Genomic DNA, 59,887 nt, shown 5'->3' on the forward strand with positions numbered 1-59,887 from the left:
ATAGAAACATGTGACCTTTAAACCCAAAAGGAGGGAAACTGTTAGAAAACTTTATTGCATTCTTTGAACCCAGCACTACATTTCTGAGAAACCAGATCCATTACTTAAGACACCACATCTATTTAATGCATAATTCAGTATTGATTTGTGCTGACCAGAAATCTTTTTGATCTGAAGATTGATATAAAGATTTTCCTTCCAATATAAATCTCAAGCAAATCATTCTGCCTCTGTGCTGGTCAATAGTCACTATTTCCTTGTTCTTTTGTTTGAACCTTAAATAATGTGCAATTTTCCTACACACAGAGGGAGTGGGCTATCACCTTTTTGACTTTGACCTTTGCTGAACAATTTAACAAACTTCTATCTAAATTATTTCACTTCAGTTCAGGGTTTTGTTTTCTGCCACATTACCATAGATGTCAAAAACTCAACAAATTCAAAACTCACCTGTTTAACTTTCCCTTAGTGCTTTCTTCTATTCCAAACTTTTTTAGAAAAATTAATGATAAGATCAATACCACATTCCCAATCATCTAGATTTCAGACCTCAATATCATCCTTGAATCTTCATCATGACCTCTCAAATCCAATCTTTTGTCAATTCTTGTCATATCTTTTGGATCCACCTTCTTATCTCTTCTGACACTGCTGACCATCAGTACTAAGATATCTTGATTTTACACCTGGACATTAACCTTCTAATCCATCCTTTACTGCTGTGAAAGTGATCTTTCTAAAGTTCTGACCTAAACATACCAACTCCTTACTAACTAAACTCCAATGACTTTCTGTTACCTTGAAGCCCAAATGTAAGTTCCTCTGATTGACTTTTAAAATACTTGATAACATGGCTTCTTTCTACTTTTCTAGTCTTATAATTTATTCTCCTTCAGGCTCTCTGATCTAAAAAATTCTCTCTTGAGATTCTTTGAACATGACACTCCATCTCCAGTCTCTATGCTTTTTCATTGACTACCCCCATATCTGAATTATCTCCCTTCTTTGTCCCTCATTTTAGCCTTATGGTTTCACTTTTGACTGCTTTTATAATTTAATATTTAATTTTTTCTTCAATTACATATAAACACTATTTTAACATTTTTAAAAATTTTGAGTACCATATTCTTTCCTTCCGTCCCTTTCTTTTCTCCCTCACAATCACATTGAGAAGATAAGCAACTTAAGTTATACATGTTCAGTCATGTAAAACATATTTCCATATTAGTTATATTGTGAAAGAAAATAGAGACCAAAAAAAGAAAATGAAAGTTTTAAAAAGTATGCTTCCATCTGCATTCAGACCTCATCATCTCTTTCTCTAGGAATGAATAGAAGTTTTCATGTCTTTCAAAATTGCCTCCCATTACTGTACTGCTGAGAATAGCTATCATTCACATCATAATATAATATTGCTATTATTACATACAATGTTCTCATTTTACTTTGTATCAGTTCATGTAAGTCTTTTCAGGTTTTCCTGAAAGCATTCAGCTTATCTTTTCTTATAATAGTTACATCACAATCACATACATACTCCAACTTGTTCAGTCATTTCTCAATTGATGGGCATTCCTTCAATTTCCAATTCTTTGCTACCACCAAAAAAAAAAAGCTGCTATCACTAGCTTCCTTTAAGACTCAGCTGAAATCCCACTTTGTACAAGTGACCAGTCTCTTCCACAGCTAGAACCTCTCTCTCTCTCTCTCTCTCTCTCTCTCTCTCTCTCTCTCTCTCTCTCTCTCTCTCTCTCTCCCTGTCCCTCTGTCTCTCTCCACATATATTTGTATATACATGTCATATGTACATGGTTGCTCACATGTTGTTCCTCATCAGAATGTGAAGGGAGCATGTTTTGCCTTTCTTTGTATTTCCAGGGCTTAGCACCCAATTCTTGGAATAGAAAAAGCACTTAATTGATGCTTCTTGTTATTTTTAACGGTGATGATAAGGATAATTATGAAACACAATCTAGAGAGGGAGAAGACTTTCAAATAATTTATATCCAAGATACATGAAGTGCAAATCAAAGGCAATTTTGAAGGAAAGGCTCTAGCAGGGGTTCTGGGGAAGGATTCCTATAGAAAGCATAATTTGAGTTAAGTTTTGAAGGAAAGCTAGTAAGCCAGGAAATGTGGGTGAGGAACAAGAGTATTCCAGACATGGGGGAAACCAATGCAAAGACACTAAGTCAGAAAATGGAAGGTTGTGACTCAGCAGGTATCTAGTTTAAGGGAAGTTGTCACTGAAAAAAGTATAACACTTTCTCAACATCAGGGAAAAGTATACTAATAGGGTTTTTTACTATTTCAGTGGTCCAAGTAGAACAGGAATATATTTTTGCCCAGTAGTTTACAGGTGGTATGATCTGTTTTCTAAAGACAACAAAAATATTGAAGTCATCCTCTAGTCCTCAGTTATCCTGTTCATGTGCCAGCCTCCTAATTTTCCAGAAGCATGTGCCCATTCTGTCCTCAAATACTGTGCATATTGGTGGGAAACTGTGGCCCGGGTTTCTGGAGGGAATATTATATATTTATCATTCCTAATCTCTATTTGGGTCCTAGGGGTAATTTTGTTGTATGTGAGGAAACACTTAGGCTTCTTGTCACTATGGTGCTTGAACTCAGAAAGGACATCATTCCATTCTGTCTCCCAAATACTTTCCTTAGTATATTCTTTGTGCCAGAAGTTCCTTCTTAAATCAAAGAGCTTAGACACACTTTATGAACTCATCATTCCTCTAGGATACTGCCCCACCCAGTGGATCTAGGAACATCAGTATCTGACACATCCCCCAGGAGTAGCCACTAACTCCCTTTGGAAGTAAACAGGTTTAAAATTTGCAAAATTCCTTTATCTGTAAATTAATTGAAACATAGGAAATAAAAATACCCCACAGACCTCCCTGAAGAGACCTCAGTAATTTATGGTACTGTTGTGGACAAGGCTCCAATAAAAAGCAACTAAGATTTACTCCTACACATGGGCATTCCTTTCTGGGATCCAACTACCTGTCTCTTCAAGGTTGTTCTTTTCCATCTCTTGCCTCCAGCCCATCAGCAGGTGTCACTGGTCCCTCCTAATGTTGGTCTCATAGCTTCAATAGATGATAGCAATTCATTACAGTCTTTCACTCATCTTTAACCCCAACTTCTATCCTCTGTCACTTTAATTATGCTATTCCCCTCAACTTCTAACAGATGTCTCTCATTCTCTTTGCCAGGAGGCCAACCCTCTAACAAGTGTCTCATAAAGGGAAAATATTCTAGGTATTTGGAGAGCTCTAAACTTCTGAAGCAGTGTTCTGTAATGTAGGAGGTTTCTTTTGCCCACTGGCTTCCACTATCTCAGGTCTCAAACAAGAGAGGTCTCTGAGTGGGAGTCTCTGAGTGGGATAGAAGGATTTCCCCCGACCTACCTTCAAGTAGGCTTCTTTCTTCAATTCCATGCATGTACGTGACCTTCTTATATTATGTCTTCTCTATCAATATCTGGTGAGGGGATTAGAACAAGTGGAGGTGAGAATTGAGTGAACCACAGTGACTCCATATTGTGACTCAGTTCTGAAGCTAGATCAGTTTCCTTTCTATTCAGTTATTGGTCTGGTACAATTTCTGTTTGTAAAAAAATAATTCAATTATGGAGATTATGAAAAAACCTTATTGTGTTGTTTGAATCTAGCCCTGCATGTCTGGGAAATTGGACCACCTTTATCTGATGTTTAGAGACCCTATAAATAAGAGTCAGATTACTCAATTTTGTATCCTTGTTGCATTTTAATTAATTGGTCTTACTTGATTAGTTGTTCTTGATGCATAAAAGTCTGTCTTCCCTTGTATTCAGGGTCCAGTACCAAAGTAGAGGAGATTGGAACCAATTTGTGGTGCAATTGGCATGCACTGCTTAATAAATCAATATGCTTGGAAGCTCAAACTTTTGTCTCCTCAGTCATTTCATCTTTCACTCACCACACTGGAAAATATTACTAATGCTCATATTAATACCTTCTATTGGATCCGGAAGAACACACATTCTCTTCTCTCTCTCTCTCTCTCTCTCTCTCTCTCTCTCTCTCTCTCTCTCCTCTCAATCAACTTGGTTCTCCTATAGCAGTTGGAGAAGTGATGAAGTATTCAAATAACCTGGCTTGTTTCCAAATGCAGCTAGAAAATGGAAAGGGAAAGAATGGATTCCTCTTGTCTCTGAATATACACCAGGGAGTGCATTTTTTGTAATTCCTGCTGCATTGACATAGATGTTATGCTACCACAATCCATGAACCACCAGGTAGAAAAGCAAGATTTTTGTGCCTGCATCTGATTCCTTTTATTTATCTTGTTTTTTAGAACTACATTTGGTTAATTTATTTTTGAACAGTGAATCTGTGATGCTTAGGGCTTTTTTTAGATACATTCCAATTTAGATACATTTAGATACATTCCAAGCTGTACTTCTAATAGGGCTAATTTCCCCTCTGCCCACTCACCCTAAGGCTTATTTAAGAGTTCTAGCCATAAACATTTCAGTGACACGATGAAAAATACTTTCTCCTATCACTCTGGAAGATTTGATTAATATTGCTGCAGCTCAGGGAACAACTGAATGGGTTTCAAGCTGTGAAGATTAGATTATAACAATGAGTTGTAGTCAATCTCACTCCTGCCCAAGCCTATTGAATTCCTACCCATATTTTATTTTTTATTTTTTTAGGATTTTTTTTTGCAAGGCAAATGAGGTTAAGTGGCTTGCCCAAGGCCACACAGCTAGGTAATTCTTAAGTGTTTGAGGCCAGATTTGAACTCAGGTACTCCTGACTCCAGGGCTGGTGCTATACCCACTTCCCAACCTAGCTGCCCCGCTACCTATATTTTAAAAGTAGCACTTTGGTTCCTACAGTTTGCTTTTGATCATCAATCTTTTATTTAAAAAAATTATTTAAAGCAATAGGGTTAAGAATGACTTGCCCAAGGTCACACAACTAGGCAATTATTAAGTGTCTGAGGTCAAATTTGAACTCAGTTCCTCTTGACTCCAGGGTCAGTGCACTATACACTGTGCCACCTAGCTGTCCTTATCACCACTCTTTCTTATCACTTTCAGCTTGTAATCAAAACATAACTTTCTCACAGTTTCAATGCAGATCAAGAAGGGTGTAGGGGAGGATATTTGTAGTAAAAAGATAAGGAGGAACTCCTTGGATTTATGCTTAGATAGTTGATTTCCCAGTTGGAAGAAAGGAGCTTACTTTTAAATAAATTCTTGGTTTTCATATAACATATCTATGTTTTTATGTATATATATATACATACATGTGAACATGCATCCATACACACTCATATCATCTCTTCTGATAGAATCTAAACTCCTTGACAGCAGAGATTATTTTATTTTGACCTATGTGTATTCAGTATTTAATAAAGTACATGGCATATAATAATAATATTACATAATTTGTTTGATAGATTCATAAGCATAGGTATCTATATCAGAAACATGAAACAATAACCACGGTATTGGGAAAACAGTAAACTGTGCTGGTCCCTAAGAGCATATATTTAATGCATTTTCATGGTTATGAATCATTTGAGATTGGAAAGGGAAAATATTGGTTGAAATATTTACAAAGAGTTTAGATGAGAAATTAAACTATCAGTGAGTTTGGGGTACTTAAAATATGACTATAATAATAATATACATTTCTATGGTGATTTAAGACATACAAAATATTTTGCAAATGTTATTTCATTGTTTTTCCTCTAAAAAAGCCTTAGCAGGTAAGTGCTATCATTATCACTATTTTTCAAATAAGGAAACTGAGCTAGATAGAAGTTAAGTGACTTGCTTGGGGTCGTACAGTTTGTAGGAGTCTGAGGTCAGATTTGAATAGATCTGTAACTGGGAAGAGAACATAGTGAGCTCAGGTTCAGAAGCATAACGTAGAATTAATTGAAGAATCACCAGAGTCCTGAATCTATGTAACTGGAGGACAAGTATCGAACTTTCTAGGCTGAATGTATGTATAGCAAAAGTAGAGGATAACTTAATCTGATCTTCCCAATCACTAACAGGGTCATTTTAAAAATATGGTCCTGATTTTTCCTCATTGATCCCTATCTGAATCTTATTTATTTCTCCAGATTACAAGTGATACATCTCAATCTAGTACCCCAAACAGAATATCACTCTGTATCAGAATCTGGAAGGCAGTGGCCCTTGGGTCCTACCTCAAGTTGATTCTTGGATTCATCTCAACTCCCCCTCAAAAGACCTGCTAGGCAGAGTCAGCTCTAAATCATTTGAAATGGCTTCAGAAGAAATGAGACCTTCACCCCCAGTCCCCAATGAATTTCATCCTAAATTGTTTGAGTATGGAATGAAGTGGGAGAAAAGTTAAGAGAAATGTGTTCTATAATCAATAACACTGGACCCCCCCCCATTCCAAGTTCCAACCTATGAGGTGAGGTCAATGACCTTTTAGTAAAATACCTTGCCCCTCCCTGACAAGGACTCAATAAATCCCTGCCCTCAAACACAAAAATCCCAATCAATAAAACAGTGAATCTCCGCCTTAATCGGAAAGGATTATGTCTTTGATTTACCACCCTTCATCTACATCCCCTGTTTGTCTCCCCACCTATATCTCTCTATAGCCTTCTTGAAAACTCAGCTCATTAGGTGGCTAGGTGGCACTGTGGATAGGGCCCTGGCCCTGGAGTCAGGAATATCTGAGTTCAAATCTGGCCTCAGGCACTTAATAATTATCTAGCTGTGTGGCCTTGGGAAAGCCACTTAACCCAATTGCCTTGCAAAAAACCCCAAAAAAACTCAGCTCACTTGAGTTGCTCATCTCCTTTGGAGGAGTCCATTCTTGGGGAGCATCATCCCCTAAACTCTTCTGTCCTTTTGCTCTTCCTTAACTGCTTACACCCTGTGGCTTACTTTTCTTTGGAGGGCAGCCTGCTCTGGGGGAGTGTGATCACTCAAATAATCTCTCATACTCTTTCCTCCCTCTTAGCTGTTCTTGATGTTCTCAGCAGCCCATCTTGTGGCTGTTTCTTCTTTACTTACTTTACTACTTCTGTTGAAACTACTATCTTGCTCCTTCTCTGAAGCACTTAACTTGGGAACTTTTGTAGTAGTTGGTGAACTTTTTGTGGTAACTTATAAACTGTACAACTTGTGAATTAAAGTCTAAACCTTTTTTACCTCCCTATGTCATAGTTGATTTCTTTAACCAAAATGAACTCATATAGATCCTTAAGCCCCCTCCCCCAAACCCTATATTCCCATCTTGCCTAGGTCTCACAGCCAGTAAGTTATATTTGAACTCAGGAAGATGAGTCTTTCTAACTTCATTCAGTCCAGTCTCTATGCCCCATGACACCACCTAGTGGTCTATCTTGCTTCTACTCTTTTTATATGGACATAGTTGTTTGCATGTTGTGTTCCATTAGACAATGAACTTCTTGGGGTGACTAGGTGGTGCAGTGGATAGAGCACCGGGCCTGGAATCAGGAGTACCTGAGTTCAAATTCAGCCTCAGACACTTAATAATTACCTAGCTGTGTGACCTTGGGCAAGCCACTTAACCCCATTGCCTTGCCAAAAAAAAAAGAGAGAGAGAAAAGAGATTAAAAAACAATCAACTTCTTAAGGCTGGGGCTATATTTTTGAATTCTTTATAAAAATATACATACAAATTGAATTCTATATACAAATTCTATATTCAAATATCACAGATTTGAGGTGACAGGGTGTTTGTATCAATTATTTTTGCTATATTACCTTAATAAATACCTTTTCTAAAAGCTAATTGATCTGGATGATTAACAGATATCAATTGATAATCATGGACAAAAACATACCCATTGGGATTAGTGAATTATAGCATTACGAAAACATTCTTCAAACTTTCAGGTCTTCCCCTAATGCCCTGAGAGAACAAGCAAAATATTCAATTAACTCTGACCTGTCCTCTCAGAGTTCCTGAGGGTCTGGCAGAGTAAGTCTGGGGTCTTAATGCCACATATTGATCATTAGTATTGATCACTCTCTTCTATCCACTTGGACTTTCTGTGCCTACATTTACTTATCTATAGAATGAAGAAATTGTACTTTGACTTCTAATGTCTCAAATCAATGTCTTCTAGAGGCAAAGGGTAGAAAAACAACAAAAGAATTGAATGTATGGAATATACAATGAACATGTATCAGATGGATTCATCCATAAAGCATAAGAGTATAGAAGAATAGATAAAGCATAGTCTAACAATATGATGTTTATAATAAATATACTTGAAATAGAAAAATAAAAAAGTTAAAAAAACAAATGGGAATAAAATATATGAATTTTTTAAAATGAATTTTTAAAAAACAGGGGCAGCAATCATTTTTTTAAAGGTTTTTGCAAGGCAAATGGGGTCAAGTGGCTTGCCCAAGGCCACACATCAAGGTAATTATTAAGTGTCTGAGACCAGATTTGAACCCAGGTACTCCTGATTCCAAGGCTGGTGCTTTATCCATTATGCTACCTAGCTGCCCCCAGGGGCAGCAATCATGATCTCAGACAAGATAACATTAAAAATAGACTTGATGAAAAGAGATAAAGATGGAAATTACATTATGCTTAAGGACACTAAGTACAGTAAATTCATATTAGTCTTAATAAGTGCATCTAATGAAATTACATCTAATTTTTTAAAAGAAAATTAATAAATTTCTAGCAAGAAATAGTAAAAATACTAAGAAATAATAAAAAAATATAGAAACTTTGATGTATCTCTCTCTAAGACCTAGATAAATCCCAAAAGACAAACAAGAAAGAAGTCAAATACCTAAAAGGAAGTTTTTAAAAGGTAGACATGACAGGTCCCTAATGATTACCAAATGGAAACAAAAAAGTATGTATATTTCTAAATTGTGTATAGAATTTTTATAAAAATTAACTTTGTACCAGGGCACAAAATCCTTAGAAATATGAAGAAAATGATAAATATAAAATACCTCATTTAATGAAAAAAATTATGAAATAAATTATTATGAAATAAAAATTATATTTGATGACCCTTTGAAGAAAGGATTAAAAATTAATTGTAGAGTTAAATAGCATAATCTTAAAAATTATCACTCAAAGAGTAAATCACAGAAACAATAGAGAGTGTTATCAAAGAAAATGATAATAAGATAACATAAGAAAATTTTCAAATGTAGATAAAGCAATCCTGAGAAGGAAGTTCATACATATCCTAAAAGTTTTAGTGAAGTTTTATAAAAATGCCATAAAACTTTTGGAATATTATGTATATGTCATTTAGTCATTCAATCAATAAATATTTATTAAATGCCTTCTTTATATTAACACTGTGCTATGAACAGAGGGAAAAAAATTCAGAAACATTCATTAACTTAAAAGGAGAATGAACAAATCAAGTCATATAATTTTTAAAAATTAGAAAACAGATTAAAAACTAAAAACTAAAATATAAATTTAAATGGGAACAATTAATAAAATTTAAAACAAAAATTCCATTGAATAAAATTACAAGTTTCTTTAAAATATTGACAAAATAAGCTATTAACCTGTTATGATTTTTTAGAAGAGAAGAATGTTAAATTGCTGGTATTAAAAATTAGAAGGATAATTACAACAAATGAATAAGAAATAAAGGAAATATTTAGAAACTATTTTAATAAATTATATGGCCCCAAAATGAACAACTAACATGAAAAGGATGAACATTTCCAAAAATATAAAAGGCCTATATTAATAGAACAACAAATAGATACTTTGAATAATCTAATCCCAGAAAATGAAATTAAACAAAGTACCAATAAATTTCTAGTAGGGAAAAAATCTATGACAGATGCATCTATAGGTAAATTCCAAAGATTCAAAGTTCAATCAATTCCAATATTGTATAAACTATTTGCAATAACAGGAAAGGAAGATATCTTACTAAATTTATTTCATGATACAAATATATTCTTCATACTTATACCCAGTTAGAGACAAAATATAGAAGAATATGAAAAATCAATAACCCTAATGATATTGAAAATAAAATAATTAGGAAAAACTACAGTCACACATCAAAAGATCTTTACATTATGAACAGATTAGATTTATACTAGGAATATAGAGTCCTTCAATATTAGGGAAAAGATAAACATAATAGAATAGACAATAAGAAGATAATCAGAATTATAAAATTATATCAATAGATGCTAAAATAACTCTACTTTTTACAAAATCTTCCATTTATATAAAAATTCCAACAATTAAGTTTTAAGTAGATTTTTATTTAACATGGTAAATAGTATTTAACACCAAAAGCTAGCATTGTATATAAAATGGCAAAGCATTAAAAACTTTTCCAATAAGATAGGGCTAAAGTGAAGCTATCCACTACTGCCATAACTATTTGATATAGAGCTAGAAATTCTAATTATAGAAATAATATAAGAAAAATAAATTGAGAATAATCATGGACAAAGAGGAAACACTATTATTACTCTTTAGAATGCTAAAGAGTTTATTAAAATTAAGAAACAACCAAGCAAAGTATCAGAATAAAATATAAAATCTTACAAATCATCCATCTTTCTATATTGTTACCTACAAAACCCAGCAGGAATAGAAAAAGACATTCCATTCAAAATAACTACAAAATACAGAAAATATTTGGCTGTCTTTCTACCAAGGTTAACATAAGAGTATATGAATACTCTATTTGCTCATGGATGGGATATGTCAATATAATATGACAATAATAATTACATTAGCTAATTTATTCAGTATTCAAATTGCTAAAGGATTACAGAACTAGATTATATAGAACTAGAAAAAATAAAATTCAACTGGAGGAACAAAAGATGAAGAATCTCAAAAAGAATAATGGAAAAATGGGAAAGAAGTGGGGCTGGCACCTTTAGATCTTAAACTATATTACAAAGTAATACTCATCAATATTATTTGGTGCTGGTTAAAGAAAACCCAGAAAAGTCAATTAGAAGGACAGATTGGTAACTTAATGTTCAATAAACTCCAAATATAAACTACTTGGTTAAAATTGTTTGACCAAAGAAAATAAACCTACTGGGAAAATTGGAAAGTAGTCTAGCATAAATTAAGTTTAGATCAACATCTCAAACCAAGATAAGGTCCAAATGATTACATAACAAATATAAAATGTCTCAAAAGAGTCTAATTGGAGAACATGGAAATGCTTCTTACAACTATAGATTGGACAGGAATTATTACCAAATAAGTGATAGAGGGTATCATAGATAATAAAAAGGGGCAATTTCAATGACCTAAAATTAAAAAGGTTTTGCCCAAATGAAACCAATAAAGTTAATATGAAAGGAGAATGGTAACTGGGAAAGAAATTCTTTGTAGAAGTTTCTCTCTAAAGATCTGCTATTCAATGAAAGCAAGATCTCTTCCCTTGTAGATAAATAATCAAAGGATAAGAATAGGCAGTTCTCAAAGAAAATTATAAAAGCTATGAATGATTATATAAAAAAGTTAAAATCATTAATATTAGAAAAATGCAAATTGAAACAACTCTGGAATTGTAACTGTCAGATTAACAAAAATGACAAGAAAGGAGAATAACAATTGTTATAGGGACTTCAGGAAAACAGGCACATTGAAGTAGTGTTTTTGTAGTTCTGAATTGTTCTAAGTATGCTGCAAAGCATATCCAAATCCTCTAACTAGGCCTATACTCCCCAAAATATCAGAGAGAATAAAGAACTAAGTAAGGCATGTTTGTAGAAAGTCTTCTCATTATAACAAAGATATGGAAGCTATAAAGACGGCCATTAATTGAGAAATGGATGAAAATATTCTCATACATAGAATATAATATAATATTATTATGCCAAAAGAAATGACAGTGGCAATGGTTTCAGAGAAATCTGGGAAGGCCAATATGAACTGATGTAGAATGAAGTGAGCAGAATACAAAGAACATACAATTCTTATTCGGTATACTTATACAGTAAAAACAACATTGAAAAGAAAAATGGGGTGGCTGGGTGGTGTAGTGGATAAAGCACCGGCCCTGGAGTCAGGAGTACCTGAGTTCAAATCTGGCCTCAGACACTCAAGGATTGCCTAGCTGTGTGGCCTTGGGCAAGCCACTTAACCCTGTTTGCCTTGCAAAAGCCTTAAAAAAAAGAAAGAAAAAGAAAAACAATTTTGAAAGACTTGACTAGAAATTCAGTAAACCAGTGATTAATCATGCTACCCAGCTGACAAAAAGATGATGAGTTTGAGGTGTAGAATGAAACACATTTTTGGACATAGACAAACTGTGGATTTGTTTCTTGACCAAACATATTTATTACAAGGGTTTTTTCACATTAAAAAAAAGTGGAGTATGGGGGAAATTTAGGAGAGGCAAACTAGAAATAAAGTTGCCAAAAAAAGGAAAGGAAAGATTATTGAAGCAATTTTTTAATGTACTGAAGAATGCCAGGGAGCAAAAGGAAGGGAACAAAAGCAAAGACAAATAAGTAACTTTGAAAATTACATATGCTGAATTTATTATATGCTTAAAAGGAAAAGGAAGCTATATATAAGAGATGTGTGCTTCTATGTATATCCTCTTTTTTTGTTCTGCCCTGAATGTGAAACGGCTCATTTTATTTGGTGCTGGTTAAATTCAGATTATTTTCTGTTTTTGTTTTTGGTTTCTTTTAAAGTTTTTACAAGGCAATGGGGTTAAGTGACTTGCTAATGGTCACACAGCTAGGTAACTGTTAAGTGTCTGAGTTCAGATTTGAACTCGGACGCTCCTAACTCCAGGGCCAGTGCTCTATCCATTGTGTCACCTAGCTGTCCCCCGATTATTTTCTAAAAAGGTACTTATTCCTATTGATCTTAGATGATTTCAGTTCATGGAATCTCATTTTATAGATCTTGAATATATATATATATATATATATATATATATATATATATATATATATATATTATATATATATACCCAATCGTGGAAAGATTTTAAAGCATCCACCAATGAATGGGGAAGGGAAATCACATATTTGTTTTAATATGAAAGACTTCCTTTCTAATTCTTTGCATTTTGTTTTATGCACTTAAAAAGCTTTTGATGAGAATAGTTCTATATCCTTCACCAGACTGCCTAAGAGATCCATTACAAAAAAAGTTAAAATCCCCCTATTCTAAAGTTAGTTGAAACTGAAAGGAACAGAATAACCTTAGAATTAGGCGGAGTTGAATGGAAGATTGCCTTTTGGTCAGGATTTGGACAATGACTATGTGATTTTGCCTTTTGGATTAGTTAACGCAATTGTGACTTTCCAACATCTGATAAATGAAATTCAAGATGACCTTCTTATTCAGTATGTCATTTTGTATTTGAAGGATATTTTGCCTTTTCTCTTAGAGCAAGTATAAAATATTTTGAAAGGCTTTTAAAAATGTTCCCATAGTTGCTTAATCATGATTCATACAATAAGCTCAACAATTTATCATCTCTCCAGTTTAAGTAACTTTTTTAGAATTTATATTGGATAGAGAGCAATGAAGGAATGAACCAATTAATCAATCAACAAATGTGTATTATCTGCTGGGTCCTGTCTAGGTGCTATTATGAAGGAAATGCTGCACTTAGAATGAGGAAGACTCAAATTCAAATTCTACCTCAAATACTTGCCAGCTATGTGATCCAATTCTACGTATCAGAGATATGGTTGTGAGAAATCAAATAGTTCCTGCCTTCACTGAATTTACACTCTAAAAGAGGAAGCAACAGGTACACATATAATTATATGCAAAATAAATATAATAATTTGAGGGTAAGAGGCATAAACAATTGAAAGGATCAAGGAAATTCATATAAAGGAGTCATTTGAATTGAGCTTTAAAGGTGCCTAAAATTATAATAATCATCGTCAAAGAGAGGGAGATAGGAAGGGAGGGAAGGAGAAAAATGTGGAACTTAAAACCTTACCAAAAAAATGAATGCTGAAAACTATCTTTGCATGTAATTGGAAAAATAAATAAATAAATTTATTGAAGTTCTCTAATGATTTTAAAGGTAAAGATGGGAAGGATGCATTCTGGGAATGGGGATAATGGGAAAGTGAGAAGCTTATTTAAAGATGGGGATGTGCAAGAACTGGAATGTTTCAGTTTGGAACAGAAAATGGTTCAATTTGGCAAGATTTTTGGAGTACCCAAAGTAGAAAAATGTATGAACCCGGACAATTAAATTGGATCCAGAATATAAAGAACTTTAACTATCAAACAAAAGAATTTACACTTAATCCTAGAGATATACAAGGGGATCACTGAAGTTTATTGAGTAGGGAAGTATATGGTCAAATCTGAGCCTTAAGGAAGATCCCTTGTAATTGAGTGGAGGATGGATAAGATGAAAGAGGGATATAAGACAAGGAGCCAAACTGCAAGGCTGTTGCAATAATCTAAGTGAAAGACAGTGTGGACCTGAACTAGCATGCTGATTATATGAATAGAGTCAAAGGAATCCAAACATATATACACACCACATGAGACTTAAGCTCCACCAGCAAGGTTAATTCCATAAAATAGTTTTTCTAGAAATGATAAGCTTTTTAAAAAATATTATTTATTATTGACATTCTTTTTTTAAAATTCTAAGTCCCATACTCTCTCTCCCTTTGATCCCTCCCCCACCTGTTGAGAAGGCAAGTAATATGATATCAATTAAGTGTGTGAAATCATGCAAAATATATTTCCACATTAGACATGTTGCAATAAAAACAAGAAAAGGAAAGTGAAAAAATTATACTTCAATATGCACACCGAGTTCATAAATTCTCTCTTTGACCAACTAGGGAGTACATTCTATGACGGTCACCAGAACTTTCTAATAGTCAGATAATAGAGAAGCAGGTGTGATTAAGAATGAAATGGTAAACTTAAGAGTCTGAAAAACTCAAGTTCAAAACCCACCTTAGATACTTGCCGGCTATGTGACCATGGGCAAGTCACTTAAATGTCTTGGTCTTCAGCTCCTTCATCTGAATTATAAGATATTTGAACTTGATGATTCCCAATGTTCCTTCAGCTCTTTATCTATGATGCAATGATTTTGGGGAGGCAAGAACCAATTGATTAATCCATTGATATTATTGGTGGATAGTCTAGACATGGGATATCCAATGCTATATCTAAGGCTACAAGAACTGTCATTCCATGAAGAGAACCCAGTGGAAGTAATGGAGTCCTCTAAAGCCATGGATGATATATCAACAAAAGCATGAAGGTGAGCATGTGGACAGGTGATGTGTCCCCTTCATACCACCACCCTCATAGCATTGAACCCTGCACATGCCTTGCTGGAACTGGGAAGAATAATTTAAAAAAGTCATTCAGAGTGGTCATGCAGAATAAGAAGGCAGGCACAGGAAGGGAGGGAGTAGCATAAATGAATAACAAAGTTTATATTATTAAAATCCAGTAAATTCAACTGACTAGACCATACTCATCTCTTGGCACACATTTCTCACTTCTCTCAACCTTACCTTCTCTACCAAGTTTTAAACAATGGTTCTTTGGGCCTGTTCATCTCTCAGCTTCTGAGCTCTGTGACCTACGTTCATAATAATATTCATAATAAAAGCTAACATTTATATAATTTCTGACACTGCTCTGAGAAGCACTTCATAATTATTCTGTCATTTGATCCTCTCAACAACCTGGGAAGTAGGCACTGTTAATATTCTCCTTTTACAGATAAGAACACTGAGGGAGACAGAGCTAAACAACTTGCTCAACATCAAATGGTTAGAAAGAGGTTAAGGTTGAATTTGAACTCAGGCTTTTTTTTAACCCCAGGTCCATTATTTATCCACTGTGCCATCTGGCTATCCCTATATGAATTAGGAAGATCACATTTGGAAGACCACTCACCCACTTTTCCTTAGTTCACAGTTAATTTCAGTATTTATCTTCTAGAGTTCCCACAGCAACAACAGAAATAACCTATTTCTTAGGTGGGTAGAATATAGAGAATAGTTTAAAGAGAGGAAGATTTTACATTCCCAACAGAAGCAGTGGTACTATCTGATCTATTGGGAGAATTATCACCCAGAAGACAATATTTAAGATTTAGTCAAAAATATCCAAGTCCTCTTGGTGTTTATATTGTTTCATCAAAGATGCTCAGGAAAGTCCAAACTCTTTTCTCCCAAGTTGGGAAAAGGTCTATAAGGGGATACTGCTACACTGCAGTACACGAAGCAGTGAATTTGGAAGCAAGTATTGCATAATTAGGAATATTACTGTTACACCATTACTGGTATAACAACAGGTTTATAGTTAAGGAGCAGCAAATACATTATCTATGAATTATTGACCAGTGACAGCACTACTGACTTCAGGCAGAAGTGGCAATCAGCAGAATAAAAATCAGACCCAAATAAGCCTAAGGTTCTCAGGCAGGTTGTTTCTGCATGGTTTGGGTCTTCTGGGGGCAATTTTATTCAGAGACCTTGGCCATCTCATGGGTTAGGATCTCATTCAGGAGAGCGTCACTTTGCCATGAAGGGCAAATCTGAGATGATGAAGTTATTCATTTATGGTCCAGGCTGAATTTTTGACAAAGTGATTGTTCTGAGACTCTTTCCTCTTATCCTAAGTTCATGCTTGAGAGGCTCACTACATGAAGGTCTCACTGACATCTCAACTTTAAAATACTCAAAAATAAATCCAGGTTCTCTCCTAAGATCCATCCCATCACGCATTTATATCTTCATACCCCCAGGTTCAATTAGCTAAAGTTGTTCTTCTCTTTCCATAAACCTCCATATTCAATAGTTGCTAAGCTCTGTTGATCCTACTTCAGCAATATCTCTGACATTTGTTCCTAGTGCAGATTCTCCTTAAGTCTCATCAGGGTTACTGTGATGCCTCTTAGATGATCTTTCTCCTTTTAATATCATTCTCACTCCCTCCAAAATAGCCTTCCTGATGCAGAGATCTGCATACATTATCCTCCTGCTAAAAGTTTACATAACCTACTGTCTACTGAACCAAGGCTGGCTTTTTTGATATTTTTTTATTTTTCTTGATATTCCTTGATATTCAGGCCCTCTACAATATGATTCCCACTCAACTTTCCAATCTAACTTTAAATTCTTCCTATACTAAGCTCCAGCCAAAGATGGTTCCATTGGTAGGCATTCTTCAATCTCAGTCGATCCCCCATATCTACACTACTTCCTATTTTTTTTTCACGAGCTCCTTCCACATCTCTATAGAAATTCTTCCCCTTTAAGATCAAGCTCAGATACCACCTATTCCAGTAAGCATTCTTTGATTAGAACAAGCTAGAATCAATGCTTCTCTTCAAATCTCACATGATTCTGTTTAAATGTTCTTTCGTATTTATTAAATTTTAGCTTGTAGCCTAGTTATTCATATATATATGCTTTTCTCCTTTCCATGACTAGGAACTCCTTAAAGATGGGGTCTGAATTCTTTTTCATCTTTCTTAGCCTATCTGCCTTGCACTTAGTAGGCCATTAAAAATGATGATTGAATGGATTCATTCCTGATGCCAAAGCTTTTTTAATCTTAGAATGCTAGATGACTAAACCTGTGTCTAGAAATTTCTTACTCTTAAAATAAATATTTAAAAATCCTCCACCCTTTCCAGTATTTTATGGAGCAATTCAGTTATTAGTCATCTATTATGTTCAAGGCTGGTTTTACTCATGATGAATTGCTTTGGGAATAGAAAGATAAATATCTAGAATATCTTCTAAATAATAAATAAATATCTTCTAACCATCTAGAATGCAACTAAGATAAGAAAAAAACCTTCAATTAAAAATTAAATTAACCATTGCCTTTCTTTTCAACAATCCTCTTTTAAAATGTATGTCTTTGCTCACTAGAAGGTAACATGTTCAGTTCTCAATACTTTAAAATATTGTGAGAAAGGAAATAGGGAAAGATAGCTCCAGTTTTAAAGCCATGGGAGATAGATACTACTCAACTAGTAGTCCAAAATCAAACTCATTACCTGCTTCTCTTTCAGAAATAATGACATCAGAAAGAGAAGCAGGTAATGAGTTTGATTTTGGACTACTAGTTGAGTTTGGGGTATTAATGGGACATCTAGGTTATAGTTAGATGTTTGGAGAGGTAATTCTGGCGCTCAGAGGAGAGATTAAGACTAGTCATCTAAATTTAGGAATCATTTGCACATTGCTGAAACTCTAGAAATAGTAGGAGAAATTGTTTAAGTGAATGAGGCCATCAAAGTAATCTCTTCAATCTCTCTTTCTCCATTGGTTCTCCATGTTACCCACACAAATGCCCAGATTTCCATTTTCTTTTTAAAAAAACCTTCACCTGACTAATATCACCTTCCAATTAATGTTCTATATGTTATCTTCCTTTCACAAACTCCTACATAACATTGGCTGTACTCATTACTTACATTTCTTCAATTCCCAATCACTTCTCAGTACTTTTAAATTTGACTTCCACCCCCAACATTCAACTGATACTGCTCTCTCCAAGGTACCAAAACAATCTCTTTACCTTGAAATCTTCAGTCCCCATTCTTCTTATCTTGTCTGTAGCTTTTTTGACATTATTGACTGCCTCCTTAAAGACCTTCTTCTTCCTTGTATTTTCATGGCACTGCTCAATTGATTAAGTATTTTTATTAAACATTCACTGTGTCCCAGGGACTGTGTTGAACTCTGGGGATACAAAGAAAGAAAAAGACAGTCTTAACCTTAAAGCTCACATTCTAACATGTTGTTCACATGCAACAGCTATGTTACACAAAAGATACAGGAAGGCTAGGTTGGGAGAAATCCAAGAGGGAATGCATGGAGGAAGATTGGGGAAGGCCTTTTGCAGAAAGTGGTATTGGATCTGAGACCTGAAGGAAGCCAGGGAAGCCAAAAGGCAGAGATGAGGATAGAGAGCATTTCAGTCTTCAGGGGCAACCAATGAAGAGGTACCAGGTTGGGAAATGGAGCATGAGCAACAGCAAAGAGATCCAAGGTCAACAGACCATCACTGATCTCTCCTGGTGCTCCTCCTACTAGTCTGACTAATCCTTCCCAGTCTCCTTTGCTAAATCACCCATCTCCTATTCTCTTTGTGGGAAGTATCCCAGGTTACTGTCCTAAGCACTCTTCTTTCTTTATACTTTCTCACTTGATGATCCCATCAGCTTCCATTGGTTTGATTATCTTTATGCAAATGAATCCCAGATTCACATAACCAGTACTGTGCTATGGTTCTGCATCATCACCTGGCCACTGACCATTTTCAAATGAACATCTCATTCACATTCTAAACTTAACACATGTAAAAAGGAAGTCATTTCTTCCCCTCAAATCCAAACTTCCCCCCATCTTCTCTATTTCTGTCACCCTACCGGTCATGCTGCTTTGCAACCTCAGAATTATTATTATTATTTACTTATTCTCCTTCACCTCACATATTAATCCATTGTATCTTGTATGTTTTCCATTTTCTTTATCCACATGGTCTTTATCCATCTTGTCAGATCCTCAATACTTTTCTTTGGTACTACTATAATAGTCTCCTTGCCTTTTCAACTCTTCCCATTACAACCCATCTATCACATAGCAGTTGCCAAATTGATATTCCTAAATCACAGATCAACCCACATCATTTCTCTTACCAAGAAGCTAATGTGTCATTGGCAACCTTAAAGCAGTTTAAAATCAGTAGAGCTAGAAACTCAACTGTGAGGGGCTGAGGAGGCAGCAGATAATGAAGAAATGGAGCAGGAGTATGCTAGAGTCAGCTCATATTAGCTTGCAGGAGATGATTATCAAATTTTCAGTGCAATTATTTACTTGATTTCTTGATTTTGTTTTCTAGATTTCTTGATTTTTTGTTTTGTTGATTGTCTGGACAAGCAAATGATGGAGAAAATGTTGATGATGCAGATTGAACATTCTATTTTGAATAGTCTGTTATTAAACATTTACCAGCACAATACCAAAGCAAAAGCATCAGGTGCTAATGATATTTTCAAGAACTTTAACAGTAAATGAGATGATATCTTAATGGGCTAGAAGGATTCAGGGAGCCCACAAGGCACAGTAGATAGGGTGCTGGAGTCAAGAATTCCAGGGTTTGAATCCCTACTTAGATAATCACTGTTTGGGTAATTCTAACCTCTCTGAGTTTCAATTTCCTCATTTTTCTCTAAAATGGGGATAATAATAGTCCCCACAGTGCCCAACCCAGAGTAAGTTCTATACAAATATTATTGTTATTATTATTATTATTATTATCATAGGCTGATCCCAAGAAACAAATGAGATGACATAGATGAAGTACTTTGCAAAAACCTCACTTTCTACTACTTCCTTCTCTCAAAGTGCTATATAGGCTAATATTGTTGTTCTTTTTATTATGACATATAATATTGGGTCATGTGTCTGAGGCCAAAGGGAGAGTCAGAGAAACAAATCTGAAGCAGATCAAAAGAACAGAGTTTGAATAAAGAGTTAATTCAGTGTGCTGTGTTTAATTGTGAGCACTCTGTTTCATTTTAAGTGAGCCTGCTTTTAATCCAGGGTGGGTGAAGCTGGTCTCACCACACACCCTTTGTTCTTCCAGATGAGCAGCAGCTGTAGACAGCTCCAGTTATTCATTGCCCCTCCTACTTGGAAGGCAAGTGGGCCAGTAGCCAGTACATCCATAATCCAACCAATCTTCCCTCATTGCAGTCCCTTGCAGTTTAGCTATCCTTTAGCTGCTTAATTACTGTTTCTTCTGCCCAGATCTTATGACTGAGTACAGTGTGTTATCTGGATATCAGCCTAATTAAATTTTGAGAAGCTCATCTCTAGATTAGCTATAGAGTGATGAATATTTTGGACATAGCTACTCTCAAAGCAAAAGTTGGAAAAAAAAACTTCCTCTCAAAGATTAAGTTTTGAATGTGTTAGGATCTATGTCAGTTGAGGGGGAAAACTATCTGATAAAATTAAGGCATTCATAGAACTGATCAAATCATTCTTCTGCCCAACTCCCTAAAAGGGGGTTGTAGTTGTGTCCGACTCTCTGTGACTTCATATGGAGTTTTCTTAACAAAGATAGTGGAGTGGTTTACCACATCCATTTCCAGTTCATTCTACAGAGGCAAGCAGGGTAAAGTGAATTATCCAGAGTCACACAACTAATAAGTATCTAAAGCTGAATTTGGACTCAGGTTCACCTAACTCCAGGTCCAGTGTTATATTCACTGTGCCATGTAGCTGCCCAAAGGACTCCTCATTGTCTATTAAATAAACAGAGTTATAAAATCTGTTTGTTGAAAGGGACCTCATACATGACAGGACTCTTCCCTATAACATACCTGACAAGTGGTTGTCCAACTTCTGTGTAAAGATCTCAAAGAAGGGGGTCCTCCTGTTCTACTCTTGAATATTTCTAAATATTAGATTTTCCTGACATGGGTTCTAATTTTACTCTCTGTAGCTTCTATCTATTAACACTGGTTTAGCTCTTGGAGATTAAATGGAGCAAGTCTCTTCTCTCCTTCACCTGGTATTCCTTCAGATATCTGAAGATAATTATGCTGGCCCTGCTGGTCCTCATGACTTTTCTCTTCTCAGGGTAAACAGACCCAGTTACTTCACCCAATATATCTTTGACATGATCTCAAGGTCCTTCACTTTCCTTGCTCTCCTTTAAACACTCTAAAATCTTTCTTAAGTCCTGGAGCCCAAAATAGAGCAGGACAATCCAGATGTATTCTTCTCTGGGCAGAGGAAAGTGAATCTTTCCTATCCTGGTTCCTAGAAAAGTACCAAACTCTCCTGTGGTAGTATTGAAGACCATTCATAATCTGACTACATTCAACCATTGTGGTCTTATCTCATTGTACCTTCCTCCAGCTGAATGGAGATCAAATTGAAACACTTTCCATCCCCTATGTATGGCCCATACTGCCTCTTCTCTGGACATTTGTTCATACTGTTCTATGCCTGGAATGTCCTCCCCCCATCTCCATCTGTTGAAATATGACCCTTTCATCCTAGTTCAAATGCCATTTTTTTCCAATGACATCTCCATTGATCCTCCCAGTAAATGACAATCCTTCCCCTTCTCAGAATCTCTCCTTTTCATTTATCATGTTATTTATTAAATAATTATTTATGTCTATAGTAAGCAAACAGGGCAAAGATAGTGCTTAAACCATTCTTTGTATTTCTTCTACTGATCATCACTATTAATAAATGTTTGAGGAAGTTAAAATGAACAACCTTATTCTTGGCCTTAACCATGATCCATTCTTCTGAATAGATCAAAGCATTTTGTAGATGGGACTTTGGCTATCCTCCTTCCTTTATGGATAAGAAAGAATTGGCAAAGATCCATTTTCCAGGTCACTGGGAAAAAGGCAAAAGAATAGAAATAGTCATAATTATTTCCAACTGTTAATGTACATAAATACATAAACCATGTGAAAAAATTCTTTATACACACACACACACACACACACACACACACACACCTTACCCCACCCCAAGGCACAGAACAAAGTCTAAATTTATATTTGTTCTCTTGAACATAAAAAGATGTTCAGCTGGGGTTGCAAAAATATTCCCCCCAGCTTCATCCAATCAAGGCCCTCTGCTCTGTTGCTTAGCCAAGGGTATTTTAATGTGACAATATAAACAGGTGTAACCACTCAGGTGCCATGTAACCAAGGGGAGCAGTTTGGAGCCTATCAACAGTTTGGACCCCAGGGCATATGACTGTCAATCAACCAGTTCCTACTCTCACCTTCAGCCCCCGCTTGTCGTGGTTACATGCTGGATTTCGTTATCTAAAGAGCATGACTCACTCAACTTTTCATTTCATACTCCACCTACCTGAAAGAAGTGAGTAGTTAAAGCAAAAACAACTGCACAAAATATTAACTCTTTGGAAGATGATACCATAAAATGCTGATTAGAGAACTGGCCCTGAGCCAGGAAAGCCTGAGATCAAGTCCTGTCCTATCTCTAACACATATGTCCTTTATCCCCCTATGCAAGTTATTTAACTTTTAGGTGTTCTAGACAATTCCTTAGGTGTTCTAGACAATTCCTTAACATTAGATGTTCTCTACACCCAAAGTTCAACAAAAATGTGCATACCCTTTGATCTAGCAATACCACTACTGGGTTTATACCCTGAAGAGATGATGAGAAAGGGTAAAAACCTCATTTGTACAAAAATATTCATAGCAGCCCTCTTTGTGGTGGCAAAGAACTGGAAATCAGTTAACAAACTGTGGTATATAAATATATATATATATATATATATATATATATATACATACATATATATGTATATGTCAGGGAACACTATTGTTCTATTAGAAACCAGGAGGGATGGGAATTCAGGGAAGCCTGGAGGGATTTGCATGAACTGATGCTGAGTGAGATGAGCAGAACCAGACAAACACTGTACACCCTAACAGCAACTTGGGGGCAATGATCAACCTTGATGGACTCACTCATTCCATCAGTGCAATAATCAGGGACAATTTGGAGCTATCTGCAATGAAGAATGCCATCTGTAGCCAGAGAAACAACTGTGGAGTTTGAACAAAGACCAAGGACTATTACCTTAAATTTAGAAAAAAATCAGATATGTTACTGTCTGATCTTGTTATCTCTTATACTTTATTTTTCTTCCTTAAGGATATGATTTTTCTCTCATCACATTCAATTTGGACCAATGTATACCATGGAAACAATGTAAAGACTGACAAATTGCCTTCTGTGGGGGGTGGAGGGGAAGAAAAGTAAGATTAGGGGAAAAATTGTAAAACTCAAAATGAATAAAATCTTTAATTAAAAAAAGATTAGAAGTTCTAGTGAAATAGCAGACTAGTATTAGCAGAGGAAGATTTGCCATCTAGGAGCCCCTCAGTGGGAATCACAGGGTCAGACCCTATCTCAAATAAAATCTACATATTTCATTCCTACCTAGGTTCACCTCCCAAAGAAGACACTTTTGTCAGGCTGGAATCTGGCTCTCCTTTTTTTTTAGGCCTTTAGCCACAAAGTATGGCTAATCTAGAAATCCAGTTTCTTATTATCAACCTCCATTCTTTCTATGAAACAAGAGATGAATATAGGTAGCTATTATACAACTGGTTTGGAAAATATTGTAGCTAACTTCCAGGGTGGCATGAAGCTAACATGCTCCCAGAGTTTTTCCCTACCAAAGATAAACGAAGCTTCTGCTCTGTCATTCAAGTTACAGATCCTACCAAGAAAAAGAGAAGATTCAAAAAAGTTTTCAATGGTTGACATCATGGGAGATCTTCAGTGAAGGTCTGTCTCTTTTGGAGAAAAGGGGAAGTAAATCCCAGGAGGTGGGAGAGTGGTAAAACCAGTGGGAAGCTTTTTAGCCATAGTGCAATCCAAGTCCCTAAAGCTTAACAACAGCAGACGTCCCAGCAGCTAGATAGCAAGCTGGCAGGGAGGGTTCCAAACCCAAACAAAGTTTGAACCCTGGGAATACTGGGGTGAAAGACAGGACTGGGTTGGGAACAAACTAAGTCTGAACTGGGACATAAAGGAGGAAACAAGCCCCTGCAAAGGCAAGGCCTGGACTACATAGGCAACATTTTGTCCAATGACAAGTCAGGGATTAGGCCCCAGCCCCAAGAAAAAAAAGGTTGAATCTATACTCACTATACCCCAGAAACAGAGCTAAAACAACAAAGATGAGCAAAAAAACTAAAAGAGCACTCACTATAGAAAACAACTTTACAAAGATGATAACAATGCCATGTCTGAAGAAGAAATCAATGAAGTTTCAAAACAGTCTATGATTTGGACTCAAATCCAAAAGCTCATCAATGACCTTAAAAAAGAATTCCAAAACCAAAGAGAAGAGGAAGAAGACAAATAGAAAAAAGAAATGAGTCATGCAGGAAAATTATGAAAAACTGACTAAAGAATTCAACACCATTAAAAAGGAAACACAAAAGATAATTGAAGAAAATAAAATCCTAAAAATTAGAATCGAACAAATAGAAACCAATGAGTCTATGAGACTACAAGATTCCATCAAAAAATAAAAAGGCTGGAATAATTGAAGAAAATGTAAAGTACCTTTTAGGGAAAACAAATGACCTGGAAAATAGATCTAAAAGAGACAATTTACAAATTATCTAACCACCAGAAAGCCTTGATCAAAAAAGAACCTGGAAAACATCATGCAGGAAATTATTAGGGAAAACTATCCAAATCTGCCAGAACAAGAAAACAAAATAATTATTGAAAGAATACATAGAGCCCCTCCAGAAAAAAAAAAAACCCAGGATAAAACTCCAAGGACTGTTATAGCCAATTCCAGAACATTCAAATAAAGGAGAGAATACTGCAAGCAGCAAAAATAAAACAATTCAAATTCAAAGGAAACACAATCAGATTCCAACAGGACTTATCAACCTCAACATTGAAGAACCAGAAGACCTGGAATATTATATACTGGATGGCAAAGGACCTGGGACTAAACCAGAATTTACTACCCTGAAAAACTCAGCTAATACTGTCAACAAAATAGAGGACTTCCAGAATTTCCTGGCACAAAGCACAGAATTGAACAAAGAATTTAATCACCAAATACATGACTCAAGAGTTATATAAAAAAGTAAATGAAAAAAGGGAAAGAAAAACAAAACAAAAAGAAAACAAACGTCGTCAAGACCATAAAATTGTATATAACCCTAAAAGGGAAGAAATAACACTTGAAATTCTTGAGAACTTTATTTCTCATAGGATAATTAAAGGATCAAATATAATTGGAGAGATTGGATTTAAAGGATATGGGTATAGTTGGATCTTGTCTCTCCATTGAAGAGGTCCAAGATGACATCACTATGTTTGAGACAAAATGCCCTGATGAAAAAGCGGGGTTGTTAACTCTAAACTTGTATCTCATTATCCTTTGACTCATTTTCATTCTGCTGAGCTGATGAGGTTTGCATTTTGTCTGATGAGGGCATAATAAACTGGGCAGTATCTCCCATAACTTACAATGATTTGTAATTCTCTCAAGTGAGATCTTCAGAGTTTCCTAGTACTTAGAGTCCTTTAAGATTCTTATAGTTAATAAAATTGGGGTTTTACTTAATCCATGCTTCACTTAACAAGGAGTTAAATACCCTGGGTGGGGGGGGGGGGGTAAAGTGTGAGAGAAAATAGGCCTGAGGGAGGAGGTATAAATAGTTCAAGAAATTATTTGGCTTTGGGTGATATTTTGGCTCATGAAGAAGATTGCATGTCCTTGGAGGGCACTTGAAAAGGGGGTAAGGTAAAACATGATGATGATTATAATTTGATGTAATTTGAGACAATGCTGCTTATCAAGCAATTAAGTAATCAATCTGTGATGATACTTTGGTAATAAGATGAGCTTATCAAGCCATTAAATAAACAAACTGTGATTGATGATACCTGATTAGTAGCACTTGAGTGATAAATAAATACCTACAAGAATAAAATAGAGAAAAAGGAGATCAATGAATTGGGCATAAAACTAAAAAAAGCTCAAAAAAGAACAAATTAAAGGTCCCCAATTAAATATCAAATTAGAAATTCTGAAAATCAAGAGAGAGAGAGATTAATAAAACTGAAAGTAAGAAATTCATTAATCACATAAATAAGAGTTGGTTTTATGAAAAAGTCAATAAAATAGACAAAGCTTTGGTAAACTTGATTAATAAAATAAAGATAATCAAATTACCAGAATCAAAAACAAAAAGGGTGAACTAACCACCAATGAGGAGGAAATTAAAGGGATAATTTGGATCTACTTTGTTGAACTGTATGCCAATAAAATAGATAACCTGATTGAAATGGATGAATATTTACAAAAATACAAACTGCCCAGATTAGCAGAAGAGGAAATAAAATACTTAAATAACCCCATTTCAGAAAAAGAAATTGAAGAAACCATCAATAAACTCCCTAAGGAAAAAGTCTACAGGTTCATATGGATTTACAGGTAAATTCTACCAAACATATAAGGAACAATTAATTCCTATTCTACATAAACTATTTTTAAAAATAGAAGGAGTTCAGCCAAATTCCAACATGGTGCTAATACCTAAACCAGGAAGAACCAAAACGAAGAAATTTATAGATCAATCTCCCTAATGAATATTGAAGCAAAAATCTTAAATAAAACTTCAGCGATGAGACTTCAGCATGTTGTTACCAGGATAATATATCTTGATCATGTAGGATTTATACCAGGTAGGCAGGGATGGTTCAATATTAGGAAAATACTCAACAGAATTGAACATATCAATAGTAAAAACCAACAGAAATCATGTTTATCTCAATAGAAACTGAAAAAGTCTTTGATAAATACAACATCCATTCCTATTAAAAACACAAGAAAGTTTAGGAATAAATGGAGTTTTCCTTAAAATAATAAATAGTACCTATCTAAAACCATCAGCAAATTTTATAGGTAATGGGAATAAACTCAAAGCATCTCCAATAAAATCAGGGGGTGAAACAATGATGCCAATTATCATCATTACTACTCAATATGATATTAGAAATGCTAGTTTTAGCAATAAGAGAAGAAAAAGAAATTGAAGGCATCAGAATTGGCAATGAGGAAGCAAAGCTTTCACTCTTTGTAGATGATATGATGATATATTTAGAGAACTTAAGAAAATTATCTTAAAAACTCCTTGAAACAATTAACAAATTTAGTGAAGTAGCAGGATATAAATTAAATCCACATAAATCATCAGCATTTCTATATATGAACAACAAAACCCAAGAGCAAGAGATAGAAAGAGAAATTCCATTTGAAGTAACTATAGACAATATTAAATACTTGGAAATCTACCTCCAAGGACAAACCCAGAAACTGTATGAACACAATTATAAAGTAAAGTTAGATCTAAATAATTGGGAAAATGTCAAATGTTCATGGTTAGGTCAAGCTAATATAATAAAAATGACAATTCTACCCAAATTAAATTACTTATTCAGTCGCATACCAATCAAACTACTGAATAACTACTTTTACCAAGCTAGGAAAAAATAGTAACAAAATTCATCTGGAGCAACAAAAAGTCAAGAATAGTAAGGGAACTGATGAAAAAAAGGTAAAGGAAGGTGATCTAGCTCTTCCAAATCTAAAACTATACTATAAAATGGCAGTCATCAAAACTGTTGGGTACTGGTTAAGAAATAGAGTAATAGATCAGTGGATTAGGATAGGTTCAAAAGAAACCATAATAAATGATTACAGCAATCTACAACAGCAATCCAGCTTCTGTGATAAGAACTAACTATATGACACAAATTGTTGGGAAAACTGGAAATTAGTATGGCAAAAACTAGGTATAGACCCATATGTCACACCCTATGCCAAAATAAGGTCAAAATGGGTACAGGATTTTGACATAAAGGGCAACACCAAAGATAAATTAATAGGCTAAGAAATTATCTATCAGATCTAATGGAAAGTTGACAAATTTATGACCAAACAAGAATAAGAGTATGTTATAAACTACTAAATAAATGATTTTGACTATATTAAATTTAAAAGGTTTTACACTGGTAAAATCAATGCTGTCAATTAGAAGGAAATTAGAAGGAAAACAGAAAGCTGGAAACAATCTTTACATCTAGGAGTTCTGATAAAAGTCTCATTTCTAAAATATATAGAGGTTACATCAAATTTATAAGGTTACAAGTCATTCCCCAATTGTTAAATGATCAAAGGATATGAATAGTTTTCAAATGAAGAAATTAAAGCTATATATAATCATATGAAAAAATGCTCCAAATCATTATTGATTAGAGAAATGAAAATTAAAACAACTATGAGATATCACCTCACACATATCAGATTGACTAAAATGAGAAAAAGGAAAAAATGATCAATGTTGGAGAGGTTGTGGGAGGATTAGGACATTGATGCATTCCTGAGGTTGTGAACAGATCCAACCATTCTAGAGAGCAATATGGAACTATGCCCGCAGAGCAACAGAAATGTTCATTCTCTTTGACCCAGCAATTCCAATTCTAGGCCTATATCCAGAAGAAATCATAAAAAAATGGGAAAAGTCCAAAATAGTCATAGCAGCTCTTTTTGAATTGGCAAGGAATTGGAAACTGAGGGGATGTCCATCAATTAGGGAATGGCTAAACAAGTTATGGTATATGAATACTTTGGAATATTATTGTTCTATAAGAAACCATAAATGGTTGAACTCTAGAGAAGATGGAATGAGTTACAGAATCTGATGCTGAGCAAAGGGAGCAGAACCAAGAAATCAATGTAACATTAACAACAACATTGTGGGATGATCAACCTTGACAGAAGCAGCTCCTCTCAGCAGTTCAGGGTGCTAGGACAGCTGTATTAGACTAGCTATGGACAATGTTATCCCCATCCAGAAGAAGAAAACAAAACAAAATTTAAAAAACCCTTCAGAATCTGATGAACACTTTGTAAAAATTATTTCTTATGTGTCTCTTTCCCTTAATCCTAATTCCTTATACCAAAAATGACTAATCAGTAAACATATTCATCAAAATATGTATGTACAAATGTTAACCTGTTGGTTCACTGCTAAGGGGAGAGGAGTGGAAAAGGAGGGTGGAGGGAAATTTTGTAAACTAAAAATATACATTTGCATATGGATGAATGTTGAAAAAACTTTCATAACATGTATTTGGAAAAATAAAATATTAATAAAAAAGAAAATATTGTAGAACCTTCAATGACTCTCAGGGTTTGGGAAAACTCAATACAATGGCATCTCAGGATTTCAATCCTGCCTGGAAGTGGTCTCAGAGCTCTACCTCAAAGTCTGCTCATTCCCACCTCCCCCACTCACCCTCTCCCTCCCCCACCTCTCTCCTTTCACCTTAAAGTTGAGATGAGGTGCTGCTGGAATATTTCCAGAGTTTAATGTCCATATAGAACCAACTGTCATAAAATCTAATGCCAGTAATGGTGGGGATGGGGAAGAAGACAGATGTAACCCAGCTGCCACTAGGTTTCTCCCCATTCCTGCTTCTTTTTCCCCTTCAAATCTATGCCCAGACATGAAATAAACACCCTCTCCTCTCTCTTGTACACCAACCAGGGAGACCAAAAGGCTAAGGTCCCTTCCAATTCTAAAGGGAAAATATGTGAGTATTCACAAGGGGCTAGAACATCTTTGTTACTTCAAGAGTTACAAGAGAACATAAACAGTAGGAGGCATACATTGGCTTTTAAGGAAGCAAATTTAGGCTTCATGTCACTTCCTAACAATGATAACTATCCCAAAGTGGAATGAGCTGCCTTCAGAATTTGTACAGTGTTTGCTATGTTCTAGATTCTTTACAATTATTATCTCGTTTGAGGCTCCCAATAACCACGAGAGGTTGATGTTATATCATCCCCATTTTAGAGATGGGGAAACTAAGACAGAGGACTTGCCCAGACCCTCACACCTACTTAATGTCTGAGACTATATTTTAACTCAAGTTTTCCTGCCTCCATGCCCAATGCTGTATCCCTTATACCACCTAGCTTCCTTTTGGGAGGGGATGGTTTTCCTCTCCTTGGAGGTCTTCAAACAGAGTCTGGATAATCATTGGCAACTATGATATAGTGGGGATTCTTTAGGACTAACTGGCCTTTGAAATCCCTCCCAACCATCAAAATAATTCAAGATATTTGTACTTGAATTGGGGAGGGGGAAGCTGTGAATGCGACACTCCAGGAAAATCTGTTATAGATTTTCATGGGAAAGGTTCATCTGATATATTTATAGCTCCGTAGTTCCTAAATTCAGCCATACCCAGCTATTAGAACCAACATAAAGTAAAGTTAAATGTGTCATTCTCTCTATGACTAAAATTATTCTCTAGAAATGCACAAGGAAATAATTTAGTGACATTCAATTGTGTTTAAGAAGACTAGCTTGGGTTGCTTTACTTTCCAGAGCTAGAAGGACCAAGAGGAGGAAAAGAAAATGACTCTACAACCAATCACCAATAATATTAATATAATTACTATTATTATCACCACTGAAAATAATAATGTCTATACAGTGCTTTAAGGTTTACAAAATGTTTTCCTTTCCTTTTCTTTTTCTTTTTGCAAGGCAATGGGATCAAGCGATTTGCTCAAAGTCACTCTGTTAAGTGTCTGAGGTCACATTTGAACTCAGGTCTGGCTGACTCCAGGGCTGGTGCTCTGTTCATTATTACACTTAGCTTTCCCATGAAATATTTTTCATATATAAAATAATTTGCTCTTCACAATAAACCTAGGAGGTAGCTGCTATTATCCCAGATGAGGGAACTGAAACACAGAAGTGACTTGAGTGGGCTCATACAGTTAGTTTGAGGTTGAACTTGAACTCAAATCTTCCTATGTCCTATACACTGATTTAGAGTTCTAAAGTTATTTTCTTTAGTATAGAACAAACTCATATGTAGAACAACAAACTCTGGAAATGTGTTGACACCAGGAGATCAAGAATAGGACCACTATAAATTTGCTGTTCCTAGAATTCGCATGACTGTTTCTAACTAAAGAAACTGCATTCCACTTTACATGGGGCTCCTCTTTTAAACATAGGCTTTCCCAAGAAGGCAACAGAAGGTTCTCATTGTGGGGAAAATAGTTAGAATGTTCATGGAAGGGAAGAATGTGGTTCTTTGCCAGGAATGTGTTTGAGAGCACTGGTAATCATACTTTCCTTTCTATTCTCTTTCCATAAAGGCTTCTTAAGCACAAGATGCTAAGGATTTGGGTGTTCCCCTCCACCCAAAGTACTCCACCACATGGAGTTTCTTCTTTTTCTATCCTTTTATTTTGGATTTTGGCAAGTGTATTCCAAATAAAACTCTGAATAAAGGGGTTGTTTTTATTTTTTTGTTTTGTTTTTATTCCCTGTGTACACTTTATCTGGTATGCCAAATAACAAAAAAACATAGTGTCTTTGGATATAGTCCTTCATACCCAGAGAGAAGGAGGAGAAATGCTATTTCTGTTTTAAAATATTTTATATTAATCTGAAGTATCCATAAATCAGAGCTTTGCTTAATTTAACTAAGTTTCTTCAGCATTTTTAGGCTCTTCCCTGCAGGAAAACAATTTACCCCTAGGGATGAGGAACTTCCATCATGCTCCCAAAAAATATGGGTTCTGTGCCAGTTACTTTCTATCTCCTACAGTGCAGAGATTGATACAATCTCATGTTCATTATACAACTTTCTCCAGGAACAAATTAACCAATTCTAATTTAATATGTTTCTATAGCTTCTGATAGGCATATAATGAAGTGCTTTAGCAATTATTTTTTAACCACTGATTCATTCATTCACTAATTCATCCATCCATTTCTTCATTCCTGGAAATAATAAAGATTAATATGCTTACTACAGTACCTTCCAGTGTTATTTATTCAAATACCTCATGAGATTTACCAATTGATAAATGTACAAAGGATATAAACAGGCAGTTTTCAGATGAAGAAATTAGAGCTAATTTAAAAATAAAATAAAATAAATAGAAATAAATAAAATAAAAATACTCCTAATCATTATTAATTAAAGAAATGCAAATTAAAACATTCTGAGGTACTTCCTCATACATATCAGATTGGCTAATAGAAAAGGGTAATAATCAGTGTTGAAATGGATGTGGGACACTAATGCATTATTGGTGGAGTTATAAACTGATCCAGTCATACAAGAGAGTAATTTGGCACTATGGTCAAATGAACTATAAAACTGTGCATACCCTTTGATCCAGCAATACCACTAATATCACGTATACAAAACTATTTATAGCAGCTTTTTTTAAGTTGGTAAAGAATTAGAAATTGAGGGTATGCCCATATGAATATAATGTAATACAACTGTTCTAAAAGAAATGATGAGATGACAGATTTCAGAAAAATCTGGAAAGACTTACATGAACTGATGCTGAATGACGTGAGCAGAACCAAGAGAACATTGTACACAGTAATAACAACATTGTGTGATAGCTCTTCCCAGAAATACAGTGATCATTCTAAAAGACTATTAATGGAAAAATGCCATCCACATCCAGAGAAATAACTCTGGAGTCTGATGCTGATTGAAAGACAGGATTTTCACTTTTTTGTTTGTTTGGTTTTTGTCTTTTCTTTTTTGTGGTTTTCCCTTTTGTCTGATTCTTTTTTCATAACATGACTAATATGGAAATATGCTTAACATGATTGTACATGTACAATCTATATTAGTTTACTGCCTTGGGGATGGAAGGGAGGGAGATTTTTTTTCAAAAATAAATGTATCTCAATATGTAATTGGAAAAAATAAAAAACCATTAAAATAAAAAATAAGTACCTCATAAGTGTCTCTAGTTTAGCCCCACATAGAAGATCAGAGGATTTAAAGTTAAATGAGACTTTAGAGATTATTTAGTCAAATATTTTCATTTTAAAGATGGAAAAAACTGAGGACCGGAATGGGGGAAATGATTTGACCAAGATCCTACTGGCAGGAACAAAGTTTTGATTTGAACCCATGATCTTATTCTTCAAATCTTATGTTTTTTCCCCACCACACCCACCTCAATATAACCTTCATTTCATGATGAGCAGTCTGAGGTTCTGTAACAACTAAACAGGACAATATTGATAGTTATCAGGATTTTTCAAATTGTCCTGTCAACTCTGGTCCTCAGGATTGATGGTCCAGTGAGATATCATGTGGGCTCAGGCTCCTAGGGAGCCATAGATATTGCTCACTAGGGCCTGGGACAAGGCTTTATTGAACTCATGCTGTATGTATCAGCTTTTGGTTGGCACTCATTTGAGATCCAGTAACTCCTTTTCATCTCCTTAAATCCTCCACTCTGGCTGCTGCTGAGCAACCCTTCTGGGATCCCAAGGGCTAAGGTCACCAGCTAGGTGAAGAGCACAATTCTGAATATAAGCTATGGGGATTGCACAAAGCATTGCTGCATATAATCCCCAAAGTGGGAGTGCAAGTGGCAAAGTAGGAATAAATATATCTCACCTACAAAGTGCCTCCTAATCAACCAGGCCTCCCTTTGGAAGGAGCCTGTTCAATGATCCCTGTGAGTTACTGTATTTAAAAGAATACAGTATTCCCCCAAGGCGACCTACCAGGCAAAGAGATAGGTTAGCATTTTTTTAAAAAAATGTTTCTAACACATTAACAGGAGGTCAGTGATCAAAGAGGTGAGGATAGCTAAGTGGATGATTAAGTAGTCAATTTGATTGTCTCTGGCCTTTGTGAAAAGGGGATTCAGAAGTTTAGCCTTTTTTTAGACAGTTCCCAAAGGGTTGACCATCTTGGGAGCCAGAATGAGTATTACCTAGCAACTAGATATACAGTAATCAGTTCCAAGAAGTTCATTAAAATTTACAGGCAGCCAAGGCCTCCTCTTCATTGTCCTCTGCCCAAATGGAAGAAACATGCTATTCATATGTTAATTAAAATGAAACTTTAAATGTGCATTATATTTTTCTAACAAAAAACTCAAAAACTTCATGTCTCTTGAGAAACTGAGATACAGAGAAGTGTAACTTATGATTATACATACCATAAGGCAGTGTGATCTTGTAAGAATAAGCAGGAGTTCTAGATGTAGAGGTCCTGGATTAAAATTCTGCCACTGCCACTTCCTACCTGTGTCACTTTAGACTAGTTATTTAACCTCCGAAGACCTCCACATCCATACCTGAAAAAAAAAAAAAAACAAGGGAGTTGGAATAAATGAACTCTCAGGTCTCTTCTAGTTCTAAATGATTGTATAAGGCAAAGTACTGCTAAAGAACTCAGGAACTTCAACTCTCAGATTAGAGTCATTATTCCAAAATCTGAGTACTTAAAAATATTTATATCCTTATATCTCTAATATTTAATTCATTCTATAAAAACCAAAGTTCTAACTGGCAAGTTAATTAAAATCACTAATGTCAAACTCAAATAGAAACTGAACCTTGATGGCTATTTATTGACTTAGAGGAATGGGATTGGATTATCTGTTTTTCACTGCCACTCAGTATCCCTTCCACAAATGCAGAAAATAGAGAATCAACTCTTTCTCTGTCTCTCTGTCTCTTTCACTGTCTCTGTCTCTCTGTGTCTCTCTGACTCTGTCTTTCTCTCTCTCTCTTTTTCTGCCTCTCTGTCTCCATCTCTATTTCTCTGACTCTCTGTCTCTCTGTGTGTATAATATATTATATACATATATATAAAATTAATTTATATATATATATATATATGTATACAATAAAGAGTCATCTGGAGTTATTTTGGGTATTCAGATGAAACAAATGTGTCCAGACTAAGGCTCTGGTAAAGTATAAATAATTTGGTCTCCTGAAGCTGATAGGTTCCAAGCAACTGCTTCTCCTGACAAACTGTTAGAACAACAGACCAATATATAATAATGCATCCGTTTGCAAGGTCACCTTACACCTCATTAATCTGGAAGATTCTCTCTACTAGGGAATCCAGAGCCACCCCCCCAAAAAAGATATCAGTGTCACATGGCTCCTGGGGTATATGGTGAGGACAGAACTCCATGGTCAGTGGTTAAGGGCATTAACTATTCATTTTGCTTTTCTTCTACTTTAATGCCATTTCTTTGCATCTACAAAGATTAAGCCAAATGACTGCTTTAGATGTTAAGTTATTTGATTATTAGTTACTAGATTAGGGGCAGCTAGATGGTGCAGTGGGTAGAACATCAGCTCTGGAGTCAGGAGGACTTGAGTTCGAATCCAAACTCAGACACTTGACACTAGATGCGTGACTTTGGGCAAGTTATTTAACCCTGATTACCTCACATCTAGGCCATCTCCAGTCATACTGATTCATATCTCTGGAAGAGAAAGTGAGACTGGTAACTTAGCACAGCAACCCCTTCACTCAAATCCAATTCATGTGCTTGTCATAGAATTACCTCTCTGATGTCATGGTCTTCTTCAAGAACAAAAGACAAACATTATTAGATTATAAACTTCATGGGGGCAAGGACCATGTTTTATATACCATTATTACCTCCATCAGTTCCTAGCATAATGCTCTCTCCATTGTAGGCACATAATAAATGTTTGTTTAATAAAGTTTATGGAAATATTTCCCCCCTTTGCTGCTTCCTGTAATATTTAACATTTTGTTCAATGATTGCTACTGGCTCCTAATTTTCTGGGACACTACAAAAAGGTAGCAGAGTAAATACAGATCTTTCATCCTCAAGTTTCAATGTTGTTGTTTTTCGCTCTAGATTAGCTAAACTCTCCCTTCTTAGCTTCCTTCAAGAAAGAATTCAAACCCTACCTTCCTCAAGAGGCCTTTCTGGGTCTCCCCATTAAAGCTCTCCTGAGATTACCAAGATTGTGAAATTACTAAAGCCATACATAATACACCCCTCCCTGCCAACCTCCAGAATGTGAGCTCTTTTGAGGGGAGCAATTGTGTTAAAAAATGGTTGGTGACTGATGAGGTGATTGAACTGCAAAATTCTTCTGACATGAGTGTAGGAAGCTTTCTGCTTCCTAAATCATCCAGTGAAGGGAAATTAAAGATGGCTCAAGTAAATAGTGCCAGCACCAAAAACTGAATAGAGAATTATCACTTGTATCTCTGGCATTCACCTATTTCCAGATGGGCAGATTCAGAGAGACAGGACTTTGTTGATTTACCTTTTCCAAGAAGAATTCTTTTGTTAGTGATTTACTTATAGGCTTATATTGTTCCCAGCAACACCTGCTTACAGAGAAAGGGAGGAACTCAAGATTAAAATAACAACACATTGCCAAATACTTAATTGAAAAACAGAACCCTTTGTTAGTTTTTCCCCTTGGCTAGATATGATATGAGATGTATTACTTTTTGTATTACTTGAAATAGGGAAAGTATTAGTGGAAATGAAGAGGAGAACCATGGGAAGAAGAGAGGACTTGATGGTGCCATTTGGGTTTTTTAAAGAAGTAATAATAAAAGATAAAAACAATTTTTTTTTAAAAAAAGGAAAAAAGAGCCAAAGGAGGCAAACCTTCAGGCAGGTCAGAAAGCAAAAGTAGAAAAAAAATTGATTTTGTTTCTGTTGTCTCTGAATTCATTTAGTTCCTTCTTTGGAATATTTGTATCCCATGCTTTGTATGCTCCTAGGAAGCTGAGCGGTACAGGGGATGGAGGACTAGGTCCAGAGTTAGGATGACTTTGTGTTCAAATTTGACTTCAGATACTTCCTAGCTGGGTGACCCTGAGCAAGTCACCTACTCTATTTATCTCAATTTCCTTATCTGTAAAATGAGGTTTATATAGTATCTACAAGCCAGGGTTGTTGTGAGGATCAAGTGAGATAATATTCTTAAAGTACTTAGGAAAGTGTCCTGGTACCTAGTAGGTACTATAGAAATATTACCTATTATTTACTTTATTCATTTTTTGAAATTCTCTTTTTAGTTTCACTTCCAAATTCTCTTCTTCCCTTCACCCTTATTTCACCCCTATGTCACTCATAAAAAGGCAAGAAATACAATCACCATTATATGTGGAGTCACACAGAGATATTTCCATATTAGCCAGGTTCAGTAATCTTCATGTTTAGGTCTTAAATGTTTTTTAATTGGAGTGCCCAATTAATTTTAATTGCAGTGCCCACTCTTGTTGTGTACAGTTGCAAAATTCTAAAGATCTAATCTTCTGTTTCATTCATTATTGCCTTATTTTAGTTCTTCATTCCAACCAGTTCAATATTAAGAAATATTTAAAGGACATTTCCCTTTTTAAATGAACAAATATAGAACAGGAACACAAATAGGTGGGACAGCTAGGTGGCACTGTAGACAGAGTGCCAGGTCTGGAGTCAGAAAGACTTTCATTTTCTGAAGTTCAAATCCGGTCTCAGTCACTAACTATGTGATCCTGGACAAGTCACTTATTCCTGTTGGCTTTAATTTCCTCATCTGTCAGATGAGCTGAAGAAGGAAATGGCAAACCTTATATGCTAAGAAAACCTTATATGAAGCCATGGAGTATCAGACATGATTGAAAAATAGTCAGTCAATAACAACAAAATGACACTGAGTTAACTTCCATAAAAGTACCTTTAAAAAAGTATGAAATATTCAAAAACTATATGAAAAAACTAACTCAGTAACAATTAAAGAAAAGCAAATTAATAGGGTACTATCTCAAAACCATCAGAGTGGCTAAGACGGCAAAAAAAGGAATATAATAAATGTTGAGAGGAATATGAGAGAATAATAATGCACTGTTGGTGGAGCTATGAATTATTTCAACAATTTTTGAACTTTGAATTTTGGAACTATATCCAAAGGCATAAACTCTGTGCATACTCTCTGATCCATAAAATATTGGTCTGATGATGGCATTACAAAAGAAGTTATGAAAGATATAGTTCTGCAATGATCAAATACAATACTTTTTTATTTTAAATTATTTTTTTCCAATTATATCCAAAGGTAGTTTTCAGCATTTATCCATTTGCAAGTTTATGAGTTTCACATTTTTTTCTACCACCTTCTCTTCCATCCCCCCCTCCCAGGGCTGTGAAAAATCTGGTAAAAGTTATACATGTATAAATGTGTTTAACACATTTCCATATTAGTCATTTGTAAAAGAGAATTAGAACTAAGGGGAAAGAATCCATGAGATAGAAAAAAAAGCATAAAGGAAATTTAAAAAGTGAACATAGTATACTTTGTCTGCATTGAGATGTCATAGGGTTTTTTGGTTTTGGGGTTTATTACTTGGATGTGGATGTTATTTTCTATAACAGGTCACTCAGGGTTGTCTTGATTAAAGACAATTCTAAAGAACTTGTGATGGAAAATGCTATTCACATCCAGAGAAATAACTATGGAGTCTGAATGCAGACCAAAGCATACAATATCTACTTTAAAAAAATTTGTTTTATGTTTTTTCTCTCATAGTTTTTTCCTTTTTGTTTTGATTCTTCTTTCACAGCATGACTATTAAGGAAATATGTTTAATGAATATATACATGTCTAACCTATATTAGATAACTTATTGTTAAGGGGAGAAAGGGAGAAAAATAAGGAACTCAAAAACTTATAAAAAGTGAATATTAGGGGCAGCTAGGTGGCACAGTGGATAGAGTACTGGCCTTGGAGTCAGGAGTACCTGAGTTCAAATCTGACCTCAGACACTTAACATATATATATATATATATATGTATATATATATATATATATATAAAAAACATATGAATATTAAAAACTATTTTCACATGTTGTTGGAATTTTTTTTACAAAGAACTATGGCTCATGTTGACTAGAGGACCAAAAAGTCCTCTAGTGTTCTCTTACCACCTGTATGGTACAGAAGTAAAAAAATATTTATTAAGCACTTACTGTGTTTTCAGACACTATGTTAAAAGCTGGAGATAAAAAGAAAGGCAAAAAAAATATGCCTTACTTTTCCCTAGAGACTTTTAGAAGGCAAGGACACAACACAACTATCCAGAAATAGCCCAACCCTGGAGCTATACTGATCTGCTCAAAGAGGTCTCATCTTGCTCTAACTCTCCCCCTTTTAAGGACAACCAAATCAAGCAACAGAGAATTGGACTAGTTTAAAATCCTTCTCAGACAGTCTACTTCTTCTGGCTTATCTGTTTTCTACAGGCACCCCACAGAATGGTAAAGACATTATTTATTGGAAGCCTCAGGGCTGTTTCACAAGCCATTTCTTGTTGTTCCCAAAGTCTGTTACTGGGCAAACAAATATCAGCAAAAAAAAGAGACAATCCTTATCTCCAGGGCATTTCTATTTGAATTGAGAAAGTCCACACATGAAAGGGAAGATGAAAGGGAAAGAAGTTCAGAGTACAGTCTGAAGAGAGAAATAGAGACATGACTGGCCTTAAGAACCTTGAAGGAAGCATCCACCACCAGAGGAGAGACCCTAGAGGTGTGAAGAGTACTTCTCATGTGAATATTAAGACTGCAAAGATCTTTTAGAATGAAGAAACTTCTGGATCATGGTGGAGAAATGAGAAGAGTACAACTTTGTAAGAAATGAAAATTTCTTCATTCAGCTTCTTGTTCCAACATGCTCTGGCACTCTCAGTAGTTTCCCATGCTACTTGAATTACAATTGATTATAATTCAAGGGGGGAAAGTTGCTATTTTTTTTTTCTTTCCTAAAGGTCTTTAAAACTTAGAGAATTTTTTTAGGTTTTTTTTTTGCAAGGCAATGAGGTTAAGTGACTTGCCTAAGGCCACACAGTTAAGTAATTATTAAGTATCTGAGCCTGGATTTGAACTCAGGTATTCCTGACTCCAGGGATGGTGCTCTATCCACTATGCAACCTAGCCACTCCTTAGAGAATTTTTTAATGCAAATTTTATATTTCAATAGAAAAAAAGTATGACTGTAAAGAAAGATCTAGACTTTTTGACTGCACAACTATGTAGTCAAACTTTACAGAGATATGTTTCTGAATGGGAGCATTCAATAGAAGTTGACATCAAGTTCTTGTTCTGGGCTTACTCTAATGGCAACACACCCTCAATCCTAATTCAAGGTTGGGATGAAGAGGTGTTCGAAAGTCACTGAACATTTAACAAAAGAGGTTTACTTTTCCCTATCACAGCAAGGATAATCAGCAAGTATACAAGGGTCTTTAATTTTTCTGGACATGGCCCTCTTGTCTCCCTTTGGAAATAAGTCTGGTAAGTAAGTTGTTAGAGTATGGCAGAACTGATCTGAGAAACTGGGATTTTTTTTTTTTGTCTCTGAAATAGGAGGCTTAGTCTGAGCTATCTACTTTAAAAAGTAAACATAGTATGCTTTGTCTGCATTCAGATGTCATAGGGTTTTTTTGTTTTGGGGGTATTTTTCCTGGATGTGGATGTCATTTTCCATAACAGGTCCCTCAGGGTTGTCTTGATCAAAGACAATTCTAAAGAACTTGTGATGGAAAATGCTATCCACCTAGGTCTGAGATACTGGGATTTTTTTTTATGTCTCTGAAACAGGAGGCTTAGTCAGTAAAGGTAGAGTTAGTTGTCAGGGAAATTGGGGCAAGTGTATCAGGAAAATTCTATCACCTATAACCACTCTGCTCTGAGGCAGGAAGAGAGAGTTAATAAATTCTAGAAATTTTACACACAATAGGGATTTTAAAATTCTCAATCAGATATTCTTTCTAATCATTACTGGAGACACATGGAAGCATTTCCAGTTTTATAGAACTAGTCTAGATGTTGTTGTTTGTCCTTTGTTTTCAAAGAGGCCCAAATGCTCCACATCACCTGCTTGAGCTACCTTCATGATTGTTAAAACAAATTGTTTTCATCTTCCCATTCCCCTGGGGAAGTCTTCACATGCTTGGAGTAGACACCCTTCTAACTCACTAGCAAATTTGGAGTCTGTTGGTTTTCCTCAACCTGGTTTAGCCCACTGAGATGGTTTTACTGGAGTATGGTTGGTGGGCATGCTACAGCTTCTTGAAGCCACACTAACCCAGCTAAGATTAGAGAGATTTGCCACTGGGTTGACTTCAGGATGATGAAATTTTTAACCATGAGGATCTCAAATGCTAAGGAGTGAGTTGTAAATAAGATGCTATCAGATTGTGGAGGAAGTACTCTTCATCAAAAGTACAGATCTTTCAAGTGTCTAAGTCACTAGTCTTTCCAAAAATTCATCATAATTTTCAGATATTCATGGACATGGTTATAAGCTTCTGTTCCTGTGTCCTAGCATATCCCATATTTAACAGAATAATTAATTCTAATAATAGGAAGTAATGAAAAAGAAGGAAATGCAGTAGGAGAGATTAAAAAACACTGATTAAATTTAAACCTGAAAGGGAATGGACTGCAGACTGGCTCCTCTCCCTCACCTTTCATACATCTAAATGAGGATATTTTCCAATATTTGTGCAAGACTGAACAGTTATTAGCCTACCCTCACACTATTACAATGACTGATGAGAACCAGTTACTTTTCTTCCAACTTCTAGCTTCTTTGGGATAAGATTATTTAAGAATCTTTAAAAACACTCTGAGAACTATTATTTTTCTGTATAATATTTACTCACTTATCTATATCCATGAAACAAATATTTGTTGAATATCTATTAATTACAATGCTGGTACAAAAAAACCCTCAAACAAGCAAAAGATTTGGGCTTTGTTGTCTGTCTTTCATTGAAAGAGAACCAATGATATCAGGAAGGTGATCAGTGGCAAGATATAGGTCATGATGACAGGAGATGACCCTGATGCAGTGGGACACTTGACAAAGATCTTTCCCAGATCTCTTTTTTGTTTGTGACAGTGCTCAATCAGAGATTAAGGCTAGATAAAGTATGGACATGGGGTCTTTAAGAAAGGCAGCACCAGGACATAGAACCTAAAGTCAAAGTCTCACACTCTATGTATAATATTGATCATTGAGTCACCATTCTCAAATAAATTTCTCAAGTAAATAGGTTAGAAAGCCTTCAATATTTTTATAGAAGTGATGGATATTTAATTTCATTTGTAGAAATGGGTAATCCTTTCCTAGCTATCTACACATATACTCTATCTTTTTCTACCTGTCTTTTCCCCTGAAACTGTGGTGGAACTTTGGGCACCAGATGTAGATATGACACATCATTCTTATATTTGTAAAGTACTTTAGAATTGGCAGGGTGTGCAAGTTCATTGGATTAAGGATTAAGAGTTGGGATGGGGGGCTGGATTCAAGATGGTGAAGTAAAGACAGGGACTCCCATGAACTCTCCCCCCAAACCACTCCAAATATCTTTAAATAATGACTCAAACCAAATTCTAGTGTCAGAACCCACAAAAAGACTAAATGAAAGAATTTTTCAGTCCAAGACAACTTGGAAGATCTGTGGGAAAGGTCTTTTATAATGGGGTTAGAAAGGGTCCATAGCACAGTCCTAGCAAAGATAGAACAAACAAATCCTAGTCATCCAGGAACATACCTTGGGGTCCCATGGTTCCTGGGGGTGTCTGGGTCTGTAGCAACAGCAGAGGTTTCCAGACCTATCAACCCTTGCCAAGGACAAGGGCAGCAGGAAAACTCTTCCATACCAGAGTGAGAGTAGAGACTAGTCCAGCATAGGTCTCAGCACAGACCTGGTTCCAAGTGACCAGGAGCAGGTTTGGGGGGTGCCACCAGCAGGGAGTCATTCAACTGCTGCTTCCAGAGAGCTTAGCCCAGAGAATCACAGGAGATTATAGAGGTATCTTTGCTATCTGTGAAGCAGGATTCTGTTGCTTCACCCATAAAATGTAGAATGGAGTTTAGGGAAGCTGATGACTTGGTGAGTAATCAAGAAACAATAAAATAAAAACCAAAAGAATGAAAAACTGCATGAAAATGTGAAATATTTCATTGGAAAAACAACTGACCTGGAAAACAGATCCAGGAGAGATAATTTTAAAATTATCGGAAGACTTGAAAATCACGACCAAAAAAAAGAACTTGGACCTCATTTTTTCAGAAATTATCTAGGAACATTGCCCTGATATACTAGAAGCAGAGGGTAAAATAGAAATTGAAAGAATCCACCAATCAACCCCTGAAAGAGATCCCAAAATGAAAACTGCCAGGAAGAGTATAAGACAAATTTCAGAACTCCCAAGTCAAGGAGAAAATGTTGCAAGCAGCCAAAAAAGAATCAATTCAAATATCATGGAGCTACAGTCAGGATAACACAAGAATTAGCAACTTATACATTAAGGAATCATAGGGCTTGGAATATGATATTCCAGAAGACATTGGATTACAACCAAGAATCAACTACCAGCAAAGTTGAACATACTCTTTCAGGGGAAAAAGATGAATATTCAATGAAATTGGAAACTTTCAAACTTTCTTGATGAAATGACCAGAACTGAACAGAAAGTTTGATCTTCAAATACAGGACTCAGGTGAAGCAAAACAATGGTGAATGGGAAGGGCAATTTATGAGGGATTTAATGCTGTTGAACTGCTTGTCTTTCTGCAAGGGAAGATGAACCTTCTCATTTATTAAGACAGTTAGAAGGAGCATATATAGACAAGGAACAAGAGGGAGTTGAATTTGAAGGTATAATATATATTAAAAAGATATAATTAATGGGGGAGAAAGGAATGTCCTGAGAGAAAGGGAAAGGAAAGGTAGAATGGGGTAATTTATTTCATATAAAAGAGGTAAGAAAAAGCAGTTTCAGTGATGTGGAAGAGGGAGAAAGTAGGGGAAGTGAATGAGCCTTACTCTCATTGTAACTCAGAGAGAGAGAATAACATGCACTCTCAATTGAGTATAGAAATCTATCTTACCCTACAGAAAAATAGGAGAGGAAAGGGATGGGAAAAAGGACACAAGGGGAAATGGAAGGAGGGTATAGGTGATAGAAGAAAGAGAAGATTGTAGGAGATGGTATTGAGATGCAACACACTTTTGAAGAGGGATAGGGTGAAAGGAGAGAAAGAGAGAATAGAATAAATGGGGATGGAAGGAATAGGATGGTGCAACTATGGGAAAATATATTGAAGCAATTTCTCTAATGCACTTATAATGAATACTAACCATCCTAAAGACAAAGTTGATGGTGTCTAAATGCAGATGGAAGCATACCTTTTTTTTCTCACTTTATTTTTCTTGAGGTGTCTCTTTGTGAGGGGGGGTTATGTTCACTTTTACAACATGATTACTGTAGTAATGTTTTTCATGGTTACACATTTTTAACCTATACCAAGTAACTTGTTTTCTCAATGGGTGGAATGGGATGGTGGTAAGGAAGAGAATTTGGAACTCAAGGTTTTGGAAATAAATGTTGAAATTTGTTTTTGCACATAGCTGGGGGGAAATTTAAAAATTAAATAAATTACACATTTTAAAAAAGAGTTGGAATGAATCTCAGAAGTCATCTAGTCCAACTCCATCATTTTATATACAAGGGAAGTGAAATCTAAGAAAGTGAAGTAATTTGCCCAAGGTCACACAGGAAGTAAGCATGAATAAATGAATGAATGAATGAACAAAAGCATTAATTAAATATTTGATGGGATTCTAGGTGACACAATAAATAGAGCACCAGGTCTGATGTCAGGAATCCCTGAGTTCAAATACAACCTTAGATCCTTACTATCTATGTAATCCTGGGCAAGTCACTTAATCCTCTTTGCCTAGGTTTCCCCATCTATAAAATGAACTGGAGAAAGAAATAGGAAACTACTTCAGGATCTTTAGCAAGAAAGTCATTATAAGATTACAAAGAGTCAGACATAATTAAACTACAACTGAAGATTCAGACATAAATGAACTACATACTGAACTACAACAACAAAACATTTAGTATGTGATAAGCGCTAAGGACACAAATAGAAAATTAAGATAGTCCCTGCTCTCAAAGAGCTCATGGTCTAATTGGGAGAGACTACAAACATACATATTGACCTATATGTATCATGTCTAATTATATGTGTATATATGTGGAAAGACTATATATGTATAAATACATATATGTAAATGTATATCTACATGTATTTACTTATACATATATGTGTACACATATAATACACTGTGTATGTCTACATATATATACATGGAGAAATTATGTACATGCATTAACATTGGGAAAGACAATAAATATTTATGTATATATGTTTACATATATGTTTGTATGCCAGTAGGACTGATTAATGGACTTGGTGGTGCTAAAAGATCAGCTGAAGGGTAGATGGCAAGGTCCAGGCAATCTTAGGGTATACAGACAAATAAGATGGCAAGGTCTGGTGATGTAGAGGGTGTAGTGAAAGGTCAGCTAATAAGGTCCAGTGATCCTGTATTTTATAAGAAGGATTATAAGTGATGATCCCATTTCAAGAATAGCCTTGTCAATTTTGCATTGTGTCAGAGAGAGGAATAGGGTTGCATAGAGATACAGTCTACTAACCTTAATTATCAGGGAATAACTGTAGGGTTTGAATGCAATGGGGACTCTGAGTTCCCTCCTGCAGAGGAGGGGACAGGGAGTCAATGTCTGGTCAGGAACGGGAAAGAGAACATTGACAGGAAGGTTGAGGGGTAAAGGGTTTCCTGCAGCTACTGTCTTTGGCTGTAAGCCAGGAGAACGGAATCTGGATCTGCTATATAACACAGACTGGTCAGATGAGGGAAGAAGCATAGCAGAGGCAGGAATTTCACCTAGGTCCTCTGTTTCCAGAGTCAGCATTCTTTCTATACTTTGCTGCCATCTTTGTCTCCAAACCTCTTCTAATCCCTCCCTTCCCAATATCTTTTCCTATCCTGAACCCAAGCACATCCCCAGGCTGAAGACTTAAGGCAAGTCAGGCATCATGAAGGGACTTGGGAAAGATTCAATACCCTGGGGAGCAACAGTCCTAGTCTGGGCAAGGAAATGGGGCTTGTTCTCTTCCTCCATGTATGTCACAGCTTGGGGCATGATTCTAGACTAGTAATTCTATGCAAGGTCCGTTTCTGTCACTACCTCCTATCCTTTCAGCATGTTTGCATTAGAGAGAACTCATGCTCAGTGGATTTGAACATCTATCTGGGTCACCAATGTTAAGATCCAAATGGAAATATTTCAAAAACAGAGAGTTAAAAATACATTTCTTTCCAAGTACACATTGACATACAAAGGAAGGAATTTGAATTTTTGTGGGGAACAGATGAGTATGTGCAGCAGGTTAACAACAAGGGACACCTCCCTCATCATGTATAATTTGTTATCAGGTTTAAAAGAAATATATTTTCATTCTTGGTTCTTCCAAACTGTTCTAAACATTCTGTATCAGGGAAATAAGAATACTGGATCAGAATTCTACAGTCACTAGTGAGTATGGACCAAAATGAGTCAAAGGAAGAACATCCCATTTCAATTTTGAGAGGTATGGGAGTATGCAAAGATATCTAATTACAAATAATAGAATATTGTGAGTTAATTGCTTCACCTACTGAGAATGTATACATCTTAGAACTCTTTTTTCAGATGGATTGGTTTGCCAGTAGTCTCCACCGAGTATGCCTTGAAAATGAGACTAAGCAAAGAGGTAGGAGTGGAGAAGATGGCTGATGATGGTATAAACAATCTTTTCCTGGAGGGTTTGTTACTTAAATCTATGACTGTTTTTCAGTGCCAGGTAGGTATCCTTGGTGGCCAGTGCTGTGTGGAAGCAGAGAAGCTGCGGGACACAGGGTTCAAGTACTCCCTTGGGAATGTGGCTTGTAGCTTTCCACTCATTATAGAGTACAGGGAACCAGCTAACTAGAGGCTGAGAAACACCCCCTTATCTGGAAGAACTGCCCAGTACACTGTCCTTGCCAGGAAGATGAGTCAATGGGATTAGGGACTTTCCAGTCTCTCAATAGCTCTGATATAAAAAATGAAATGGAAGAGGTTCTTATGGAACAGTGCTTAAATTCTGAGAGGCTTCTGTAGATTTTTAATTCTTTGCCCTTTCAGTGATGAAGAGGGAGTCAACCTCTGTGCTGTAGCTGACAAGGGAGCTAAGGAAAAAGCTAGAGAATAAATGTGAATAAAGGGCAGAGCAGGATACTTCAAGGTATGCAAGATGTGAGATTTTTCTGGCTAACATTTCTTAGATGTCATTACTAAGGTCTATATGCACAGTTTTACTTTTTTTTTGTTCTTATCCTAATTTTCCTGTACTTATCTCTTCTCTGCTTCCTTTTTTGTAGCTGAGGAAATGACCCTAGTGTCATAGTGATGATACCTTAAATTTGAAAGTGTTTAACTTTTCAGAGCTATCATCATTTAATAAATTTAATAAATAGTTACTGAGCACCTCCCAGTTACTAGCTGTGTAACCTCAAATAAGTCACAATTATTCCAGGCCTCTTTTTCATCTTCAAAATGAAGGATTTGGATCAAATGGTCTCTGAGATTCCTTCCTCTAAATTAATTTGTGGGCCTGTATGTTTGACATTCTGGGGAAGACAGAGATATGTAAAATGGGATTCCTTCCTTTCTTCAGCTTGATAACAATTGTTTCAGTCATGACCCCATTTGGGAATTTCTTGGCAAAGTTGCTGAAATGCTTTATTTCCTTCTTTAGCTCATTTTACAGGTAAGGAAACAGGGTTAAATAACTTGTCCAGGGTCACACAGCTTATAAGTGTCTGGGGCCAGATTTGAACTCATGAAGAGTCTTTATGACTCCAGATCTGCCATCTTTGCACTATGGTGCTATCTAGTTACCCTAAACTTACTATCTAGGTGGAAGATTAAGATACACACCTATGAGACATTAACTAAGAATATAAAGTAACAGATAACAAGGTATGACTCAAGGAGGGTTTATTTCTACAAATGTTTTATGCATTTTCCTATAATTCTGAAACAAGCCTGTGAGGAAGGTAGAGTAGTCATTGTAATTTGATATCTATGGTAACTACAGCACAGAAATGTTCTGCTTAGCCACTGAATGTGTTAACTTGGTATCTCATCTATAAAATTGGATTGGGGAGGCAGGAAGGTTTGGGTTGGGGGTGGGAGTAGAGCCATTTTATAGTTTTGCCAGCTTTATAATTCTCTGATTCTCTGATTTGTGTTTGTCATACCAAAGAGTGTGATGTCAAATGCTTAAAGGCTGACTCTATGATCCCTTAATCCATTTTAAAATTTAATCTGTACTAGTAACATTTCTCTATTATTTTCTTAAATCAACAGAAGATAAAATAATTCAAGCTCCAATTTGCAGCATTTGCCAGTTTCTGAGGTGTAAATGCTCACATTAAAAATTTAGAAGTTGATTCTCATGAGCTCATTTGAGCTAGCTCCAGCACATCCCTGTAATATGACCTCAGAGAAGTCACAATCTTGGGGTCATTTTGTAGGTAAAGATAATTTTCAAGTCCCCTCCAGATTATAGTAGTTCTACATAGACAGGTGGTAGCAGAGTTGAGATTAAAACCCAGGTTTCTTGAATCTAAATTCAAGGTTTCAATAGTCCAATGTCTATAGGAAACAGAGAAACACTATAATTTGAAGTACATGGTAAGCCACAACTCTGACAGCAAGGACACACATTCCCCTCTTTTCTATCAGCAACAGGTTTTCCATATAACCTAAATAATATAAATGAATTATTTTGGTTGCATTTGACGGTAATTGGCAGTTTTTGTTTTTTAATAGAAAGGAAGTATTGCATAGGAAAGAGAATCTAGACCTTTGTTGTAATTGAGTCTTTCAATTGAGTTCAACTCTTAGACTTTAATAAACAAGAAACTCTAGGTGTAAATCTTATCTCTCATTCTTATTAATTATGCAACCATGGACAAATTACTGAATCTCAGTTACTTCATCTAAAAAATAAAGATAAATATTTTTTATACTAACCTCATATTGGGCAGCAAGATGGTGTAGTAATTACAGTGCCAGACATGGGGTCAGGAAGACCTGAATTCAAATCTGGTTTCAGACACTTACCAGCTCTAACATATTGGGCAAGTTGACCCTATTGACCTCAATTTCCTCATCTGTAAAATTAACTAGTAAAGGAAATGGTAAACCAATCTAGTATCTTTGCCAAGAAAATCCCAGAAGGAATCATCAAGAATTGGATATGATTGAAATGACTGAACAACAACACAGCAAACTTATAGAATCATAAGGCAGCTTAAATTATGTAATATACATAAACTGCTTTGTAAATGAAAATATCATATAAAAGTCAGTTATTATTCTTTGCACCTAATAATCATTTTCACCTTTACACCTCAAAATCTTAATTAACTTGTAATTATACTCAACCCCTACATGTACATTTGTTTATCCAACTGTTCCAAACTCCTGCTTACTTAAGCTTTCCTTTTGCCAAGGAAAATACAACTTGGCACTTCTTACATATTTTCTTTGCTATAATTCCATGCAGTATCAAAATATACTTTGTTTTCTAAAACATATATTGAAAGGTATTTCCCACATTTTGGTCCTGTCTTCAAAAGAAAGAGCAGAGAATATAACAGAAAAGAGATACCATATTTGTCTTAGTGATGCTAGTAACCAATTATATGTATGTGTGTCTATACACAAATGTATAACATATAGTCAATGTTGTTCCTGGTTGATTTCTACAGACTCCAATGTACTCTGAAGTCCAATGTGGCCCTAGTTCCCAGCAGACCTCCAGGGTGCATTTTGTTTCAAGAGACACTGCCCTCACCATGGCAATATCATGTTTGCATGGTTACAAGGACTTACACAGAGGAAAAGATATTTCTGGCAACCCAAACTTGAAATAATCATGGGATCTCCCAGGTTTGAATCTGATCCCATTCATTCATCATGAAGAATTTACACACTAAAGCAACTTGTTAAGGTTGCTGTTGTTTTTTTTAATGGTGAACTGGTATTTTTACCAAAATAAGAATCTATATAAAAAGTTCTCCTATTATCCTAAATCACTTTTAACAGCTATTATGATGTTTAATGAACTATAAGCATCTTCAGAGATGGACCATATTATATCAAATCAAGAGCCATTTATTAATCACCATGCATGAGTTAGTGAGATTAGTTCTGAGGATACAAGGAAAGGCAAAAGAGTTTGTGATCTCAAGGACCTTACTATCAAATGTAGGAAGCCACATGAATAAGCTAAAGGAACAAACAAGCTCTATACAGAATAAATTGGAAATATTACTGAAAGAAGGATTTAGAATTAAGGGCGAGTAGGAAAAGAATTCCTAGAGGAGATGAAGCTGACAAAAGTCAAAGTCAAGAGGCACTGCTAAAAAAGTATGGGGAAACAGCCAGAGAAAATTCTTAGTTGAGAGATGGAGCATCTTATTCAAGGAACATCAAGGAGATTAGTGTCACTTGATATCAGAATATCTGGAGAGGAGGAAGGTTAAGAGGACTAGAAAGGTAGGAAGAGAATAAATTTTTGAAGGACTACAAAAAGCCAAAAAAGAGGATCTTATATTTGATCCTGGAACTAATTAGGAAGCCACTGGAGTTTCTTTAATAGGAGGGTCACATGATCAGATCTATGCTTTAGAAACAACAGTTTGACAGCTAAATGGAAGATGGATTAGAATGAGTAGAGACTTGAGTCATGGAGATCAAGCAGCAGGCTAATGCAATAGTTCATGAGAGTGGTGGAAGAGATATTGCAAGGGGAAAAATAGAACTTGACAACTGATTGAATATAAGAAGTGAGAAAGAAAATGAAGAGTTAGGGATGACCAATAGATTAGGAGTCTGGGGGGTCTGGGAGGATGTGGTACCTTGATTGTAACATTTCCTTAACTTTGATTGGATCAAGGAGAAGGTTCTGGGGGGAGGAAGATAATAAGTTCACAGTTTTGAACATGTTATAAGTTTATGAGGCATTTAATTCAAGAAATCTAATAGAGTTGAAAGAGTGAAAATGTGGAACGAGGCTAGGGCTATAAAAATAGATCTCAGAATCATCTGTATAGAGATCGTAATTAAATATACAAAGGCTGATGAGATCACCAAGTGAAACAGTATAGAAGACAGGAAAAGAGAGCCCATGAGAGATATTTGGGAGACACTCAGGGTTGGGGGTCAAGATGAAGATCCAGCAAAAGAAACTGAGAAGTAACTATGAAACAGGTGTAGAAAAACTAGAGAAGAGCAGTATCTCGAAAACCTAGAGAGGGAGGGTGATCCACTGTGTTAAAAATTAGAGACGTGACAATTAAGAGATAATTGGGCTAGGTATGGAGGCATGTTCCTATAATACTTGCTATGGAGTAGGTTTAGGTTTGTCTTCTCTCCTGAGCTCAGAAATTCTAAACTTTAGTATATCCAAAGACAATTAATTAGATGTCTATACTGTCTGGGACCAATATAATAAGTTGCTAGAAGAAGAGAACCGTCAGACTACCCAAGGAGGGACAAACTAATCCAGGTTGAGGAGCAAGTGCCAGTAGTAGGACTGGCCATGAGACCACTGCATTTCCATTTGGACCAAGAAACATAGAGATAGATAGAGGGATAGAGAGAGAGAGAGAGAGAGAGAGAGAGAGAGAGAGAGAGAGAGAGAGAGAGAGAGAGAATCACAGAGAAACAAAGAGACATAGAAAGAGAAAGAGACAGAAGATTCAGAATTGGAGAGTCAGTTACACAGAAAGAAAGAAAGTGTTCATTGGAAACTAGCCAGACTACAAAGAACTAAGAGAGTGAGAGGAAAGGAAATGGAGGCACTAGTTGTAGACAACCTTCTTCAGGAAGTTTAACTACAAATAAGAGGAGAGTTAGTGGGGATAGATGACCCGAATTTTCATATCTCATCATAAAAGTATTAAAGAAAAAAAGGAAAGAATGAGAGGCAACAAATGTTGCATAGTCATAGTCATAGAAACTGTATTTGAAGTCTGGGAGACAAATTAAAATTCTGCCTCCATTCACTGGGGAGTTACAGAGAAGTCATTTAACCTTCCAGATGTTCAGAAACTCACTAAAACTATGAGTCACAAATGTTTTACAATCAGCATTGAGTGGGTAGATGAAGTTGTTCCCTCACCCATGAAATTGCAGGTCTTGGATACTGGTGCATGAGGAAGGATTATTGCTTGGAAGATAGGGAGAAGGAGGAAGACAGATTCTCAGAAGTGATAGCAAAGATAGAGAGAACAGGAAGAAGGCTAGCTTGACCAGGATGTAGGGTGTGGGCTGAGTGAGAGCAGATATCAGACCATTCACATAAGGAAACATCTGTGAAAAAAAACTTGAAATTTGTACTGAATTAACATATTTATTTATTATTATATAATAAAGTATATTTTGCCCTAATTTTGACCTTACCCAAGAACTCAAAAGAAAATTGTAGACAACAACAGATTAACTCTTTCAATGACCTCAGGCTAAATGACAAGAGCAGTAATAGCCATCATGTTGTTGGGGAAAATGAGTAGTGAAAAAATGTTTCCCAGCTCAAAAGAGGAAGCAGCTGTAAAAGGGATGGGTCAGTCTTTGGAATATATTTAAAGGACACAGGGTTCAGAAGAAGACTTAAGAAAGATATGATTCTCTCTGGAGCACAATCTAATTCTAATATATGAAATTTAAAGATGACACTACTAATTCTGATGAAAATTTTTGTAAATATGTAACCCATGTCCTGGAATCTCAGGCTCTACGTTACATAGCTTGGGATAAATCTTGGTAAGAATGGGAAAGAACTTCCCCCAAAATCATATCTTGACTCATTTTGCCCCTAGGCTTGCCATGTGGTCTCCAAACTTGGCTTATTTGCTCCTAGCCCAGTCCAGAATTATTATCAAAAATCTCCAACTATGTCTGTAAATATAAGTAAAAAGATCTCAGGACTTATCCAAAAATAATGTATCCAAAATAACCCTTCTTTTAACCTATAGACAGAATAGAAAAATTAAAAAAATACAAAAATCACAAAAGTCTTACTCAAAGGAGACTATATTCAATATAATAAAATTCTCTTTCCTTTTTCCATTATCCCCTCAGGACTAAAGCAGTCCTCTAGACAAATAGCACCACTCAATGATTTGAACTTCATGCACACATTTCTTCTTCCCAAGAAATATGAAATTGGATTTGCTTAGCCAACCCTTCACATTTTAATGAATCCCATATACATCCTAGAACCAGTGCAGATCTCTAGCCCAATTATGTAGCTTGGTGTCCAGTGAATACAGCATTGGGCCTGGAGCTAGGAATAACTGACTTTAAATCTTGGCTTAGATACTTCCTATGTGACCCTGAATATGTTACCTAATCTCTGACTGGCTTTAGTTTCATCACCTGTAAAATGGGAATACATAATAGTGCCTACCCGCAAAGGCCATTAGGAGGATAAAGGATAAAATGAGATATTTTCTTTTTTTAAATTTTTTATGATTTATTTATTTGAAATTCTGTTTTTAACCCCAGCTACATGCAAAAGCAAGTTGCAACATTTACTCCCAAAAATTTGAGTTTCAAATTCTCTGAAATAATATTTTCATCAAACCTTAAAGGTTTATATAACTTTTAGTTATTATAGAAAATTATTATTATTTTTCTATAAGAAGAAGTTAACTTTAATCATTTATAGTCTATAAATATATAGTTTATATAGTATTTATAGTCTATAAAAAGGAGTTGGTAGAAGCTACATGGTGCATTGGGTTAGAGCACCAGCCCTGGGGTCAAGAAGACTAGAGTGTAAATCCAACTTCAGATACTTGATACTTACTAGCTGTGTGACCTTGGGCTAGTCACTTAACCCCCCCCCAATCTTGCAAAAACAAAAACAAAAACAGAAAAAATAGGAGTTGGGAGGAAGGCCACTCTCTTCCCAACATATCTGTACCATCCTACAATTGCATTTTGAACATACTCTCCCAGAGTAAGGTTGGTTCCCATAGTGTTCTAGAGATACCCCTGAGGAATTGGGAAAATCTTCCACCAATTCTAACAGTTCAAACCTCCACTCTGGTGTGTCTCCCCCACTACTAATCACCGGTTGTTAATGTTCAATAAATTTTTTTAGGGTTTTTTTTTTTTTTTTTCAAGGCAAATGAGGTTAAGTGGTTTGCCCAAGGCAACAGAGCTAGGCTGAATTTGAACTCAGGTACTCCTGACTCCAGGGCTGGTGCTCTATCCACTGCACCACCTAGCTGCCCCCACAGCTGATATAATCTGCCCCTACTGCGCAACCTAGCCATCCCTTCATTAATTTTTACAGAAGGATCTTTATTGCAAAGATATAGCAAGAACAGTACTATAAACATTTTCTCCAACACCTGGGGTACATTCTCCCCTATTCCACCTAGGGAGAGCTTCATGCAGTATCTACTCATTCTCAAGTTCATTTCCAAAATTATTATTGAAATTAACTTCCAAATACCACATGCCTAATTGAAGGCATCTTCTCTGCTACAGTTAGACTGGGCTAGACAAATCTTTGGATAACTTTGTGCCATATTATCTGGTTTCCAGCAAACTCTAGCATGGACTCCAGATCCTGGACATCTGATGGCTCACTCTCCTGACCTTTCAAAGATCAAAACAGTCATAGTTACCTCTAATTTCCTTCATCAAAAATAGGAGCAAGCATAAAAAAATGAACAGATGCCTATTCGTCATCCATATGTTGGACTCAGGAGAGACCTCAAGCCTTTCCCCATCTGGAGGCTTACATCAATGTCTCTCTCCTCAGATATCCCCAGGAAGAAAAATAACAAAATCAAATATTTTAATTTTGTGGTTAGTGCCTTTGGAATGTTCCTCTCCCTACCCCAGTTCTGTATTCATAGTCAAATAGACTTCATTATGTATTTGACAAACTAAAACCAGCTACAGAATATCTATACTTACTCTATAATCCACATGAGGACTATCAGTCCTTATCACTACTTATTTTTATAGAGACTAGGTTCACTGGTCAATCTCTTTTTGCTTTCCATCTCCTTTTATGACAATTCATAGTTCTAGAGCTAGAAGGAATCTCAGAGGTCTGTTAATCTAACTCCATTATTTTAAAGAATAATAAAGTGAGGACTAGACAGCTAGGTGGCACAATGGATGGCACACCAGATCTGAAGTCAGAAAGAACTGCAGCTTCATACACTTACTAGCTATGTGTGATCCTGGGCAAATCACAATCTTTTTTGCCTCAGTTTCATCATCTGTAAAATGAACTGAAGAAAGAAATAGAAAATCATTCTGATATCTCTGCGAAGAAAACCCCAAATGGGGTCATGAAGAGTGAGAAATAATTGAAGTGATGGAAAACAATAACAACAAAACTAAGGACCACTGTACCTCAAAGCAGTAGAGAATAGCAGGGGAGAAAATTTGGGTTGCTTCTCTGCATCTTGGCTCAGTCCCTCACTACTCCCTCAAGGAGGGGGATTGGATGCTTGATTCTCTTCTTTCCAGTAGGTTAAGTGTTGACTAAAATACAGAAGAAGCTTGTCCCTTGTCCAGAAGAGTGGGTCTAACTCTGCTACAATCCTATACCCATGTGGTTTTTGGTTGTGCTGTGCTTCTACTCTCTGGTTTTTGCTACTATGCTTCAGTTGCATTCTCATCCTGGAATATCCTTTACCAGATCAGTCTTATTTTCTCATTAATGAAATTTTTCTGAGATTCTCCATTTGGAAGTTGGACTCAAGTTGGCCATGCTTCATTTCCCTTCCAGCTATGCTTCCAACTCTACAGACTTCACCACTGTGGCCCAGGGTATCATCCTCACACCTCTTTTTTGCCTCCTTTTTTACATTAGAAATTTTACATTGGATCATAAGTTTTTTGAGATATGGGTTTTTTCTTTTTTCGTTGTATTTATAGATCCTTTGCTTAGCTCACAGTCCCCCAAAAAAGGTTTGTCACCTGCCTTTTGCTATCTCTTGAACTACATGGTTAAAAGGACATACAATCACAATGTGTCTCTAGTTCTGCTTGTCCCTGGGCCCCTCTGTCACCATACCCCAAGCTCTTGTGGCTCCATCATTCTCCAGTCATGTGGTGAGTTAGGCAGGTTCCAATACCATCTTTCCAGAGATGCTTTTAGCAATTATCTTCTTGCTATTATTTCATTGTTTCAGATATATCTTACTCTTCATGACTCCATTTGAGGTTTTCTTGGCAAAGATACTGGAGTGATTTGCTACTTCCTTCTCCAGGTCATTTTACAGATGAGGAAACAAACAACAGAATTAAATGAGTTGTTCAGGGTCATTCAGCTAGTGTCTGAGACTGCATTTGAACTCAGATCTCCCTGACTCCAGCCCTGGTGTTCTGTCCATTGTGCCTCCCAGCTGCCCTAGCAGCTTTAGAAAAGGCTATTTAGATGTACTGGCAACTACCTCATTTATCTAACTCATTCCAGCATTAGCTCTATTTCATTGTATCCTCCCCCCACCATCCAGATACCCATTCCTGGTCTCTCCATTTGCCTGTTTGACTTGCCCCTTTAGCTTACACTTTTTATTAGGTCTGTCTGCTCCTGGGTAGACTCCAATAGGAAGATATGAAGGTATGACTCAATCCAGAAAATAACCTTGCAAATTAAATCATCCCCATTATGTTCAAAGAGGTGTTAAATAGGTCCAGAAGTATTCATACTTGTCTCTAAAAGAGATATCCACACTCTTCTCAGTGAGCTCTTAATGATTATATTCATATCAAAATGTCAAACAAAATTTGGTCATCCCTCCTCAACCCCTCTGACTGGAATGTTTGTACCTTTCTAAAATTGTGAATATTAAAAATAATTAGAAGCATCACTACTGCTATTCAGAAGCTTTTTGAAGAGATAGTAAAATATATTGGCTATAGTTTAAAGCTCACTGTGATAATCTCTAGAGAAAAGCACACAGAGAAGATACTGCAGGAATTGTAAGGTATAATGCCCTGTGGAATTCAGCTTAAGTAGGTATCTTCCCCAATATCTTAAAATGTGTCTCATGAGTAAGTTGATGGAAAAAAATGGATCTTCTATTATTTCAGTCAATGAACACTTAGTTATTAAGCACCTATTCAAACAGTATGCTAGGTGCTAGTACAAATATAAGGAAATCAAATCAGTCAACTTGAAGAAATCAATTCAGACTCTGCACAGGAAGGCCAAATACTGAAGCTGAAGGTTAAATATGTTGGCCAGATAATGAGAAGACAGGACTCATTGGAAAATACCCTGGTACTGGGAAAAATTGAAGACAAAAGGAAAGGGGATAGCAGAGAATGAGATGGACAGATAATGTCACAGAAGCAAAGAATATGAACTTGGACAGACTTGGGATTTTATGTAGCATAAATGCATGGCTAGAGTCCAAGATCTCAAGCACATATGCAGAAGTTTAATAAGACTTTGTTTTCACCAGGGACCTGAGGATAGGGAGGGGGAGTGGAATGTGAAATGAATAAGACAAAATAATTTGACTATAATACAAAGTATTACTTGATAAATTCATTGGTGAGGAGAAACACAAAGTTCTATACGAGGTCCAACGGGGAAAGGCAATTGACAACAGGTCACCAGGAAAGTTTTCTTCAAGATCATGGAATTTAAACTGGGTTTAAAAGAATGGGTAGGAAATTAAAGAAGAGAGGAGGAAGAACATTTATAGTTTTAGGAACACACTTAGAAATTAAAAAAAAGGTGGGAGTATTAGGAAATAAGTTTGAGTAAGGGAGGGTGATTGTGTAGAGATTTGTGTGGGGAATTTAAACCCGAACCCAAAATGACCACTTGGAGTCCTCTCAAAGTGTCAGCAAAGAGTTAAAATTTAATTCGGTTCTTACAAGAAGCAGGGCAGTTCCTAACTCATGAGAGAGAGAGAGAGAGAGAGAGAGAGAGAGAGAGAGAGAGAGAGAGAGAGAGAGAGAGAGAGAGAGAGAGAAAAGCTGAATTACAGAAGCTGAAGCAGGGTTAAAAAACCCACAAAAACCACAACCCATTCCCCCTCCTCTTTTCTGCTGACCCTTACAACAATTGGTCAAACTTGATGGTCTGAAGAGAAGGGGAGTATACCTGAGCATTCCCAGGAAAGTTAATCTTTGTTTACATCTTATAAGGTTAGGGTGGCATGATTTTTCTAGCGGGAGATCAGGGTTCCCATGCTCACCTGATTCTTGAGAAATAGAACTGAGGCCTATTGCTTAGACTAACTTAGCACTATGTTTCTGAAAAGTCATCACTTTGCCCTCACAGGTTTGTATAGCAGATAAGAATTAAGCATTGTACACAACTGGTAATAAGGCATCACTGCAGATTTATTACCAAAAGCATGGCATGGTTATATCTATGCATTAAGATTAGGATTATAGTATCATGAAATATAGGTAGGAGATGGAAAGATCAGTTAGGATGTTATTATGATAGACTAGATAACTGGTAATGTAGGGTGATGGAAGTGAAAAAACAGGGAATTAAGATAGAGATTCAAAAGTGATATTGGGGGGAACCTTAATGCATTGTTGGTGTTATGAACTGATCCAACCTTTCTGGAGAGCAATTTGAGTTATGCCCAAAGGGCAATAAAGCTGTGCTTATCTTTTTTTCCAGTAATACCACTATTGGGTCTGTTTCCTGAAGAGATCATGAAAAAGGAGAAAAATTCCACATACACAAAAAATATTCACAGCAACTTTTTTTTTGTAGTGGCAAAGAAATGGAATTTGAGGGGATGCCCATCAATTGGGTAATGGTTAAACAAATTGTGGTATATGATGGAGCACTATTATTGTTCTATAAGAAATCATGAGGGATAGGATTTCAGAAAAACCCAGAAAAACGTACACGAACTGATGCTGAGTGAAATGACCAGAAACAGACCTAAGACACACTAGCAACAACCTGGGATGATGATCAACTATGGTGGACTTGTTCATTTCAACAGTACAATAATCCAAGACAATTTTAAAAGACTTTTGATGTAAAACCTTCTATGTCAACAAAAGGACCTGTGGAGCTTAAATGAAGAACAAAGCTTATTATCTTCAATTTTTAAAAGTTTTCTTATGTATTAAGTCATTTTTTCTCTCTAATGTTTTCTTTCTTCTGTTTGGATTTTATTCTTCTTTCACAAAATGATCAATATGGATCTATGTTTAGCACAGTAGAACCTATGTTAGATTGCTTTCTTTCAGGTGAGGGAGGGGAAAATGGAGGAAGGGAGAAAAAGTTTGCCAAAAATGATTGGTAAAAACTGCCATTGCATATACTTGGGAAAACAAATAAATAAAATATCTTTTCAAAAAGTGATGTTAACTGAGACTGTCAACACACAATGATGGCTGGGAAGTTAATTACTCCAAAAAATGATAACTTATTTACTTAATTGTCTTTCATTGTTCT

General features: G+C 35.9%; 1 long non-coding RNA gene across 4 annotated transcripts; it reads right to left on the reverse strand.

Moving 5' to 3' along the window:
* Nucleotides 1–1,579: 1,579 nt before the first annotated feature.
* LOC141513071 (uncharacterized) lies at nt 1,580–37,017 on the reverse strand. Of its 4 annotated transcripts, none has more exons than XR_012475691.1 (8): nt 36,748–37,017; nt 34,638–34,775; nt 22,301–22,426; nt 18,576–18,739; nt 14,976–15,098; nt 4,009–4,167; nt 3,423–3,495; nt 1,580–3,101 (listed from the first exon to the last, which is right to left on the reverse strand). It is a non-coding gene; the product is annotated as an uncharacterized LOC141513071 (long non-coding RNA). The 4 variants fall into 4 exon arrangements; XR_012475693.1 differs by adding an exon at nt 15,936–16,013 and having other exon boundaries at nt 1,580–3,495; XR_012475690.1 differs by having other exon boundaries at nt 1,580–3,495.
* Nucleotides 37,018–59,887: the final 22,870 nt, after the last annotated feature.

This window comes from Macrotis lagotis, chromosome 2 (genome assembly GCF_037893015.1).
Source record: "Macrotis lagotis isolate mMagLag1 chromosome 2, bilby.v1.9.chrom.fasta, whole genome shotgun sequence".
NCBI classification, from domain to species: Eukaryota; Metazoa; Chordata; class Mammalia; order Peramelemorphia; family Peramelidae; genus Macrotis; species Macrotis lagotis.